The sequence below is a fragment of the Thalia democratica genome, chromosome 3 (assembly GCF_965202585.1).
Source record: "Thalia democratica chromosome 3, ktThaDemo2.hap1.1, whole genome shotgun sequence".
NCBI classification, from domain to species: Eukaryota; Metazoa; Chordata; class Thaliacea; order Salpida; family Salpidae; genus Thalia; species Thalia democratica.
The window spans coordinates 39,027,577-39,099,665 of NC_139167.1; the positions used below are offsets into that span (position 1 = coordinate 39,027,577).

The 72,089-nt window shown below is 27.0% G+C and overlaps 4 protein-coding genes across 5 annotated transcripts; 3 read left to right on the forward strand and 1 right to left on the reverse strand.

Moving 5' to 3' along the window:
* Positions 1 to 8,240: 8,240 nt before the first annotated feature.
* LOC145831704 (calcium-dependent secretion activator 1-like) lies at positions 8,241 to 32,892 on the reverse strand. Of its 2 annotated transcripts, XM_082939017.1 has the most exons (29): positions 32,644 to 32,892; positions 30,598 to 30,807; positions 29,418 to 29,429; positions 27,917 to 28,030; positions 27,308 to 27,448; positions 26,525 to 26,716; positions 25,348 to 25,512; positions 24,662 to 24,817; positions 24,207 to 24,328; positions 23,336 to 23,447; positions 22,595 to 22,678; positions 22,283 to 22,405; positions 20,005 to 20,177; positions 19,745 to 19,878; positions 19,448 to 19,584; positions 19,118 to 19,211; positions 18,920 to 19,013; positions 18,691 to 18,856; positions 18,302 to 18,431; positions 17,965 to 18,065; positions 16,403 to 16,559; positions 15,243 to 15,381; positions 14,838 to 14,996; positions 12,969 to 13,073; positions 12,511 to 12,637; positions 11,273 to 11,356; positions 10,918 to 11,025; positions 9,235 to 9,420; positions 8,241 to 8,887 (listed from the first exon to the last, which is right to left on the reverse strand). In XM_082939017.1, exons 1-29 carry the CDS (start codon positions 32,836 to 32,838, stop codon positions 8,795 to 8,797), a joined length of 3,813 nt encoding a protein of 1,270 aa, XP_082795143.1. In that variant the 5' UTR covers positions 32,839 to 32,892; the 3' UTR covers positions 8,241 to 8,794. The 2 variants fall into 2 exon arrangements, with proteins under 2 accessions (XP_082795143.1, XP_082795144.1); XM_082939018.1 differs by lacking the exon at positions 29,418 to 29,429 and having other exon boundaries at positions 8,242 to 8,887.
* A 2,757-nt stretch (positions 32,893 to 35,649) lies between these two features.
* On the forward strand, positions 35,650 to 36,438 carry LOC145832275 (uncharacterized). The gene has a single exon (XM_082939593.1). It carries the CDS (start codon positions 35,650 to 35,652, stop codon positions 36,436 to 36,438), a length of 789 nt encoding a protein of 262 aa, XP_082795719.1.
* Positions 36,439 to 69,634: 33,196 nt separating this feature from the next.
* LOC145831491 (dnaJ homolog subfamily C member 15-like) lies at positions 69,635 to 70,435 on the forward strand. The gene has a single exon (XM_082938765.1). The coding sequence runs from the start codon at positions 69,646 to 69,648 to the stop codon at positions 69,976 to 69,978; it is 333 nt and encodes a 110-aa protein (XP_082794891.1). The 5' UTR covers positions 69,635 to 69,645; the 3' UTR covers positions 69,979 to 70,435.
* Positions 70,436 to 70,641: 206 nt separating this feature from the next.
* Positions 70,642 to 71,382, forward strand: LOC145831570 (RNA-binding protein 8A-like). Its single transcript, XM_082938869.1, has one exon. It carries the CDS (start codon positions 70,663 to 70,665, stop codon positions 71,152 to 71,154), a length of 492 nt encoding a protein of 163 aa, XP_082794995.1. The 5' UTR covers positions 70,642 to 70,662; the 3' UTR covers positions 71,155 to 71,382.
* The last annotated feature ends 707 nt before the right edge of the window (positions 71,383 to 72,089 follow it).

The following is a 72,089-nucleotide window of genomic DNA, read 5'->3' on the forward strand; positions in this document are numbered from 1 at the left end:
TTCAAAGCAACATACAGTGTTATTAGTTATTAACCATCGTATTTTGTTTCAATTACAAGTTAACGGCACTAAACTTTATAAACACGAAATTTCAAAACTAAGATTCACACGATTTTTACAGGTGTGCATCAACCGTAAAGAGCCATGTACCGCGCCCAAGTTGCTCAACGGGTCTTTTAAAGTAGAGTCGGTGGAAAATGGAGCTTACGTCAAAATAGTCTGCAAACCGGGATTTGGAAACCCGAAGCCGTACCGAAAATGTGTGGACCAAAACTTGATTCCTTCGAAAGACATAACCCCATTTGATTGTGTAGAAAGTTAGATTGTTAGATAAGATTATATGTTTATACTTATATTTTAACAACTCAAAAAAATGTATATCTTATTATACACGAAAAAACAAACCAAAAATTCTGTTGTTAGGCCATACCTTGCCAAACCTTAGAATACACTATCAATGGTTTGACTTAGGGTCAAGAAAATTATAGATTTAGGTTAGAGCTACGGTGCCTAAGATTAAATTAATAAGATTATCTGGCCCACAACTATAAACTTAACTGCACAAAAAAAATTAGTATTTTCTAATAAATGTTACAAATGTGCTTTTGGTTTTTTCAGAGCGCTTGTTAAATGATCACTCTATAATAATATTGCAAGAGATTTTAGACTTTTTCTAAGATTTTTTTCAAAATTGTATGGCCCGAAAAGACTTTTTTTAGAAATGCTTTATCTGGTTAACCTGGGCTGCCGACTGAAAAAATCTACCACGCTTATTTTTTAAAGAATTTGTTGCATAAAGTTATAGCATTAAAAGTTACTCGCCTAAAAATAAAACTAAATATAAAAGCCTTGTATAAAATACATTCACATTTCTAAACTCCATTGTGAGAAAATCTAAATATATTAGTATAGTTTATCTTTCTACTTTAACGTCAAACTGTATGGTCTTATTATTAAACAAGCTCAAATATTAAGACGCCTAAGAAGGTATTAGTTTTACAAACTGTTAATACAATAAGTCTGAAATAAAATTTAAGATTATTAATCCTTACTAGTCTTTAAACCGTTAGAAGTTGAACAATAAAAATGTGTTTTTAAAGAAAGCGAGCAAAAGCTATAGTAGTTCGGTAACTGTATAAGTTCTTATTAACTTTTGAACAATTTTATAGTTGTTTTAGGTATACTTTTATGTAACATAATAGGAAAAATATCAATTCAAAATTTTAAATGTTATTACCAAAAAAATGTTTCACTCGCTTGAACCTAGTCAAAGAGATCATCAGTTGAATAAAATCTTATTCAAATAGAATACATGATAAATATTATTATTTTTCAGTTGTTACTTTAGCAACGTAGACTTTTTAAAACGGTTTGTAAAAAATACGAAACAAACAATCTTATTCAAATCTTGAAATATTTCAATAAGATTTTTTTTTACCAATTAAAACTGTTTGAAGTTTTAATTATTTTTTGCTGCTGTATGCAAAAACAATAATCCTTTAGAACTTATGAGTTTTATTATTCAAGTAGTGTGTTATATATTAATTATTGAACGACAAAAAACGCTCAAAAAGTTTGGTCCAAGGACCTGGTGCACGAAAAAACCTTTCGGTTATCGAGCCATACACCAGAACAGTTTAACGTCATGTCCAGGACATAATGTTATTTATACTGATTTACATATTTAATTTTAATAGATCAACATTAGTTATAAAACATATAACAAAAATAACTAATTAAAAGTAGTAAACTGTTTTTAAATTTTGTAATAAAAACCTACAAACTTACTAGTACTTTAACTAATAAAATTTTTAAAAAATATAGCAGACAATTTGCAAACTTTCTTTAATTATAAAACAATAATAAACTACCTAAAAAAGTGTTTTTTTTTTTGTTTTTTTAGTTCTTTAAGATAAACTAATCAAGTACATCATAAAACAATTTTTTTAATTAAAATTTAGTTTAATAATTAAGCAACTAAACTGCTGTAGAAAGTTAAATTCGTTAACTTGTTTGTTTCTTTTCAAAGTTAGTTTCTCTATCTTAAGAGAAATGTAGTTATAAGAGAAAATTTATAAAAACTTATTAGAACCTTAAGGTGTTAAAAACTATTAGAAATCATATCACTAAAAACATTTAACTTTTTATCACAACTATTTTTACTCCTTATGGCTAAACTTTGATTCTAAATACTAGCTTTATGTATAATAATGTTCCAAAGTTAAAGGAATGACTAGAAGAGGAATATTGCCTATTTTTTTGGCTTTTGTATGACAAATTGGTTATTAATTAACAAATTTACTCGAGCTTTGGCAATGTCTCCCCTTTTTGGGAACATTGTGTATTGCACAATTAAACTTATCTAGTAATAAGTAAAAATTTCTATAATTTTTTTACGATTATATGTAGATTTGATACTTATTCCTGAGCGAAAATATAAAATTAATATCAATATGCAAGACTGCTTTTAAAAAAACAATATTCGAATAATAAATCTGCAGTGGTTTTATATTTTGTATTTTAAAGATCATCTAAAAATTAATTAACATAAATAAATAGAAATATGGTATAGTCTTAGGAATATGCTTAAACAAAAATGTATTTGTAGATGAACCAAACTACGTCGCTATTGAGAACCGAAATTTTAAAATCCGAATCAGAAATTTAGAACATCTAACGGGTCAACTTAGAGAAAAACAAGACAACTTAACAATTGAAAATCAAAAACTACAAACTAAAAATGGTCATTTAGAAGACAAGTACAGTCAATCTGAAATTAACTATAAGAACTCGCAAAATAATAACAAGAATTTGCAAAACATCATTAAAAAATTAGAACAGAAATACAATGAAACTCGGAGCGAAGCCAAAAGACTCCAGAATGAAAAAGAAGTCTTAGAGAAAAAATATAAAAAGTGTAAGAAAGAAAATGAAACGTTGAATAATGACAACGAAAATTTTGAAAACAATTATAAAAAGTGTACAAAAGAAAGCGAAAAATTGAAAAATGATAAGGAAAAATTAGATAGAGATAATGAAAAGATTAAAAAAGAAAACAAAAAGTTAAAAGACGATAAGGAAAACTTAAAAGAAAACTACAAAACATGCCAGGTCGATTACAACAAGCTACAAAATGAAAAAGAATATTTTGAAGACAATAGTCAAAAATGTAAAAAAGAAAACGAAAAACTGACAAAAGATAAAGCAAACTTAATAGAACAGTCTATAAAAAATCTTCAAAATTGTAAAGAAAACTTCGAAGAAAAATTAAAAAATTCAAATGAAGAAAACGAAAATCTAAAGGATAACTTGAAAGACTTGTATAGTAAATATACAAACTTGCAGAAAAGAAACGATAATTTCCAAAACTTGGTGCACAACTTTACTGGAGGTTTTTATAACTTACTTTATTAAATAAACATTTTTGTTAACTAACTTAAAATTATTTTCTTAGCAGTTATTAAAATGAGTATTACGGTACACCTTGGGATTTTTTAAAGTATCGCTTAAAAAGCAAGTAAAAACTTTATTTTGATGGGAGCCTTTTAATTGTAAACTTCAGTAGAGTAATTTTATAGTAACATAAAACATATAATAAATCAAGAGCTTACTATATTTAATTTAAAAGTTGCTTCTATGCTTTAAAACTTTGCAACAATTGCTATTAAACTCAAACACTTCTATTATCAACAACTTTGGTAAATGATTACTGTTTACGAGTCTGGTCAAAAAATTTCCAGGTGAACCTTGTCTCGTTGACTTCGCAGCTCCAACTAATGGTAGTTTAAGCAATCCGACCGGAAGCATGGTGTTCAATGGACATAACGTCACTATTGAGTGTGGTCACGGGTCGGTTGCGACTGGTGAAGGAAAAAGAAGTTGCGAAGATGGGAAGTTCCCTGATTTAGAAGAACCAATAGAATGCACATCACAAAGTTTGTAATTATTTGTTACGTTGTATATATTTGCCTAGATAAATACACAAGTATCATATGGGTGATAGAATATTTGATAATTTAGATAAAACAAACGGTTTCCTAAAATTAAGTGCACCATTCGTTACCTAGTTTAAAAAAAAACTCAGGTTAAAATTAAAGCAACAATGTGCTAAGTGACAACAAAAACAAAGAGTCTAAATTGCTTTTTCTAATACTTTTGACTACATGTTAACCTGCTAAGGAACAATGTTTATTTATAGATAGTTTGTTTTTTAGAGCAAAAAATTTGTTCAGGGTTCCTTTTAAAATCAGGATGTTTACAAGTTTAAGGTATAATTGATTTTTTATTGAACGACATAAAATAAGCTCTCAAAAAGTTTAGCCCAAGGTCTTGGTGAACGAAAAAACTTTTTGGCTATCGAGTCGTACACCATGGATACAGTTAAATGTCTTGTCCGGGACAAGAATTGCCTACTTTCAAAATTATTAGGTTTATTAAATCAACAAAACTGAAAGATATCGTTTTAAACAAAATTATGCTTAACTAAAAATTATTATAACTTATAACTTAGTAAAACTATATAGCATTATAACAAAACTGATGAAATATTACGAACAACTGACCACCTTTTGTAATACCAAACAGAGTGTGACAAGCCACCGGCATTAGAAAACGGATATTCAACTCATGATGGTGAAGTTGTGTTTGAAAATGAAAAAGTCGAGTATTTTTGCAACGAAGGATACACTATGACTGATCAATCAATTTCAACTTACTATTGTCTTGATGAACATTACACACCATTTATTGATGAATCTAAGTTAAATTGTTCTAAGGGTAAGTATTGTTTTCCAAGCTAAAATTGTTTATAATTGTTTCAGAACCAATGTATAAAATATTTTTAGCTGTAATACCTTGAAAACTAGTTTAAAAATTTAATTTGTATTTAATTTATACACCTAGTACATTTTTAAACGTATTGCGTAAAGTTGTAGAAAGATTTATAGATGTATAAGTAAGTAAAAATAATTTAAAATTTTGAAAATAAAAAACATCAAGTACTATTAAAGTAAGTTAAATTGTACTGATTTATTGGTTTAATGTTAGTAATTATTGATAACTCTAACTATTAAAAAAAAATTACTTTTTTTCAATTGAATGCTTTTAAAATCAAACTGTTTACCTATTAAGAAAATATTTTTATCATAATGTTTCAATTTAAATTTTGTTGTTTTACTTTTTGTTTTAGATAACCTACACTGGTTACATATTAAAAAGTTGGTAGTAGAAAACGTTGAAGAAATACTACTTAAGACTATTAATTTTTACATTTAAATAAAGTTTTAACTATAAACAGAATACAAGTTTTTGGTTGTAAAGAAATCAACATACTGGCAAGCTGCGCGCTATTTTTGCATAGGTATTGGAATGGATCTCATTCAACATGACCAAAGATTATACTCAAAGAAAGGCAGAACGTAAGTAAATTACTTGTATATATAGAAGTCTAACAATAATTTGATTTTATTAATTTACGTTTAACATTTTTTCAGCGAGCTCATTAAAGTTTTGAGTTTGCCAGAAACACACGACTTCCACACGGGGATACAATGGGATTCTAGTGATAGAAATTGGAATGTTTGGAGGAAAGTTTCAGATAACTCGAAAGTTGAGCTGGAAGGATGGCAAAAAAATTATCCTGCAACTTTCCATGCTACTTGGAACAAATTGTTTTTTTACTCCTTCAGTGTTGAAAATAAAAATACTATTTATAACCACCCTGATCAGCTCAGATACTTCATTTGCGAATACTAACTTTATTCAAACCGAACATTTATAAATTTTCTTTAACACCAGCAACCGTCTTAAAAAAAGTAAACAGTTCAAATTATTATTTTCTAAAACCTTATTCAACTTAAGTTTAAACTAAATACAAAAATGTTTGTGTAAAACTATTGCTTGAACCTTTTTAAGCACTCAAAAACATAGTTAATTTCCTCTTACCTCTTATAAACAGTATTTTTTTTTACTAGTTACAGGCCTCTTATTATTGTCCTGGACAAGACTTTAAACGTGGTGTGCGGCTCGATAACCGAAAGGTTCTTCGTGCACCAGGTCTAAGTACCAAATATTTTGAGCGTCGTTTTTTGTCTTTCAATAAACTATAATATTAAGTAATTTTTTTTTTAATTAACTAGTAATATAATCGTTTTCCTTGTTTAATGATAAAGTAGTTTATATATTTTATAACTTATAAACTAATGTATAGCAGTTTTGGTGTTACTTTGAAATTGTTTTTTAAAACTAAATATTGATATCTTTCAAATTTGCTCTTTTTTAAAAATAAATGTTTCAGTTTACTAAAAAATAAAACTTTCTTCTTTTTTCAATATGTGTTTAACAAAAGTGTAAGATCGAAAAAAAAAAACTATACATAATGAATAATATTATAATTTATTTTAAAAACAACAATTCAAGTTGCATTTGAAATATTAAACCATAAGTACATTCGATAAAAGAGGTTTTTCAAATCTTAAAAGTGGGCAATTTGGTCAATAAATTTTGGAAGTTTTGAAGCTCGTTCTGATATCTCTCTAACTTAGCTTGATAACTATCAACAGGTTTCTAAGACAGGCGATTAAGGCTTTTCTTATAATGTAAACGAAAGGGGTTAGGGTGTGAATATCTTGGTCTTAATAGGTTCTGTGTACCTTTTTAAGTGTTAATTTTAATTTTAAACAACTTTAAAAATAATAACCACTAAGATCGTTGTCATATACTTGATTGACAGACGGATGCACGACAATTCAAACTCCGACAATTCAAATTCTAAAAAAAGAATTTAAAGGGCCACAACTTAAAAAGTAGTATATATTTGAAGAAATAAATAATAAATATGTATTTGGTCCTATTAGTATCTACAAGCCATTTTTTTGTAAAATATTAGTTATTATTTTATATATGGCTAAAATAAGTTTTAAAGCATACCTATTTTTATTATTTTTTGATATTTTAAAAAATATTTAGAATTTTACATAAATTAAAAAAATGGCTTGTAGACATCAATAAGACCAATGTACATATTTTTTATTTTTTTTCAAATATAACTACTTGTTAAGTTGTGGCCCTTTATTTTTTATTTTTAGAATTTGAATTATCTAAATTTTAATTGTCCGAATTTGAATTGTCATGTAACCTTAACAGACACTATACAACGTAATATAAAAGAATCCTAAAAGAAACTGTAATAAAAAACTACATGATTAAAAACTATCTTATCACGTTAACAACAACAATGAAAAATAAAGATTAACAATGTTTTGTTTTTCTTTACAGCTTGTTAAAAGAATGATCCCGCGAGAATATACTTCACTTAAAGTCGGTTTCTAAAGAAACTAGTTCCAAAAGATTTGAAACTAAGTAATGCAGCTGATATATTTGAGAAATCTTGAACTTTAAAACCAAAATTGAAGCTCTGATTCCTATTTTGCTCAGTAAAGTTCAAAAAACAACCTTAAAACAAAAAAACATTTTTATAAGATATTAAATAACATAGTTTTAAGTTCATTAACTTTTCTTACAAACTTAATTGACTAAGTTTATGTAACAATTTAGAATTTTTTATCATGGTAACAAAATGCTAAACACCATATTGGAATCAAAATATAACTTTGTGATAAAAAGTAACCTAATCATTTCTTATATTAAAACAGTAAGTTAAACAATCTTTATAACTAACTACGCTTTTTAAAATTTATTAAGACTAAAGTTTTCTTAACTACCTAATCAATTCTGAATTTAGTGTTTTAGGTATGTCGTTAAGTTTTAAATAGTATATAAGTGTGTATTAGTATTTATTGAAGAGTCTTAAGTAAATTTGAAATTTTGTTTTAAACTTGACGGTTTTCAACAGCACAAACTAAATTATAAACCTTTCAAAAAGTAATTAACATGTTTTCAATCACAATTTATGTTTAAATATTATAAAAGTTAATTATCTTACGTCTTAAATAACTTCAAACTAGCTGATTGAGTGAAAATTCTGTACTAAATTAGTTTTGTTACATGAAAAAAATCAACACATTCTGTTTTGTAGGAAAATTGTTTATTTTGTTAGTGTTTTTAATGATGTTATGTGTTTTTTATAATTACTTATTAAAGTTATTTTTAAAAATTATGCTTGTAAAGCATATAATTTTTTTTTTGATTTTTTCAAAGATTAAAGTAGTGATGTTTTATTATTCATTTAAAAGTAGTAGATCTATTTAAAGCTTTAAAAAATAGTAAGCTAGACACAATATAACTTAATTTATCTTTTTTTTTTTTTAATATGTCAAGAAAAAAGTAGTTTTCCATACTCACAACTACTCTCACAGCAGCAAAACTTTTATTCGATTGAAATTGCGAACGTAAATTCGACAAGCTGCTACGCAATGATAACAACAATTATTTTCATTATCATCACCAGTTTCTTTATGTCAGTCAGACACGAAAGCTACGACACAAGATTGGGTGTGTAAAAAGCATCGGGGAGAACAATTAACTATCAACAAAAAAAAATAAATTAAATTTTGCACAATACCTTTTCGTCACATGAAAAACTTGATTAAAAGCAGTGTCGTTGAATTCTTAATTAATAAACGAACGCAGTTAGCAAGTACGGATGTCAACTTTGAAACGAGTAAAATAAACTGAATATAATGCAAAAAATATCAAACGCATACGATATAGTACAAATGAAGATGTGGAAAGGTATTCTTAAAAAAAACAGCCTAAACAGTACAAATGCACCAGCAAGTTTGGAAACTAAAAATGACGTAAATGCTTGTGTTGGGGAATGTTTGTGACGTCATAGTCAGTCGTCGTCGAGGTTTTCTTCGTCCGACTCCTTCATGGTGATGTTGTTGCCGAGGGAACCGATGGTGACCGACGCGGTTGCTTCCTCGACCTTGATGGTTTTTGTTTGGTTTTTATTTTTGAACATTTTTGTTTGGTTTTTATTACTGTTGTGCAACTCACTTTATACATGAGAACAAAATTCAACTTGTCTTGTATAAACAAAAAAAAAGTCAACTTTAAATATAATAACTGACCAAAAACTTCGATCATAAAAGTAAAGTTTTACGGCGAAAACCATATATTTGACAAAATTTCTTGCACCAGAATAAAAAGTTTTTAGCTTTGTGGGATGAAACTTTATTTAATTAATATTAAAAAAATAAATGAATAATCAATTCAAATGATATAAACAAATTAAAATTTTATTAATCAAAAGCTATCAAAAAGTGTGCTCACCGTGAGTCGCTTGTGTATCTGGGTGTAAGTCTTCGTTTTAATTTCTTGCACGCCCTGCAAAGCGAAGTCCCTGGTGAACGACTTGAATATTTTGATGAGCGTCTTCAGCTGGTAGATGTGGAGCTGCAGTTCGCTCCTGCTGCTCAGCCAATCAGCGAGTATCTTCGTTCCCGTGCTGTACCACTTCTGTTTGTTATTTATATTGTTGTACCGTTTCTGTTTGTTATTTTTATTATTGTACTAATTCTGTTTGTTATTTTATTGTTGTACCGTTTCTGTTTGTTATTTTTATTGTTGCACCATTTCTGTTTATTAATTTTATTGATGTACCATTTCTGTTTGTTATTTTATTGTTGTACCATTTCTGTTTGTTATTTTTATTGTTGTACTAATTCTGTTTGTTATTTTTATTGTTGTACCATTTCTGTTTGTTATTTATATTGTCGTACCATTTCTGTTTGTTATTTTTATTGTTGTACCATTTCTGTTTCTTATTTATATTGTTGTACCATTTCTGTTTGTTATTTTTATCGCTGTACCACTTCTGTTGGTTATTTTTATCGCTGTACCATTTATGTTTGTATTTTTATTGCTGTCCGTTTATGTTTGTTATTTTTATTGTTGTACCATTTCTGTTTGTTATTTTTACTGTTGTACCATTTCTTTTTGTATTTTTTTTGTACCATTTCTTTTTGTATTTTTTTGTACCATTTCTGTTTGTTATTTTTATTATTGTACCATTTCTGTTTGTTATTTTTGTTGTTGTACCGTTTCCGTTTGTTATTTTTTTGTGTATTAGTTGATCGAAACAAATTACGACTCAAAGGTTAGTTTTAAGGAGAAAGTATACAACAAGTTCGTTAAAATTTATGCTAAAAACTTATTTAAAAACGAATGGAAGTTCACTTTTTTTACGGCTAGTTGTACTGGATAAAATATATTTCTCCATCTGAAACAAGATGTTTTTTAAATAAATTAAAAATCTTTCAAATCTAATAAAAAAAGTGCCAACATTTGTTACAATTACAACAAGTTATAAATTATAGTTTGAGTGTTTTTTTAGGCTAGAAGTTTTTGAAATATAAACTAAGTTTAATATTAATAGTTATTCTAAATACTACAGTATACGAGAGATTTATTTTAAAAAAATGTACTAAAACACATATATTATTATTTAGAAAAACAATATTTTAAAACAAAATAAAAAGAAATAGTTTTTTTTAAATAGAATCAATACTTATAACAAAGGCTAAAACCATAAAGCAAATTCAAGTTAAAAAGTAAACCAGCTCAAAATTATCAACAAAAAAATCTACTCATTTCTTGTTATAAACGCTGGGCGTAGTAAAAAATATCGATTTTAAGCGCAACTGAATTATCTAGAACTGATTTGGTAGCGCAGGTCAAACACAATTGTTACTTTTAACTATTTCGGTCAACAGTATACAGCATGACCTTGAAATACTGAGAAAAGCTCAAACGTTTTAAAGAAATCAATATATATATTATAAAAAAAAGCAACGTAACTTAGTAATTAAGATTAATTTGAATTGAAACTTTTCGAAGGTAAAGCAAAGATTCAATTTCATTTCTTTATCTAACTTGATCAACGACTAGTATAAAATTAACTTTTGTAAACGGCTGAAGAAAAAGCAAAATCAATTAGTACAAGCAGTGACTTACCTCGAAAACAGAGTTGACGAAAACTTCGTCGTTTAATTTGTCAAGTATGACGTCGTGGTTCATGCTTATGAATGTGTTAAAACTGGTAGCTAGCTCCATACCGGGTTTCTATTTATAAGAAAAATTAAGAATGCACGTTATCGTTTGTATACATAAATTATACTTTGAACATTAATAGTTTTAAAATTAAACTAGAATTTTTCATTTTGTTAAACGTAAATATTTACTGCACTAGTACTACATAAAATATTGAGCAGCAACTATACATTTCAAAACTAGTCCTTTTTTTTGTATTGAAAATTATTGCTTTTTTGCATAAAATCGCGTTCATTTTTATCATTATTTTCAAACCAACAGTTAATGAGAGAAACGAAGCAGTGAACGATCCTTCGTCGTATCTCGCTACTTTTGACAGTACAGTTTCAAGAACTTTGTTGAACTGAAAAATATTTTGATATTTGTTTTTCCTTAAGTATGTTTTAAATACTTTCCAAGTCTAAAGAAAAAAACATAAGCCGGTAAACTTTTATGATAACTTGCACTGTTGGTCGTTAAAATATTATTGCTTTATATACCAATAAGTTTAATTAATAAGTGTGTACGTGTTTCGCATGTTATTTTTTATTTAAAGTTAAGCTTGTAAAATGTAGGTAGGCTAATATAATTTTTAAATTCCTTTATAAATAACTAACAGCTTTAATTCTTAAAATTTTTCTATTATGACATTTATCAAAACAACCATTGCTAAAAATTATTTAAAGCACATTGGAAAAAATTGTCTAAAGATAGTTCATACACTACAATTTATAAATATTAAACAACAAGAAACTTAATAATTTTAAAATTGACATCAAAATATTGTACAACTTAAATAATTACAGAAATTTGAAACGATTTAACAACAACTAAAAAAATATAACATATTAAAAACACTTATAAAACTGTTTCTTTTACTACAAACTAAAATAAGCACCAATATAGCAGAGGTCGGTAGCTTTTTATAAGCAAGTAACTGTTTTACTGGAAAAAGTATTTTGCTGGTCTGTGCATTTAAAAAAAAAATATACTAAAAAGATAAATTAATTTAACTTACGCAAAATGTAAATAAATAACATTTAAACAAGCACTATTGTTTACTCAAAGTCAAAATAAGAGCATCTTTATAAACTTTTATAACAGAAAAGCTTAATATTTAGCTTGAAAATACGTTACAGGTCGGAGATTTCTGTCGACAGAACATATCTGAAGCAGGTATTTGATATCTGGATATCTATTATTTATAAATATAATGGCCAAACCATCAGATTAAGATTACAAGATTAAGAGATTATGTTGTTAGCTTTCGATTTTTAAACTTCTAAGGTATGTCTTAAAAAAATTGCTCAGATGTGATTTGTGCACATTTTAAAATAAAAGTTACAATACTGTCTGATAACAGTTTATAAACGTTTTTTTTATAATTTTATAAATGCTTTTACAAACTGTTTTGGGTAAAAATAGGCACGGGCCGGAGATTTATGTCCGCAGGAAACATGTGTACCTTGAGCAGCAGTTTGCCAACCGCTACACTATACAATGCAAACAGCAACGAACTTTGGAAACGATGAGAGTTCGCATTTCTTCAAAGGCGGCGTCGAGTATTTCGTCAACGACGGCGTGATACACGTGTTGCTGACCAGAAGCGTCCAATCCTGATGCGCATATCTTCTGCGACTGGTTTCTGTGGCAACAGTGTGAATGTTTTTATCAAACTTGATAGTTTTAAACGTTAATTTTTTTTTTCAGAATTGTTTTTAAACAACTGATGATCTCCTATATGCCAATGTAGGAGTGAAACATTGCTTTGTTGGCAATAAAATAAATGATAGATAAAAATATGTTTAAAGCTTTTAAAGTCGATAACTTTGAATTATTTGATTTAAAACAAATTAAAATATTAGTTTAAAAATAATTAAGGTTATGTTAAATTATTGCGAAGTGTGAGTGTTCAACAAATAAACTTTATTGAACAAAATTAGGGTACAAAGTGTTGAACGTACAAGAAAACAAACCTGCACTCGATTGCTACGTTCACGAGTTGACAAAGCTGCGAGGTGATCCTGAAGTCGAGTGATATTCTGCACGACTGAAGCAAACTTTTGAATCTTGTCAGCGTTCTGAAAAAAAAAAATTACATTTAACTGCTCCGTTAAAACGCATGTTCAAAATCAAAATGAAGTAAAAACTTAAAAGTCCAGGATATTTTTGATATGAAAGACGAAATAAAAAAGAAACTTTTTTGAGTAGTAAAAAGCTGAAAAATACAAGATCTATTAAAATAATTTTTTTGGTAGCATAAATTCAGACTATTTTTTTTAATTGAAATATTTGTGTTTTGAAATATTCAATTTTAACGTTTTTTATTTAAAAAAACAATCTGTTAAATACCTGCATTATATAATTTAAATATAAGATATTTAAAAACATAAAAACAATTTTTTCAAAACATTCAAAAAGAATTCATTTACACAAGATGTTATAAAAAGACCTGTTCGACTTATGTTTACTCAAAAATGTTTTTCGTTAATAATAAAATTTTGAACTATTTTAAAAAAATATTTCAAAACTACCATAAAGATAACTTACTACTAAAAATATTGCTATATGTTATTATGCATTTCTTTTGAAAAAGATGCTCTGTGTTTTTCATACTAAACTTTTTATTAAAACTTTTAACTCATTATTTCTTTAAATCATTATTTAAAATATTTCTATTAAATATCTTAAACAACTTTTCGTTTGTAAAGATGCTACTTTTAATTTACAACTGTTTCTGCATTTTCTACAAAAAACCTAATGATAAGAGAAAATTTTTCTTACAACAACTCTTACATAAGCTTTCTTTGTTTGGAAACAATAAAAATTACAAATTTTCCACAAGAAAATTATAGCGTGCGGTCGAGTAGCAAAAATAAATTATTAAATTATTCATTTTTGCTTCTTCAGAACACGTGTGAACACAGTGCGCATGACAAGAGCGCATTAATAATGTGCTACTGGTATGAAGTAAAACCGATATTAATGTGCGTTTCTGATAGTCAACTTTATTACTTGCTAGTGAGTTTACGCTGATAAAAGACTAAACTTGTAATTGAAATGTTATCAAGTGTTTTGAAACATATCGGATACAAAAAATGGATAAAAGTTTCTACGAAAAATATTATTTTTAGCTACACTTACAAAGTATGGTTTTAAGAAAATATTAGTCTTTATATATTTTAGTATGTTTTTTATATCAATTACTTTGCGTTTGTTAGGCATTTTGCAGCCTATATATATGCTATAAAAAACTTCTTATTTTCTAATTATATCTTAGTACTCAATAAAAATATAGCTCATAACAGTTTAATGTCTGGGTTTATGACCCTTTAGTTATTAGTTTATAGTTCTATTTAGAAAAGCTAAAAATAAAACTATTTTATATTTTATCTGATTTAAAATAGTGAACTTTAAAAAGTATGTTTAATTAAAAATTACAACCAACTTAAAAACCGTATAAAAATAACAATATAAACTTCAATCTATGACAGTTTTAAAGAAGCAAAACTGGTTGGATTAAAATGTAGTTAGTAAAGATATTCAATTTATAAAATAAGATTTCAATCAAAAATTGTTTCGGTATTTTCGTTAGGAAAACCAATACGAACAACTTCTCTAACATAGAATTTAAATCGATTGAAAGATATCTGAGCTGCTTCTTTAATTATTAATGCAAAATTTAATCTAAATTAAATACAAAATATATTCAATTTTATTTCTGGCACTTAAACTTTTCCGAGACTCTTTTAATTCTAGTAAACTAAAATTACAGGGATAATCGCTTTGTTAGCAAAACTAATTAAACCATAGCCTTATTTACAAGGTAACCAAGCAACAGTTACCTGGCAACCATGCTCTGCATCATGTCGCTGGCGGTGAGCTTGAGGCGATGTTCGATGTGGGAGGCGAATATCTGGTCGGGCCAGTGCAGGTCCACTATGAAGGTTTGGAGGGCTTGCAGCTTCCACAGGATGTCGCTAGCAATCGCGTTTATCGACTGGCTGTTAAAAAATTACTTGTTTTTTTTTATTGTATTATTTTTGTTGAATTTACGCTGTAATTCTTAGCAAACACACTCAAATTATAATTGTAAGTTTCTATCAAAATTTATAATATTTATTATAAACTAAAACATAACGTTTAAAATAAAGCTAGTACAAAAATTTTAAGCGTTTTTAGATTTTAAAAGTATTATTTTTTTGTTAATTTCTGAAATTTGATTCTGTTTCATTAATGAAATTACGAACTTTGAATCCCAAACTTCTTTTCCAAACCCACGATCAATTGACTGGGCGATTGAGGACTCCATTAAATCAACATATCTAATCACCAATGGAGCGAAAGTGTCTCTTAAATGGGCGTGAAATATCCCATTCTTTAACCTCTCTGTTAAAAAAAAACTTTAGAGTAACTATTGGAGTAAAAAAAAGTAACTTTGGAGGTACAAGTGATCAAAGTCGGTAAGGTTTCTTATAAAAATAGCGAACGAAAAACGCGAAAGAGACTATTTTATTAAAAATATATTGTATCCTTCATTTTTGACTTATGTTCTTCAAATTTATACAGTAAGTACATTACCATTATTTAAATCTGTCAAATTTAGAACTTTTTTATTAAAAAAACAAAAACTACAAAAAAAAAGTTTTATTATTTTTAAATATCTAAAACTAAACTTCTTATTTTTAAATATTTTTAAAACTCAAACATTATAACTCTTTCAAACTATAAAAGGAGTGTTTAGTAGAAACTTGAGGTCCCTAGCTAAAAAAATAAAAAGAAAAAAAATTAAAGCGAATCTTTAAAACGTTCGACAAAATTGACAACGAAAAATTTGGGGTTCATACATTTGTTTTGAACAGTTTTTACTAAAATTAGAACGTATCAAAATTCAAAAGTTAAGTTTTTTTTTATTCTATAAAAACTGGCTCGTATTTTATACATAAATGATAACTTATAAGTGCCAATATTGTATTTTGTAAAAATTTTTGTATCCCCCTATAGACTTAATTATTATCAAGTCTTAATTTGATAAGATTTTAGAAGTTACTAGGACAGCGAATAACCTAATTAAAAAAATATAAAAGGAAGTATACCATTCTTTCAAAGTTAATTTGCTTTATTTAAAAACTTGTATACAACTTTTTTTCAAATTTACACAGCTAAAAGCAGATACGGTATTTAACTTTTATTGTAGGTGTATGATATAAATAATGATTTTTATAAAACACAAAAGGAAAACAAATTATCATTATCAAAATAAATATACTTTTATTGATGCTAAAACAAATTCACTTAATTTTTATGAAACAAAAATTAAGAACCATTAGGTGAGTGATAATAACGTTTTCTAAACTAATAATATACATTTCCGAAGGTAACGTATCAAACAAAACATCATTGGACCTACCGTCTTGCATGAGGTGGTCGTTGAGCAGTTGGAACAAGGGAAACGAGTCCCAGGTATCTGGCTGCTGCTTCTCAAGCACACTGTCCATGTCCACGGCGAACAACGACCAGAAAGACTCGCTGTGCTCCACCATCAGGTCGCTGTACCACTCGAACGACTGTCAAGTTACAAGACTGAATTGAAATTATTTCAACACTTTTAACAAGGTTATTAATCGTTTTAGGTAAAAACATTAGCATGAGTCACTCATGGTTTTCGGAGTTTGTGGAGCGCACTCAAAGCTAAAATACTTTTTGCTTCGAATGCAATTTAGTCACTTAAAAATACTTAGACCGATCTCTACGAAAATTACTTTGCGCAACAAAACATGCGTTAAGATTTTATCAAAAACCAAACTTTTATAAGGCTAAAATACTTTTTAATGCAATTGCACAATATTTGTAAAAAATAATGACTGTTTGTCATAGTACACCATTGCTTCAACAAAGCTTTTTGTAAATTAACTTAAAGCAAAACCTGTCCTGGGTAAAACAGATATAGAAACTTAATTCTTACATAAAATAACCTAATGGTAACAAACTTATTTGAATAAAACAAAACAAGCTGCACAGCTGAAAAAATTAACTGGAATATACAATTAAAAACGCTATATTGAACAAAAGCACGTGTAATATATAAAAAATCAAAATGTCTTTATAAGTTTCGAAATTACTTTTTTTATAGTTTCTATTTAAATTTCAAACTTCTCGGAATTAGCCTGAACAAGTTATAACCTTGTTCTGTGTTATAATTTAAGCTTAAAAATGATTTATAATTGTATAACTAAAACTAAAGTTTAGTATATAGTTTTTTAGACTTATTTTATTATTTATGTATATGTATGAAGTTGTCTTCGCTAAGGCTAAGTTTACAAGATAAAACAAGCGTTAATAACAATTACAATTTTCAATAGAATGTACAAAGCAAAGTTACATTTCAAGCTACAAATTTTCTACTTTTAAAAAATTACATTTTTTGTTAGAAATATTATGCACAGAAACACGTGTTAGTATAATAAAGAAAGAGTACTGTGTAAATTTGTTATTATTTTCTGTTAGTTCAAAAAAACAAAACATTTTTTGTATAACAGATTAAACTGCAGTTTGTATAAAAGCCGGCTGAGTTTATAAATTTTAAGCATTGTTTTGAAATTTCTAAAATTTTCATTTAGTTGAAAAGTTTTCCCAAATTTGTTTACAGACAATTTTTTTCAATTTCAAATAAACTAATTGAAAAACCTCACAATTTGTATGTACGACATGAAAAAAATGAAACTTGGTACAAAAAGTTAACATGCAAATTTTAAACTCACTTCTCTTCCCTGTGATAGCATGTTAAATAATTTTTAATTTCAAAACAAGAAAGATTAAAACGATTGAAAATCAACTTTAGTTTGAATTACAAGATAACTTTTTATTGATATCTTCAGAACTACAAATGAACTATCTTAATTCAGTTTAACACTATCTTTCTGTATGTTGGAAACAGAGATATAAAAGTAAACTTTATAATGATTATCTCACCTCAAAATGATGTTCTTCATTTTGTTGCAGTACGTCGATACATAACTCAGCAAGGTGTATTATAACCTGTAATTTTTTGTATGAATCCAAATCAGAAGATTCTGTTGAATAAAAAAATTAAAAAGCTTTATTTTTTTGTTACGTTGGCATAAGTTAAAAACGTTTGAGACAAACAGTTGTAAAAAAATTATTTACAAATTTTTTTCAACATATCAGATTTTCAACCTTTAAATTTTAAACTACTTTTTAGCACTGAAATCCTTTGTATTCAGAAAAAGCTTTTGAAAACTTGCAAATGTAAAAAATTATTCAACTTCCTCACAAACACTCAACAGACCGTCAAACTTGGCGTAATCAGACACGCGCGTGTAGTTGACCAGGGCGGCCTGCTTCAAGCAGTGTCTGACCAGTTCCCTCACCTTCGCCTCTCTGCCCGACTCCGGTCCCGGGTCCTCGTCCATGGCTACCTGCAAAAAGTCCTCTGAATAAGTACACCGTAAAAAAACTATGCATGCAGGAATGTAATTGACTACCTGTTTATACTTGTGTGTTATTCTTTATATATTTTTGAAACTAAAAACTGTTCATTTATCAACATACTAAAAGTTTTTATCCACTTTCAATCAATAACAAATGAAGCATAAAAAAAAATGGAACGCTTTCAACTTAAAACTGCAATTGTAAAGTTTACTCTTCGTGCCACAACTACTAGTTTATGCAACCAACCCTGCCCAGCAGCGTGAGGGTGGCCTTCAAAGCGCCCTGGGGCCTGCCGAACGGGAAGCAGTACCGGAAGCGGGTGATCTGGTCCATGGCGTACACCTTCATCCTGGTCCTGATCTCGTCGAACCTGTGCTTCTCGTCCATCGTCACCGTCCCGATGCCGTCCGGTCTGTTTCAATGTGATTCAGTGTCAAAGCGGGTGAAACGTTGGTTTTTAATAAATGAGACGAACCGACTGCCGTAGACGTGCGACGAGCAGAACGCGTAGCTGTAGTGAATGAGGGTCGGGTCGATCATGATGCCCTGTTGCGCCCGATCCAACAAGTCTGTTGTGGTTTAATTAAATATACATGCATATGTTACGTACCAAAAATTTAATGTAATACTTTTATATCTATCATAAAAACTTAAGAAAAAATAAGTAAATCACCTGAAAGGTTGCACAGGTGTTTGTGACATCCTCTGACACCGTACCGGGAGCAATATTCGTCCAAAACAAATATTTGACCTGGAGAAAACCAACCCTGAAAGTAATTTAAGAAGTAATGCAACATTATGTACAGTTAAGACAACTTATTTAAAATACAATCATTAATGATAAAAAACTAATTATATAGCCCAGTTCGTGTGAATATTTTAAAATATTTATTGATTTTTTCAGCAGTACAACAAAGTTTTTTTTTTTTAATCATATTTTATAACTCCTGATTATTGTTTTTAGTAACAAAAAAATAATTAAATATTTTATTAAATTACCAACCAAACACGAGTAACTGTCGTTGAGTCGGTGATCGAGGGTGAGCCTCTGAAGAAGTTCGTACAAACTGGAGTGGTCGTATTTGCAGGGATCTGCTGATATGAACTCATCCATACCGTGCTTACGTGCCCTGTCAGCGTCTGTAATGTTAAGAAACTATTTTGATGCTTTTTTAGTAAAATATGTTTAAAATGCTGCTTAATGTATTTCAAACTGCAATTTAAAAAAATATATGTATATATCTTTTATGTGTATCTAAAACAAATATACACATACTTACTTAGTTGACTAATAACTTACAAAACTGAGTGATGGGAGCATCTTGCTTGTTATCCGATAACTTTTGTACTTGGGTCGGCGGAACTGGTTTGTGGGACTGACCGGTAGCCCTGTACATGGCTTGCACCCACAAGATTCGGTCCTGTTCGTCGTCACTGTGGAAAATTAACAGCTTTACTTTTGTTCCAAAAAAAACACTATTTTTTGAAGTGAAATTTATCAGTTTATGAAAACAAAACCCAAGATCAAAAATGTGTAATGACAAATGTACAAAAAACTACCTGGCGAACATGACGGACCCGCCCTCTTTGACCGCGTTGAAGAACGCCCTGCCCCCCTCGTGCCCGAGCTCCGGCACCGTGTAGTCGACGGTGAACCCGTCCAGCTGCATCATCTCGTACGGTTCCGCCTTCCGCTCCTGGTAGCTGCACATGACGAAGTTGTACTGCGACACCTGTTCACAGTGCAACGCTTGTTTTAAAATAGTAATTTAATCATGGTGAAGTAGAAAAAGGCAAGTTCTTCTATTGAAAAAATTGATTTGTTAAACTAAAAAAGTACAACAAACGTAGAACAATTTTCGATACCAACCGTAAAGCAAGTTTTATAAAAGTTCAACAGAAACATTAAATATCATTTATTAAAAATAATGGTTGTATTAGCTGTAGTTAATACTGCTTTGTATTTTTTCTTGTGTGTATCATATTTTAAAAGCTTGTACTTGGTTTTTTTTTTTCGAAAATAAAACATGTTCGAAAATAATGTCAACGTATTAAAATAGTTAAAAAATATCTACAATACTACTTTCATAAATTCTTTATATCCAAAATAGTTCTTTTTGGAAACCAATAAGTATTTCTTATCATCATTTAAGTTTTTACAGTACTTAAAGTTATCTAGAAGATAATTGACAGGTTTGAAGCTTAAAAGTTTGTTTATAAAACGTGTACTCCTAATTTAGCGTATTTCATTTATTATTAATACTAACTATTTTGTTGCTGACAATTTGAAACATAAATTGTAAATCGTTCTTATCTAAAAATATATCAATCAGTATTTAAAAATCGAAAATGTAGTATTCTTTAAGATAAAAGATCTATATCGTCGTTTATAAAAAAAACAGACCAAGTGTGCAAAAATATAGTTGATTTATCTTTTAAATCTTCAAGATTAACTAATACTTAATTATATCTTACTTATGTACTTTAAATAAAAATATTTCTAAATGATGCTTAACAAACACTACTAAACTATCTCAAGTGTTATTGTTTCAACTGCATTATTTATTATCTTAAAAATTATGTAAATGTTTTTTTTTTAACAAATTGTTGACTCATTTACTTTATTTTTTATATCAAAAAATACTATTTTAAACAAAATATACTAATACTACAATCAAAATATAACTTAGGTTAATAACATTTTGAAAAAAAAACAAAGACGTTTTAATTTACTTCGGTAACACTTAAATAATTAAAATAAACTTTAAATGGAACTTTTTCAACCAAAAAAACTCAGTTTAACAACAAATATCTTTAAACATGTACTTAGCACATTTTGTACAAAAAAAAAACCAGGTTAATTAGTAAAATGTTCAGCAAAATTTGCCTTTTAGTTTATATTATAAAATTAAAACATGTTTGGCGAATACTTTTTTAAAACTCCTCCTTTAGTATATACAAGTAAAGTAGGTTTTAATATCATGTAGATTAAAAAATTTCAATATTAATCAATACGCATTAAGTTCTAAAATATTTAATAGAGTTTTTGCATAAAAATTAAAAACACTACCTATAATAATTCTCATTTAACTGTACCTACCTTAAAAATGTTGAATAACTTAATTACGATGACTTTTTTAAATCTTAATTTATTTTAATTCTTATTTCTAAGCTTAATACTTAATCATAAAATGTTCAAAGATGCACAAAACTAAATTTTAGTATTAGTCGCATCGAAACTCAAGGGAAATCTAAAAGTTTTCATGAAAATAGCATTAATTCATAAATTATTCTGCGCATGCAAATTACAAAAACTCCAACTCTAGCATGCAGCAGTGATTTTTATACTACAAACACCGATGCTTTAATCTACCAAAATAAGCATATTGAGCGAGCTAGCGGATCAATGTCGGCCGCATGTGACGTAACAATAATCAATATTTTCCACTTTACTCGGCATTCCATCGGCATACACGAAGAACAAGCCACAACAACAAATACGCGATGGGGTGTGATCAATGTAAGGCTTCACGCATTTTAGTAATTTGGCCACAAAAATTGTGTGCAATCTTGTTTAAGATCATTACAGGTGATTTTTACTTTTAGTCTTTAGAACATAACATGGTGTAAAACACTTCTAGTAAAATTTTAATTAATTGATTTATTTTTAATGTGTAATGATTATTAAATGGAACTTAATTCAATAAAAGCTTGTAAAAATTAAATAGGCCAAAATTTACACCAAACTTCTGTATAACGCGGTATTGATACTGACTAATAAAATTCAGTTTTTGTGAATGTATTTAAAAATTACCAAATATGACAAGAACAATTGTACCTGCACCAGAATGAAGTACCGACGCTTCCATTTCTTCCAAACACTGCGACCCTGGGCCCACAAGTAACCACAGTGCTTCATGTTCAGTGGCCGCTCCATTTTCACAGTCAGTTTGATGCGAATCTTTGCATAAAAACAAGTATTTAGCAATGATATAGCTTATTTTTAAGTTAAAAAACTAAAACTAACTGAAAAATTAATAAATAACTATAAAAAATATAATAATTTATAAAAACAAAGACTTTTTTATTTTAGCTACAAAATCAAAAACCAAAATTAATAAACAATAGCAATTGAGTCTGCATAGCCTACTTGTTGGTCTGGACTGTTTTTGTGGACTTGCATGTAATACCACTCCGGAGTTTTCGGTGAATTCGGAGTTGGATGTATCACGACCTGGTTTTAATATTTGTATAAGTTTTACATAATTTACATAGTTACAATCCGATTCTATGCAATCATTTAAACTGAAAGAAACTTAACTTTTATTAAATCAGTGATTTTATTTAATTAAACTCTATAAAATAGCTTAGCTTTAATTTTATTTTTTAAAAATTAATTAATTGTATAAAAAAAAATTATATGTTTGTGTTTTGATTTTCGTTAATATATTTCATAACCTTGTTTATTTGTCAACACTATTTTTAGTTGATTTTTTACTTTATATTAAAGTTTTTTCCGTCAGCTTAACCCAGAAAGCAAACAAATTATTACCTTATAAATATATATATATATATAAAAGGTTTATTTAAAGATGCAAAACTCAAAGGACTCGAGTTTCGTGACTATTCACTCATCAGCTTCAAAACAAGTTTAAAATAAAGCACAAAACAAAATCACTAATAAAAGTAAAAAAAATTTTGCATAAATAGATTATGACGTAATTTTGAAACTATCAAAAATCTTGCAAAACGGCTTGTGCAAAAATTAATCTACCAACAGACAATACATATAATTAACTTACAAATTCGTTTGATTTTTTTATTAAATCAAAGGAACTTTACAAACTTTAATTTAACTACCAAAAAGCGTGAAAATAATTATTACACAAACTTTCCCGAGTTCTTTATCGTCTATGGACAGAACCCCAGTGCTTTCAGTCATCAACTTCACTTTTACCTGGGGCAGCGGCTGGGTTGTGGTGAAATCCCCTGTAGTGTTCCAGCTGAAAATATTCACAATTAAATACCGCGTAAACCCGTTTTAAAATGCCAATTTTCAGCGCCAGACTAGTCTGCCACACAATCACGTTCGCTGCGTCAATTTCCATTGTGTTTGTTTCGAAATCGATTTTTTGCGTAACAGAGATTTCGTTCGAGCAGAATGAAATCCAGACTGAACTTTTCGCAATGTTCTAATTCAATAAGCTTTGCGTTTGATTGAAAAAATATATATATTGAAGTTGTGCGACGGATTTAAACTGTGTTAGCTTTTTAACTTCGATAGTTTTATTCAATATATCTATATTTGATCATTTTGATAATGCATATTTATAAGCTAGAAGTTGTATATACAGTGACTTTTTACCAAATTCATAACTTTTTGTTTCCAATATGCGTTTGTCAAAAGGTTACTTCATTACAGCAACTTACACTGTTTACATTTTTTTTTGTTAATATTGGCAAAAAAACACAATTTTATAAAGTTCGAAGCATTTGTATACCAAGCTCAAACACTATGATACTCGATGTTGACGATGACATTATTAAATTTAAATGAAAACACAGTAAGTCATTTAATCTACTTTAAAGCTCACCGCAATTTCAGGTCAAATTTTTTCCATCGAAATTAATCAGATTTAAAACATTAAAACTACTTTTTTTTTTGCATCTTTAGATCAAATAATTTCCATCAAATACAAGCACGTTTACAACATTAGTTTAAAGTCAGTTACAAAACAAAAAGTATTTATACAAATGTTTACATGGGGCGTGAGGCTTCCACGGGTTCGGTTTGAAGTTTCGCGCACCCGTCAGTTTCCATGGTGCAGTAAATGATCTTGCTCCCCGCCAACGACTTCAGGCCCTGCACTTCTACCACAATCACCTGTAAGTTGATAGATGCTGTTAGATTTGTTTTGTGCAAACAATGATTCATAACAATAATAAACTGTATGGCATATCTCTTAACTTTATTATGGCGTTTTGATCTTTTATACTACCTGATTTACATGATCTCCTGAATCAAATAAAAAAGTAAACTGCCACTTAAAACAATAAATAGCTGATTCTAAAAACTTTAAAAAGCATCATCGAAAAAAGGAACAGTAAAAGAACCCAATGAAGTTAAATCATTTTTACTACAATTACTTTTCAAAATAGCAGCTTTGCATCAACTAAAATTTAAACACGAAGTATGCACAAGCAAACTATGTACAACCTCGAGGGCGAACTGCAGAATGACGTCGGCTTTCGACAGCGAGTCTTCTTCTGTGGACTCGAGCGAGGTCAGCTTGCTTCCCGGCAAGTGATAATTTCTGCCGCTACTGCCTCGACTGACCGGCAGAGACTCCAAGTTGTTCATTAGCAAGGCCACCTGTTTTTTAGTAAAAAATAAATTTGGAAACTTGTTTAGTTATAAAAATTACAATTTTTATCTAAACTTTAATTTTTTACTTAAACCAAATAAAATAACTTTTAGAAAGTCTGAAATTTATAATAAAGTCTGTTAAAGCTAAAATATAAAAGTAACATGAAAGTTATAAAAACTACAAATTTAGTAATAAAACTGTGGTTACAAAATCAAAAAATATTGAATTTAATGAAGTTTAAATATATCAAAATACAATTTTTTCGTTAATAGTGAAGTCGGTTTTAGTTTTAAAATTTCTAAAAACTCTATTTGAAAATTACCAAACAAAACATTTTTGAAATAAGTATGTTAATACAAAATACAAGTAATTATTAACATACTAAAAAACTACTGTAAATAATTTTTAAGCCAAAACAGTTTCGATATGCTGACAAAAGCTACAACTAAAACTAGTTGCAAGACTTCAGCAGTAACCACAACTAGTAAAATTAACATATGCTCAACAGATAAAAGCTTCAATTTATAACTTCAACCTGTTGTCTCAGCTCGTCGATGTACAGCCTCTGCAGCTCCAGCTCGGCCTCGTTCCGGCAGTAGAACTTGGGAAACCTGTTCTGCGACTCGATCTTCTCCGCCGCGTGCTTCCTACCGTCCAGCTCCCTTCTGATGGCGGCCGCCTGCTCGTCTATGTTGTCCAACTTTGAAATAACAAAAAGTGAATTTGTAGCCAAACATGTTTTTGGAGAGTGCAGCTAGTTTTGAAGCAGTTTTGTATAGAATGTTTGGAGTAGTTTTTAAGTAGCTTAACTCTGTTATTTTTAACCCTAGAATAAAAACACTAGCAAATAAAAAGGCAAGATATAAATATTTTATATAATCATAACTAGATTCACTAAATAAATACGGTAATTTTAAACGTTTTTTTTTAAGTTTACTAAAATTTAAGGGTATTAAAAAAATCTAAGAGTTTAAGAAATTTAATTTTTTTCAAGTGTCGATAAAAATGTAATTTCAAATGTAAAATTCAAACTTCAACTATTTCTTTTACTCTATTTTATTTTTGTAATTCAAAAATTATGAAAGAACTATATATTTATGCTTAAGACTTAACTTCTTAAATTAAAATCATTAAATAGTCAAACAAAACATGTGAAAATTTAAACAATTTAAATACAGAATAAAAAAAATTCAAAAATTGTCAAAATTGTTCTATTGTTGAACCAATTAAATTTTACACGTCTTGAAATTCTTACACTTGAATGTTAATTAATTAAGACAGTCTAACATTTAACTCTATCTATTTTAAAAACAAATTAATCAATAACTGAAAAAAAAACGTTTTACAAATTTATTTGACAAGTAAAGATTAAAACTAAAAATTAATTTTGTAACATTTCTAGCAATGGTATAAAATTTAGTTTATGTATCCAAACCCACACTGTTAACTTAATTGAAATCGATAGCTTTAACTGTTATTAAATTTTAGTAACTAGTGTTAATATTATTCTCGTACAGTGGTTTTATAACTATTCTGTAAAGAAGCTCATAAGCAGTTTTGTGAAAAGCATCGTTTACTTAAAAACTTTCCAGTCGCATGTAAAAAGCAAAACTTGTCCTGACTCAACTAAAAATCATTGCTGAAACTAAAAACACAATATACCGGGAACTCAAATACTTACATGAAACTTACGAAACAACGAAGCAACTCACTTGGGTGGCGTTATACAGCAGCTGGTGCTCGACTTTCTTGATGGACAGGATGTTCTGGAACATCTCGTACAGCTGTTCCTTGCTCAGAATCAGTTCCGACGCGGCTGACGCGGGCAGCCTGTTCGACGGCCTCCTCGGGTCCTCCTCCCCCCGGTAGATGGCGTCGAACTTAGCCATCCACGCCGACAACACCTGCGATTTCGAAGAGGTCGGTTACTTTTTGTTGACGATTTATTTCTAGTTGAAACTTAACTGAATGGTAATTAACTGCTGTTTGTATAATTTAGAATTTTGTACTGAGAACATATTAATTTTAGAAACATGTTAAAATGTAAATAAGTTTTTAAATATCAAAACCTTTTGATACAACACAACTAGGTTGAAAAAAAAAACTTTCATCTATTAAAAATTGCTTTTAAACATATAGTAAATTTCAAATGTAATCTGTGCAGAGCAAGTAAAAAAGTATATGTTAATTTGTTTTACAAATTATAAGGTTAAACAGTAATAATCCTAAATAATAAATACAAAAGAAGAAAGTATCTGAAAAATAAAAAAAATATTTGAACGCAAATATTCTTTATAATACTTTTAAACTCATTAATGAGCCGATACCGTACAACTATATACGCTTTATTAATTGTAAAATACAAAAAAATAAAACTATTAAACAATTAAATAATCAAATGAAAAAATTTTAAACTCAAAAAAAAATTTCAATTCTCAATAAACAAGTCATAAGTTAGCAAACAAAATGAAACGTTCTACGTTGTAAACACTAACAGTCTCTTTGCTGAGCCCGTCGATTTCAGGCAGAACCTTGACGCGTTTCTCAATGTTGTTCTTGAACACTTCCCTGAAGTCGCTGGCCGAGCAGCCGCCGCTGTTCACCATGCGGGTGACCCGGTCGCTTTTCAAAAATACCTGCCATATACGCAATACTTGCAACTTTTTTTTGTTTGAATGAAACAAGTTCAAGCGCAAAGAGAAAAGATAACAAGTGTGTCGCTTAAAAAAAATTACCTTTAAGCAATATCTTTAGAAATTTTGCTTTTTATTTTACATTAAATCCTTAATCTTGAATTAGTAATGTTAAAGCTTTGAACAACAACTTTTAGTTTTCAATAACCAAGGAATCATAAAGATAAACTGTTTTCGAAGAAAAAAATTGTTCAACAAACTAAATTAGTCTCAAAGTTATTGATTTAAAAAAAGATTGTTAAGCATATTAGTACGAATTATAAGTAAAACAAACTACATATATAAATTTTCATTGTACAAACTGTTTTTAGTGAAAACCATTTTTTCTAATTTACTTAGATTTATTAAATTACTAACTGAGATTTATTTTTCAAAGAACGATTACAAGAAACAATTAGAAAAGTTGTTTACTTCGTAGTAGCTGTTGACTGCGTTGCAGAAAGCCTCATCAGCAGCTATTTGAGTCTCGCCGGCTAGAAAAGCCCGAAATCGATCTTTTATCGTCTGCAGTTGCTGTTTGTTTACCTGTAGCGTTTCAGTAGAAAATTTTCACATGAAATGGCAATTTTATTACTTGTTTAATTTACTGTTTTGTACTAATTGTATTCAAAAGGAATGGATTGCTTTTAAGCAACGTTCTTTAAAAAAAAATAAGTTCGATTTTTATCATTTCACATGTATCATTTAAGTAAATACCATTAATTAAACTTTTTACCATACCTTGTTTTTTTAAACTAAAACAAAATTTTAAATAACATAATTCTTAAAACTTAATGATAGTGTTTACAAATAACTACATTTCATATGAGTACGTAAAAAAAGCTTCTACAATGCAAACTACGAATGAGCAACGAAGTACTTCTTAAAACAACTTTAACACGTCTTGAGGTAACTTGATTTTCTTATAAAAGCAAAACTTTACATAAACTGAGAACACTTTAAGCAAGTATCGATTTTTATATTTGCAATGATAAAATGTTATGATAAGACTGGTCGCACTAACATTTTCTATATAAGTATTAAATCTAAAAATATAATTTTTATTATACATAGTTAAAAGTTCCTAAAAAAAATATGTTACTCAATTGTTGATGAACTTAAATATTTTATAGAAACTAAATAACAATATTTATAACTTTATGAATTTATAAAGTTATTAAACTAAACTTGGAATATGAATTATTTAGGAATTAAATCAATTTTTAACAAAAATAAATATATATATAGTGAATATACCTTAGTTGCCATTTTTAGTTTCTCTAATAGAATAAAAATACACTAGTTTATACTTTTAATTTTCCTTGTAATAAAAACAACATAGTTTGTAGATAAACATAAAAATATTTCTGGTAGATAATAACTTGCAACGTAGTTATATCTCTGAACTAACAATATATTTTTATTTAGTATTGTAAAAAAAAACTAAAATACTTTTTTAACATGTAAACCTACTTATAATGAAATTTATCTAATCATACAGACAAAATTGTATAAAAATAGCTAACCTTGTCTGTATTTGACTTTCTACATTTAATGATAAGTAAAAACATCAAATAATGTAAGATATAAAATTTTAATGAATGCAATTGTCCATAACTCTGATAGATAAAGTTTTATTTAATTTTAAGATGTATAAGAGTATCAAAATGTTTAACAAAAATTAAAATTTTAAAACATTATAAACCTAAACTACATAAAAAACTTTTTTCAAGTTTTTGGTTAGAAAGCTTTTATTTTTTAATTGTGTATAAAGTTATTAAAAAATTCAGTCATGGTAACAGAACACAAAAGCTTAACTCGTTTTAAAAGTACAAAGAGGCAGAAATGAAACAATTGTTTTTAAAATGACATTTTGAACAAAAAACATGCAAGTGGGACAAATGAATGATGACATTTCAAATCAGCAACTCACCTTTCCCGACCTCTTTTTTATGACAAGTTTTGTAAAATAAATGTTCGTCATCATTATAACTACATAATCAAACAAAAAAAAATTACCAATAATTCATAAAAACAGTAATTTTATTTTTCTCATACATTGTTTCTATAACTAAATCAAATTTTCCTCAATCATTTAATAATCAATTGTTAGACGAACGAAAATAAAACAAGTTTTGTTGATTTCTTTAAACATTTGTACACTTTATTAGAGCTTTATCGTACTAAAAAATGTGTACTTCAAATGTATAAAAGGATGATTACATAACAATTAATTAAAATCTACAATTTTATTTTCATCTACTAATCATATTAATTAGTCAATTGAACTGTATAAAACAAAGTATAAATATAAAGAGCCTTGCTTTTAAACTCGGTTAAGTTAAATTTAAAATTTTGATTATAAATTTCTAAAAGTTATAAGACTCACAAAAATTTAGTAACTGGCTAATTTAAGAGACTTTTTTAGATTTTGACTTGTTTTTAAAAATCTCTAACTTAGCTACCAATTTTTTATCAGTTTTCTGAATTTAAATTAGTTTATAAGATACAAAGATATAAAATCGAAGAGTCCAATGGGTTCTTATAAAAATTAAAAATACTATTTCAGTAAAAATATATTTTCTACTTAAGTTGTTATGCAATCGTTTTTAAACCCCATCAGTTTTTCTTAACTTAAAGGAGAAGATATGTTTCAGTAAACTTTTCAAAGTTTAAAAACTTAATACTTAAGTGAATATATCTAAAAATCTGGTTTAAGTTTTAGTGCTTTGTAAGAAGTATTTTATATTTTTAAATTTTACTTTTTATATAAAACCAATCTAAATTTTTGTAAAAAAAAATTGGGCCCCTTATAGTGTTGTTAAGCCACTAAAGCATTCGTAAAAATTAAAGTTTTGAAACAAAAAAGTTAAAGGAAATAACAACAAAGTTAATACTTATGTAACTATTCAAATATTTTTTATTGTAAAAGATGGAATTTTGACTTTTAGACTAAACCAAATATATAGGATAACTTGAAATTTTGACAAAGGTTGGAAAAAAATATTGTTCTTGCCTGTATTACAATCTGTTTATACTATGACAAAAATAAAAGACAATATTTTCAAAAGTTTTTTAGTACATTCTTAAACAGTATGTGAAAGTCAGCTCACTTTGGCCTGCCTCCTCGCCATGTCGGTGGGCTGCTTGGCGTTGAACGGGTACGCGATGCACCTGAGCACGAACACGTACAGCTGCAGCCTCATCCTCCGCCCCTCCTCCTCCTTGTTCTGCTCCTTCTGCTCGTCGCTGACGTCCGGGGGAACGCTCCTTGTGGAGGGTGAGGGGGAGCCCTTGCTCCTTATTGAACCGCTGCTGCCGTTCTGTTGGAAGTTTGTTACTGGCAAGTTAGCATTGACAATTTTAACTTGAACTTAGATTTTTGAGGGTTCTGACCCGCGATCATTTCCCACTCAAAACTCTTTTTTTTTTTCTTTATTTACTCCTTTATTTTTTAATATTTTTTGTTTTATTTATACTTATTATTTATTGATTTTTTACTACCACTGTTACCCTAACCCTCACCCTTGGTTGGTAAGCAGTTCTTGGATTTTACAGGGTGGGATTTGCTCAGGTGGAAAATGATCGCGGATTGGATTTGATCACGGGTTGGAAATGAGCGGTTCCCATTTTTGAGATACTCTGAAGCATCGCTTTAAAGTAACTAGCTTTTTAACAGTAGGCTGTCACAACTTATTTGATTTGATGTGTACAATAAAAAGATGCAGTTATTTTAAAAGTAATATAAAAGGTTTTAAAACAAAACATTCTTAAAACTGTTTATAGAAATAATATATGTATTATATTCTTTATTTATGTTTCTGAAAATCAAAATAAATATCATTAACTAATCTTTAAAATTGTTTAAGTCTTCTCAGTAATGTTTTTGTAACAATACTTTTGTCATTCAAATAGTTTCATAATTTAACTTCTACTAATTACCTTTCTGTATATTAGTAAAAATATAATTTGCTCAATCTTTTTTAGTAAGGAAAAGAATAAAGTTTTAGTGAATATATGTTTAATAAGTGAATTTAATTTGTTGCGCTTGATAACAACAGAGTACTCCCCCTAAGAAACCTAAACCACACAAATGACAAATACTCACTAATCTTATAAACAACCTTTTATAAAATTGTGAAGCTAAAACGAATTTTTTATGATAAAATTTATACAAACAAGGCATTACGATTTTGTTGGTTTTTCAACATTTAATTAAAAAAAAAGGTTCATTAATGATGATATAAAAAAACACTATAAGTTTTATAAAATTTGTTTACTTACAAAGGCTCTAATAAAACATCTTAAAAATATATATCAGTGCAGATGTTTTAGTGCTTGAAATAAAATCAATAGCTCTTTTTTTCTGACTGTTGGAGTAATCAAAACAAATAATTTAGCTTAACAAAACTAAAAAATTGTTGAAAAGTGTGTAGAGAATAAATTTAGAGCTAGTAGTAATTACAAGTCCTAAACATAATAAAAAATACCATGCACTTTAATAACAGGATGCAAGAACGAACTGAGAACTTTTTATATGACATCAGGTTATAATTTACTTCATCAAATATACTTCTTAAATAAACTTAAAAACTTAATAATCATAAGCATACTATACTTGGCATGAAATACAAATGAAATTTTAATGTGAGCTTGTAACTTTCTTTAAATCAAAAAGATTGTTTTTTTCTAAATAAATTGAATCTATCACAATTTTAATAAAATAGTCTTATTAGATTATAAAACAAAAAACAACTATAAAAATTCTTCTTCAAGCTTTAAGTAAAATAAAATGTATAAAAATTAGTAAGTTTTAAAACTAAAAAAACATGTATTATCTTTTTTTTTTGACCATATGCTTAAATATTAATTAAACTGAGAATAAATATCTAGTAAGTAAATTAAATATTATGTTTTACTAATCATCTTTTTAAGTACTACACTTAAGTTGTAAATTAATAATCTAAAACAAATATTTTAACTGATAACAAATTATTGATAGATAACAAAAAAGTACAACATTAATAAGTATAATAAATCGAAGCTTTAACCATGATTGTTTTAATTTTTAAACTTTTAAATTCAAATAAGTGTGCAAGTACAGAAAATAAAACAAAGCCAAAAAGAGCTTCTAAAAAAAAATAAACAACTCAACATACTTGTGCTTTATTTGAAGTGTCAAAAGTTTTGTTTTTTCTCAGATTTGCAGCAGAACTGAACTTTTGGTCGACCTGTCCAGCCACATTTTCACTGTAACTCAACTGCTTTTTATGTGAGTGTTGCTGCTGGTGGCTCTTTTGTTGAATTGGAGCTTCTTCGGCTTCATCCTCACTCGATGATGAGGGTTGGATCATTATCCACCATCAAGACACAAACACAAATTAAACAAACTCAAACTTTATTTATAAAAACCTGCAGTGCAATGTATAGTAATTAAACCTCTTCAATGTTTTTTGTCATGCTGTTTTTAAGAAACTATAAACATATATATCAGTGGTCAGGTAAATTAACTTGTTTTTAAAACAAGATGTTTAATTGTATAAACTAATTGCAATGAAATATTATATAAAAGTAACAAACACAATTTTAAGTCAAATCAATTTATAAATGTGTTTTTATTTTAAGAAAAAATCGGAATACTTGATTTAAATTGTTAATTTTAAAAACTACTCATGATTAAAAATAAAGATATTTTTTACATAAAGTTACATAAATTTTTAAATTCTTTATATCTAAGTTAATACAAGCTAAATAGAGTTTTACTACTCAAACTTAATATAAAACAATGTATTGTTAAAATTAAAACTTTTTATATCGAATTTCTTATTAACTTTTCATAAGTCATGTTAAGCATGGATTGCTGTTTTGAAGCAAGGCAAATAGAACTAGAAATACTGAGATTAATAGACTTATAAATAAAGCAAAAAGGTTTATCAATTTTAAAAGTTGGATAGAAAATTCTAGTAGTATAAAAAAAGCCTATAAAATATTTTATGTTTAAAACATGTACAAGAATGACTTGAAAGTTATATTCACAACTTCTAACAAAAACTATTTACAATAAATTAAAACAGTTATTTTGAAAATATTAATACACTTCACTTAACAAGACTTTTCAGAAACATTATTTTTCCCAGAATAAATAACTATTTATGGTCCTAAGGCCTTATCTTATCTTATCTTGGTTCTAAAGTATGGGATGAAATGTAAAGTACAAAAACTATATTTGAGCATTTCAATTTTGACTTTATATGTCTAACATAAAATTAAAACAGATAAATATCAATTCATTTTTTTAATACTAATAACATGTCAATTATAAATGTTATTAATTGTTTTTACACATTTTCTTTTTTTTTGTTCAGGTTAATTGCAGAACTGCTAGTCTTTGAGTCAAAAAACTGTCCTGAGTGACCTAAAATTTTACAGAGTCATGCTGTTTTTTTTTTCAAATCCTTAAAAAAATAGTTTAAAACGACCCAAAATAAAAAAAATAAAGTTATTTAACAATGTTGGTTATAAAATAAAAAAATAATGAAGCTATATTAACTAAGTCCCATTCAAAGTTTATATAAAAACTAGCCTGAAGTTTTTAGAAATATAAAAGCTAACCTTTAAAATAATCGATCCTAAGTCAACCTGAGTTCAAAAAGCAAATTCAAAGTACCCTGAGTTATCTGAGTTATACTGAGTCATCCTAAGATTTTCAAAAGTTTCAAGATATCCTGAGTGTGAGGTAACCCTGTAGTTGCTGGTAGTACTTCTGACTCTTTATGAGCAGAATTGGATTAGTCTGAATTTTAGTTTTTTTTTGTATCTTAAGTTTAATAGCATAATGTTATCTACATTGACAGTATGATAAAACTAAAGTGCATATTGAATTCTTTACTTTTCCTAAACTTGAGTGTAATATCTATTTCACGAAGTAAAAACCCTAAGTAAAGGTTATCCATAGTATGCTTTTTTTAACTTATTTCAATGTAAACTCTGTTAAGGGCATAGGGGGGGGGGGGGGGGGGGGTAAACACCCTTTTTTGGTTTTTGATCTTATTTTATATAGTTTTTATCAAGCTACAAGGTGCTTTTTACAGATTTAAAAAAATCAAAATAGTTTTTGAGATATAGCCGGTCAAAGTCGAAGCCGACAATAGGATCCTTATGGGAGGCGCAAACTAAAACGGCAAAAATAGACTATTTCACTAAAAATCTATCTTCTCCTACATTTTTTGAGATAACTACCTCAAACTTTCAGGTATTGTTCCTTGATGTATTTAAAAAATTCTGTCGGAAGGAATTTTTTTTTTAATAAAAAATAAAAATTTTATATAAAAAATAAACAAAAAAAAAGTTTTTTTTTTGTTTTTTTGTTATAAAATTTTTATTTTTTAATTTTTTTAAATTCTGTTCCGACAGAATTTTCTAAATACTGCAAGGAAAATTTCCTGAAAATTTGAGGTAGTTATCTCAAAAAACCTAGGAGGAGATAGATTTTTAGTGATTACTAGTTATTTGATGTTTTAGTTTGCGCCTCCCATAAGGATCCTATTGTTGCCTCTGACTTTGACCGGCTATATCTCAAAAATTATTTTGAATTTTTTTAATCTGTAAAAAGCATCTTGTAGCTTAGTAAAAACTATATAAAATAAGATCAAAAACCAAAAAAGGGTGTTTACCCCCCCCCCCCCTATGCCCTTAATCATCTTTATTAATTTTTTCATAAGTATTTGTTAAAAGTATGTTAGTAAATTTGTTTTTTTTTACAAGACAAAGTGAGGAGATGGTGTAGTGCAAGTGGTTTTTATAGTCTATGTTGGCTGCAATGTATTTAAAAAAGAGTGCATATTATTGTTTTACTTTAAAAAAAAAAATATTTGTTGTTATTTTTTGAGTTTTTCAAATTACTATAATAACTGAAGTAGCTCAAAACAGTGTTTACTAAGCAAAAGGTAGTAACTTAATGACCATAAGGTTGTTCTGCACACCAATTCATTAAACATAGTTCTGAGTGTTCAACTTTCCTATAAAACTACTAACCATTTTGTTTATACCTAACATTTTTTTATAATAGAAAAAAATAACACTTACTTTTCCCTTTACAACAATAAGGTATTTTGAAGATCATCAAGTAAAAAAGATCATCAAAAAAATTAAATAAATTAATTAAAATGGCTGAGAAAGTGAATTGCTCAACATTAAAGAAGATGATAGAAAAATTAACTGAAGTCCAAAAAAAATCAACTAATGCACTTCTTAATGAAATGAAGGAAATTAAGGGAAACTTGGCAAATCAGGCAGAGGTAATAGACTCCATGAAAAAGTCACTTATTTTTCTAAACAATCAGTTTGAAGATGTAAAAAAAGAGAATGAAAATATCAAGAAGGAGGTAAAATTTGTTAAGTTAAACAATGAGAGATTAAATGTTCAATTGAAAGAAATGAAGAAGGAGGTCAGTAATTCAAGCCTACAACTTGACTACATTGAAAGAAATTTAAAAAGTAGGAATGTCGAAATCAGTGGGGTGCCTTTTATGAAGAATGAAAATGTAGTTGATGTTGCAATGAAGGTCATGAAAAAAGTTGACCCTCTGTTGTGTGAGGAAGATATTGAGTCAGCAAGACAACTAGTTAAAAAAGATAATAAAAATGAAGTAATCAAAAGTTCTATTTTAGTTAGATTCAAAAATATTAATAAAAGAAATTACATATATAGTAATAAAAAGAATCTTGCTAAAGCTAAAATTAGTTCATTAGATGATGGTATTAAAAACGTGTACATAAATGAAAATCTTACTCCCAAAAATAAACAATTATTCTATTTGGCAAATTGTTACAGAAAAACTAACAACTGGAGGTTTCTTTGGACTACAAATGGAACAGTTTATCTAAGAAAAAAAGAGGGATCAGATACAGTTACGGTAAGAAATATTTCAGACTTAGATAACCTAGCTTCTTAATTAAGAACTTTGTTATTTTGCTTAGAAACATTTTTGTAGTTTAATGTCTGTTAATAAAAGTGTATATATTTGTTCAGTGTGTAAAAAAAGTGTAAAAAATAACTGTATATATTGTGAAATATGTGGCCAATGGTCACATTTTAAATGTTGTAAAATTTCTAGTTCCCAATTTGTTTCTCTAAGTAAATCTAATGAACCTTTTTTTTGTTTTAATTGTTTAGTACAGGAAATACCTTTTAGTTTTTTAAGTAATAAAGAACTAAAAAACCTTAACTTAAGTAATATTTGTAGTTATAATTGCAAAATTTGTAATAATAACAGTTGTTTTTGCAAAAATATTTTTCCATTTAGTCAAGTTAATAACAATGAACTTTTTGTGATAAATAATAGCATTTCAAATGGAAAATTTAATATCCAGACTGGACCTATTGTTACAAAAACTCAGTATTCCTGTTCAGATGATTTTGAAAATATTATAGATAAAGATTTTAAGGGCAGTTTAAGTTTTTTACACATAAATATAAGAAGTTTGAATAAAAATAGATCTAAGCTAGAGGAATTAATGTTCTCATATAAAATCATACCTGATATAATAGGAATCAGTGAAACTAAAATTAATAAAAATACCGACACAAATTTTTTGTCATTAACTGGTTACAATTTTCATTGTGTAAATTCTATGTCAAACTCAGGAGGCGTTGGTGTGTATGTCAAAAATTCGATAACATACTCAATCAGAAAAGACTTAATTTTTATATGTGTTAGTTATGAATCTATATGGTTAGAAATATCAGTAGGAGTTAATAGTAAAAATAATAAAAATATTTTAGTAGGAGTTATATACCGTCACCCTAATGCTTCAATTCCTGAATTCAGTAAAAATTTCTCAGATTTCTTCTTAGAAAATATAAATAATTATAAAGATATTTGTATATTTGGAGATATTAATATTAACTATCTAAATGATAAAGCTACATCAGTGAAAAATTACTTAAATCATATAAATGGATTTGGTCTTACAAATATCATCAAAGTCCGAACTAGAATTAATAATTCTGGAGGTACATTGATAGATCATTTTTATTGCTCAACACCACAAAAAGTTATTCAGTGCCAAGTGCTTATGTCAGATATATCAGATCACTTTCCCCTTTTTATAAAACTTAAAAATTGCAACCTAATGAAAAATAATTTTAAAAATAAAAACCAATACTTTCAAGACTTCTCAAAAATCAATACCAAAAAACTTATAGCAGATGCTTCACTTATTTTTAGCATACATGAAACTAACAATTTAATTCAATCTGAAAGTTCTATTGAAACAAAATTTAATAACCTAATAAGAAAAATTAAAGATTTAACTTACAAAAATGTTCCAAATAAAAAATTATCTAAAGCTAAACTAAAATTAAAATCAAAACCTTGGATAACTAAAGCAATATTGAAATCCATAAAACAAAAAAATAAATTATACAAAAGTATCTGCAAAGATAATTTTAATAATCCAATTAAAGTTCAAGAATACAAAAAATACAGAAACAAACTTACAAAAATTAAAACAATATCAAAAAAGGCATACTATGAAAACAAGCTTAAAATCTCTGAAAAAAATACATCCAAAATTTGGAGAATAATAAATAGTATAACCCATAGAAAAAAACAAGAAAACCGATTTCCACACCAGCTAGATATAAATGAAAATTCTTATACCAAACCAGTTGAAATAGTTGATAAATTAAATACTCATTTTGCAAATATTGGCTTACAGACCTGTACAAAAAAAAGGGATACTCTGAACTCAGCTAATAAAATAAAAAATGTTAGTAACAGTTTCTTTTGGTTAGATGTAACAGAAACTGAAGTATATAATACTATCAAGAGTTTAGATCCAAACAAAGCCAGTGGTGAAGATTGTATATCTGTAAAGATCCTTAAGAAAGTAAACAATCTTATATCCCCATTACTAAGCAAATTAATTAACCAAGCATTTTATGAAGGTGTTTATCCAAGTAGCCTAAAACTTTCAAAAGTAATACCAATTTTTAAATCAGGATTAAAAACTTTACCAGGAAATTATAGACCCATTTCACTTCTATCTAATTTAAATAAAATAATCGAAAAAGTAATCTATGGTCGCCTGTACAGTTTTTTTTCTAAAAATAATGTTTTAAACAATTCTCAGTTTGGCTTTCGACAGAATCATTCCACCACTTTAGCTTTGTCTGAATTTGTTGAAGGGGTTATGTCAAATTTTGATAAAGGAAACGCAGTTTGTGCAGTCTTTTTGGATTTAAGTAAAGCGTTTGACAGTGTAGATCGAAATATTTTACTAAGAAAGTTGGAAAGTTATGGTGTGAGAGGAATTATGTATCTGTTAATCAGCTCATATCTAGATGGAAGGAAACAATTTGTTAGCTTTGGAGGATATGAGTCAACCTGTAAAGAATGTGAAATTGGGGTTCCACAGGGGTCAGTATTAGGGCCGTTATTATTCTTAATACATATAAATGACCTACAAAACAACACTGGTCTTAACATCCTCAACTTCGCAGATGACACAATGTTGTACAAAACATATACAAAAGACACATATCTAAATGACAGTAAAAATTTTAACATAGAACTTAAAAAGGTATCAGATTGGCTAATGGAAAATAATCTTAAATTAAATCTTAATAAAACCAGAAGCATGATTTTATATCAATCAAAAAATATTTTTTGGAAAAATAAAGATCCTAATGTAAAAATAGGTAAAACAGTTATATCAAACACAAATAGCTATAAATATTTGGGAATAATTATAGACAGAAATTTAAAATGGTCAGAACATATAGAAACTATAAAAACAAAATTACAAAAAACATTGGGTATATTATATAAAACCAGACACTTCTTAAATGAAAAAGCATTATATTTGATCTTTAATTCTTTGCTTATGAGCAATGTTAGATATGGCTTGTTGTGCTGGGGAAGAGCAAATAAAAAATGTATAAATGATATTAATGTTCTCATAAACAGAGCACTTAGATGCATACATTATAAGAAATATGATGACAGTGTAAGAGAATTAAAATCTCAGAAAAAAATATTAAATGTTGAGAGTCTGTATTTATATGAATTAGGTCTTTTTATGTTTAAGTTTAACAACAATTTGTTACCAGATAACTTTAAAAATTACTATAAAAGTGTAAAAAATGTACATAATTATCATACCAGGTCTTCAAAAACAAATTTTTTCCTACCTAGATTCAACAGCAAAATAGGTCATAAATCACTATCCTTCCAAGGTAGTAAGTTGTGGACTAAGTTGCCATTAAGTTTAAAAAGTATAAGTCATTTTGGAAAGTTCCAGCATGAACTTAAAAGTTATCTTTTAAATAGTAATTCTCAAGGTCATTAGTGATCATTCCTACTCCCTATTTACTTTGTTTAAGGAGTTAATAGTACTTGTCATTTAATATCCAAATTTTTATAATTTTTTTATATTTTAGTTTTTTTTTTGTCCGAAAGTTGGTTTGTTTGGTCACAGTAACATTGGTTTAGACTGGATTTTATCATTTTCTATCTAATTATTTCTAAGATTGTAGTTAAAGTTAACTATTTAGTAATTCATTTAATATCCAATTTTTTGTTTATTTTTTAATTTTTTGTTGGAAAGTAGATTTGTTTGGTTACATTAACATTGGTTTAGTTGAGATTTTAGCATTTTCTGTCCAGTTATTTTTAAGACTATTCCTTAAGATACTTTTTTTAATATATACTTTATTATTTTATATTTTTTATTGCCTGAAAATGTAAAAAGAATAGTTATAGATGTTTATATTTTAGCAGAAAATAAAGTATTTAAAAAGCAAGCTGAGATAACTGTTTCAAGCAGATTTATATTGAAGAAAAATTTCTTTTTGAGCAAAGTAAAATTATTCTTTTTTTATGTTTACAAATGTTGTTTTCTTTCTATTATTTCAGTTAAGACTTAGACAAGTTTTTCAAAGAGAAAAGAGTTTTTTTTTTTTTTTTTTTTTGATTGATTTAGTGGAAAGAAATTTGTTGTTGTTAATATCATTGTTGCTAAAATTATTATTGGTTTTTTTTTTTTTTTGTAACGTATCTTCATGTTTTTATTTATAAAAGTTAAGTTCAGTTATTGTAAAAATCACTTCTTTAATATTCTATAAAAAGAAAAAAATTTTACAATAGTTTATGTAGCTATTCAAATGTGAAATATTTTTATTTTCAACTTAAATTATCAAAAGAAAAAAAAAAACTTTTTAGCATAAAATACTTAATTAAAATGATATATTTATTCTATACTTTTTATCTAGTTTAAGCAATTTTTTTATGGATACAGCTTTATTTTACTTTGTTTGAATATTGCAGTTTTACGTTATTTTTATTTATTTTTTCTTCAATGTTATAGTTATATTTTACTGTTACTTACTTTTTGATAGGTTAAAATAAGTTGGTAGTAGAGTCGAAATTCTTAAACACACATAAAAAAAGGAAATAACTTAATATATATATTTTTTTTTTCTTTTTAAATTATATAACAGGGTAATTTATTTGCAAAGTTCTGGATTAATTTTAAAATTGAAATTTCAGATAAAAACTTAACCTTTTAACGTAAAGTTAGATATATATTTATGTGTATATAGTGTTAGATATATGAGTGTGTAAAAATTCTTTAATTTTTCGGAAAATTCTTTTTTTTTTCTATTTATTTTTCTTAAGAAAAATATTTAATGTTGTAAAGTTTAATAGAGTCTCTTTTTATAGAGCTTTTCGTTTTAGAGTTTAAATTTTTCATTTTTTTTATTTTTAGCTCATTATAATATTGATTAAGTTTGGGTATGCAACTCGATGACCGAGAGGTCTTTTTGCTATCCAGGTCATTGAACCAAAACATTTTTGAGCAAAATTTTTTGTTTTTTTCGCTTTTTGTTCAATAAACTATTATTAAGTAAGTTACACCATGTGTTATTCTACCTCCACCTTTAAAATTAACATTTAACTTACCAACAAAAAACAGTCTATTTTACTTTTTTTTTAATCCTTTGGTGACATGTCTTTTGGCAAACACTCACAAGGTTAAAATCTTAAAACTAAAAACCACAAAGTGTGGGAAAATTATGAAGCTCAAAACCCCAAGCAAGTATCTGCCGATCCTGCAACAAAAACACATCAACAACCCAATCATGTGATCACTGTCACCAGTTTTAACTCACAATCGGTTGTTGCAAACTCAAATAAACCAATATTTAACTGAATAACTCTCTCAGTGTTGTTATGTGCTTACCACTGGGTTGTGATCTTGCAAAATTCAACTTAAAGAGTTTTTCAAGGCTATCATTAGGACCCCAACACCACCAGGCCCCATAAGCTTATTTTTTCCTTATAAATATGTACATGAAAATAAGAAATTTACTACAGATTTGTTTACAATTTTTTTACAGTTAAATTCTAGCATCAAAAATGCAATGATGCATAAAACTAAAGCTAAGTTTTAAGATGTTAGGGGATTGTTAAAATATAGTTTTTAATCTAAACATCCAAAGCAGAGACATATTATAGGACGAGAGTTACTTTGGCTCGAATAGCTTATTTTGCAATTTTTTAAAAATGTCCAAACTTTAGATTTAATTATTTTCCTCGTTTTTAAAGCTAACTTGAAAACTTTTTTTATTCTAAAGAACGTTCTTTTTCCTTAAATTAAAAAAGAATCCATCTGATTAGGGTTCGAATTTTTGAGTGGGATCCCTTTAAAATTTTACTTTTTTTTTAATTTTTTTACTTATTTTAGCTTTTCTCCAAATTTAATATATTTTTTTTTAACTTACTTATTAAACTAGGGTTATAATTAAGGATTTTTTTTTATAAGATATGACATTTTTCCTTTAAATTTTTTGTTTTCAAAAAGTTCAAGTTTATCACGGCTTTACCGCAAATATATATAATTAAAAAAAAAAAAATTTTCAATATGCTTATTTAAATAGGTTTTATATTACGGACTTTTAATTTTTCTGATTTTTTTATTATATGACCTATTAAAGTTTTACACATATTCATAGCACTTGAGCAAGAAGTCCCTCGAATAATGTAAACTATGCTATGAATTTATGTAAAACTTGAATAGGTCATATAATAAAAAAAAAAGAAATTTGGAAAAACTAATATTTTTTTAATATAAAACTTTGTTAATTAAGCTTATTGAATTTTTTTTTTTCAAAATTTATATTTGCAGTAAAGCCATGATAAATTTGAACATTTTGGAAACAAAAAAAAAAAAGAAAAAATGTCAATTCTTATAAAAAAAAAATTAATGAAAAAAAAAAAACTCATAATACTAAACCTAGTTAAAAAAGAAAATTATCTTATTCTGGTGAAAAGCTAAGATAACTAAAAAAATTGAAAAAAACGTAAAAATTTTAAAGGGGCCCCACTCAAAAATTTAAACCCTAATCAGATATTTTTTTTTAATTGAAGGCAAAAGAACGTTTTTAAGAATAAAAAATGGAAGTTAGCTATAAATGTAAGAAAAATAATTGGTTCTAAAGCTTGGACATTTTCTAAAAATTGCAAGAAAAGCTATTCGTGCCAAAGTAACCCTCGATATTTTAGGTAGTAGATATATTAACACTCGACTGTGATCTTATGCTTCATCTGTAAGTTAGTAATTTTTATATTATTTTAAATGCTTTATTGTGTTACTTGTGTGGGTTGGTGGCGTAAGGATCCTAATAGTGACATTAAAATCTATAACAGTTATAACTTTAATACCCGCCATCCGAATCGACTAATACACAAGTTACGGTAATCTTTCTCTTGAGGACGCACTTTTTAAAATAAACACAATGAAAATCGCGTACTTATTGAAATAATGGTAGTTAAAGTTGTCGTACTTAAGATGAATATTACTGCAATCGTTTAGTTAATAAATACTGCTTAAAAATATCTTGCTAAATAAAGGCTTATTTTTATGCCATTTTACTACCGTAGTTTATGCTTTTGTTTGTAAACTGTGCTCTAACTTTTTGTTTTAAGATTTTATATTTGCATTGAAACGGCTTAAAAGCTTTATTTAAAAAACTGATTTCAATCATATCAAACTTGTGTTCTTGAACATTTTTTTTGAAAAAGTATAAGATTTAAAATCACTAGAAAATAAAAGATTTTTATATTAAAAGTATGCTCAGCAACAGTTGAACTGTTTGCTTATTAAAAAAAGGCTTTTGGCCTAGAGTTTTACTAACTGTGCGAAGTAAGACTAAATGTTTTTTTGTTTATAAGAAACTTCGTCACTTCTATACTTTTTGTACTTTTGTTATCGATAATAATGTTTGTTACTATAATTAAATGACCAGAAATAACACGATTTACGTTAAAACTTCTATATATTTAACAAAATGTGTTTTTAAAAACTTACAAAAATGTGTTGTTTTGATCTAGGTTTTACTTTAAACGTTAAACCCTTGTTTGTTTATAATAACAGTTTTGATACGTATTTTTTTAGTAATAGAAAAGTAACAAGAAGAATGCTATTTCACTACATTATACAATACGTTACGCATGTTCTGAGGCCCCTTACCTCTTTTTAAAAATTAGCTAAAAATGCGTGTAGAAAGGGGTAATAAGCAGGACTTGCAATAACAAATCAAGTCGACTGGTATATCGCAACTGTTTTGTACTTTCATGGAAGTCATGTCAGACACAGCTTTACCAAGTTTCTTAATAGCTGGCTCACTATACAGTTACGCAATTTACAGTATACACAATACATATCAAACATACTTCATGTAATGAAGTGCAGCATCAGTTAAATAGTTTTTTGTAATCGTAAACTTGAACAAGTTTGTATTCGCATGTCTGTATCTAAAAAAGTAAAAAACAAAATGGCTTTTCGCCGATCGAAACCAAATGCTTAGCTCGAGCACGGACAGTAGTTTGCCCGTGTTCTAATTTAACGAAATGTAAGATCCGCTGACAGAAATCTCTGACCGGTGTTCTCATTGAGAAAAATAAGGTGGTGAATAAGTTGGACCGTCTTAAATGTCAAATAGAGAATGAAGGTTGCTTAAAGTAAAAAAACTGAAGAAAAATTGGACAACACAAGGTTTGTTAATATTTTAAGTAAATAAAACAATCAAAGGTATGTGTTATATACAAGCAAAGTTTAGAAATCTGTAGTCGAATTAAAGAATATATATATAAATCACATTTTAATAAAAATTTAAAATTAAAACACATTTTTGTTGTGCTGAGAGCTCGTTGAAGAGCAACAGAATAAAACAAAGGAGTTAATAATAAATGCAGAAGAACACTCTAAAGAAAAAGAGAAAAACGTTTAACTGCATAAAAATGCTCAAGTAGAATTGGAAGAGAAAGAATCTCTACTTCAACTTAAAGAAAGAAAAATGTTAATGTGAGTTCAATTTATATTTTTTAGATGCTTTAATATCCTTTATTGTTTGGAATTTGCATTGGATATAAATATATACAAACAAAAAAAAAGTTAAAATTATATTTCAATGAAAATAACTTAAACACTCTAAAGAGTTTTGTGAAAAAAGTTGTAAGTACTGAGTTAAAACTAAATTTGAAAATTTTAATCTGAAAGACTGTGCTAATAAGTATGAGAAAGAAACTAATTATTTGCATCTCGTATTGTACAAAGCAAACAGCACAAACAAAAAACTTTTTGAAGAAAACATAAGTTTTGGACTATAGCTAACAAGTTTAAAACAAAACTATTTAAATTTTCTGAAAGTTAGTTAAAACTTTAAAATTGTAAAAAAACCTATGGTTTTTATTTAATTCCAATAGATCGAAACGAACTTCTTGAAATTTTTAAAATGGACAACTCCACATTTAAACAAAACCAAAAGATTAACAAAAAAATAAAAAGAAGACATGCATCAAAAATATCTCTTATTTCACAACAGTTTACGTTGATTATTAACCATTACGGTTCCAAAAGCGAATAGCATATATATTTATAAGACACAACATAATTATTAAATCGACCTACACTAGCAAATAAGTTTCTGACTACTTCAGCAACAAAAGTAAATACTTGAAAATGATTGACGTGAATGTCAATTATAGATACAGCTGCTCTGCAGATCAGAGCATCTCGTATATTGGAGAAATATCACGACAAGTTTTCAGAGAAATAGCAGACCTGTGTGGAACAGATAAAAATAGTGCAATATACGACCACCTATTTAGTAGCACACACTGTCAAAACTCTTATATAGTACAAAACTTTAAAGTTTTGAAACGATGTAAACAGAGCGAACTCTACAGCCTGGAATAAATATTGATAAAGGAAGAACGGCCTAAATTAAATTTGCAAATAACATTAAATGGAAAAGCAAAAATATTAACATTTTACTAATTAACGTATCTTTACTTTTGCTTGCTAAGTTTTAAAATTTGTTGTTGTTTAAATTCTTTATTCATACGTCATATTTTAAAATCATTTTTGAAACTGTATACATACTTACTTACTATTTTAAATTTACTAAAAAATTTATAACATATAGCTTTGAAAAATAAACTCTGTGTAGTTTTGAAAATGATCATGTAATAAAAAAAAATAAAAAAGTAACCTAAATACATACATACTCAGTTGCAAGTGGAAGATAAATACTTACAAAAACCTTCTTATAATAGTACAATTTTTTGATTTTTGTGATACAGCCGATTTGTAATTAATCTCAAATAAATCTAAAACTTTGCATTGTTATAGTTTGTACATTTTTTTAAAACAAACAATGTTGTCAGAAACAACTTCTTATTTATATTTCTGAAAGTAAAAATCCATTTGAATTAATATACAACAAAATGTAATTTCATGTAAAGATGTTGATAGTTTTCGTTCAAAACATAAAAAAAAATAGTTATAAGGAAACTTCGAGAAAACCCCTAAAAAATAATTTAACAACAATACGATATGCACTCAAAAAAAACTTACCTTTATCCAAATTATTTCAGCTAATGTTTGAAAACTATTGTCAGTTAATTATCCCATACGTCTCCTCCTAAAAGTATTTAAGCAATTTATCAACAGTATAAAAGTTTATTTCTTTTAAATTGAAGTTTTCTAGACCGTTTTGACTAGTTGATATTGAAGTTTGTTGTGACTAAATTTATTATAAGTTTTAATATTGTTTTTATAAAGTCTATTTGCTTAAAAATGCATTGCTTATTTTTATATACTTAGTTTTCGTTTTGTTTTAATTTCGATAATACTTAAATTTACTTAAACTAAAATAATTAACAATAACGTTATATTACTGGAGTTTGATTATGGTGTGCTTTTAAATCTTATACTTTAAAAACTTTAAATTTATACCCAAAAACTAAAGCTTTGTGTAACAAGAACAAATATAAATACAGTTTCCTAGCTTTTTATGTTTCCAAATCTTTTATATTTTAGGTTTTGCATTTTGAACAACATTACTTTGCTTTAAACTTAATCAAGTTCGAAAATTGAAATAACGAATAACTTTCAAAATGTAAAAGCTATAATCTCCACTATTTGATATTAGGATAAAATCATAAAATTCAAAAACAAGTAAAAGTTTTTATTAAGATTTTCTAAAATAAAAGTCAATAACAGCTATACGACAATAAATAACTGGATAAAAACTTTAAAAAAGTTTCCATTTTTTTAACTAGTGTTACAAAACTTAAGTGAAGAGTATAAAAATTTAAAAATCTAAAGTTTAATTATATATATTTTACTAAGTTTATAATTTTTTCATAACACTGAGCAACTAAAGTGTGCTAAAGTTCTATCTGAGCTGCAAATGTGCGGCTAAAATCAAACGCGTTTTCAACAGCTCGAAACAATTTTTTAAACCTTTTATTTGTCTCTACATCATGGCAAACAGATGCCATCATTTGAGGATCCTTCGCAAAGTATATTTAGCTGGCTACCGATACAAAAACTTCCAGTTTCTTTCATTAAGTTATTGACGCTGGTTTCGTCAACAAAACGAACCTACCCCAAGTCTAACCAAAAACTTCACAGGTTTGTGAACTGATCACCAACATCTTGCTAGATCTAGCAACTGAACTGTGACAAGATCTTGCTTCAATCTTGTTCGGCATAGAAGACCGTGTATCATTTATATTCTCAACAGTATTCAGTCTTCTTCCGTCGAAACCCCACAAACTACAATTGTTCCTTTAAAAAATACACAAGATAAACAAGCTCTCCCCTTCTTCATATTTGCAAGCCGCATTAGTTTGTTTTCTTTCAACGACAGTAATTGCATCTTTCTTCCAGCCTCCGATGACAAAAACTTGATCAATAAACGCGCAAACACAAAAAGTTTTGACCTTGATCTCAGCTAATACTGTCAAAGTTTTTGTTACGAACGAATATTTTTCTAGGTATCTTTTTCTATAGAGATTTAATAAATGTTTAAACAAATAGACTGCTCCATTGCACTATACTGAATTTTTTACTAACATAGGTTTCTTCATCGGTGCAATTTTTTACGAGGTTGAAGCTTTCACCGTTAGCTTCTTTTATAATAAATGGCGATGAAAGTTCATTGGTGGTTTTTTTCTTCTTCAAGACAACCGCTCACGATAATGTTAAACATGCGTTGATTACAACTCCTACGTGAATGAAAGTGTTCAGACTTTTTCTGATTAACCTTCACTAACGCTATGCAATCGTCAATTTTGTCGAAAGTCACGTGCTTGCCCAAAATACTGGCTATGGAGTGGTCTGGTATAAAAGGAAGGTGCACTTTCAATAAAAGGCTGAGTGATAATTTTGTTCTTTTTTCATAATCTTAGCTAACCCAATTGTTAGCCTCACTCAACACTTGTGTTTCTGAGTCGACATTCAAATAAGAGCTGCATAATATTTTCTTAACCGCGAAATGACCCAGTGCAATCTCTTAACGTAGAAAAATGCTGCTTTGTCTAATTCTGTTATGTTGAAAATGTTTGCTTCTTGGTAAAAAGTGACCACGCTTTCAATGATAATTTTGTTTTTTATTTCTCGGAAGACTTTACTCACTACATCTCTGTGCAACAACAATTTGTTGGCTTTAAGGATTGCTATAAGCTCGTCAGACTGGTTGGTGTCTGCAATTGAACTTGAAATGTTTACAAAATAGCTAAATAATAGTACGTAGAACGTACAAAGCTATTACTTTGTCTAACAACCATTGTAATAGTATTTTTAAGTTTTATTAAATTATATTAAACATTTGTTCAAAAGAGACTTATGAAAATTTGTTTGTATTATGGTTTCGAACGCAAGTAAAAAATTTAATACATACTTTTACTTATTCTAAAAAACAGCATTGTTTATATTTTTAAGTAAAAAACAGTTGATAGAGTATTTTTTTAAACAGCAGAGTTAATTGACATTGTTCGACAAAACTACTTTTTAAATTTTAATGGATAACATTTATTTATAATTTCTTTATTATTTCTGTTAACAAATTGTTGTTACTTATGTATTACAAAAAAAAATTAATACTTACAATACTATCTAGTTACTTTATATATCTGAGTTTGAAATATAAGTTTTAAGAAACCTACACGTCGAACATTTTATATTTTTTTGGCGATATAACTTTAGTCTATAGTTTAGATTAGATATTGATAAAATTTATTGGTGAAAACTAAACAATAGTAATAAAAATAATAATTTTTTACATGTTCAATTCAGTAAAAGTCCTATTGTGATAGTAGTAATAGCCTTTTTTTGAGCTGCCACATTTTTGAAAAAAAAAATCTGATATGTTTTAACTAAAATAAATCATAAGACTAGATAATATTAAATTAACTCCTAACCATTAAAGCATTCAAAACATTCATCGTCGGTTCTATAAATATTTTTACAAAAATTTATGAAACTATAAGCGCTATTTTTTGTGTTTATATCTATTTCGATGCGTACATTGGCAACTTGAAGCTTAATTTTTAGAGCATCATTTTGATATGTTTGATTTTGAAATGAACATTTTGGGTCATATTTCGTTGACAACTTATTCATTTTCGTTAAGTTTAAAATTTAAAAAAATTTATATTCTATTTGTTTTAGTAAACATTTATTTACGGAGATAACAATTGTTTTGAATTCAATTTTTTTTTAATTAGTTTATGTGAGAATTCAGCATAAAAACAATCTAAGCTTAAAAATTAGTTTAACAACCATTCAGAATGCATATTTACTTGAATGAACCATTATTGCATAAATACTTTTTAAATTATTTACTGTATTTAAAATTGTATTTGTTATTGTAAAATAACTTTAGCTGTCACATTGCCACATAACAAATATACAATTTTACAGTTTATATTGTTTTTGACAAAAGTACTTATTTATAAACTTTTGTGCATACTTTTTTGATCAAAAAAATGCTTAAATGCAGTTTAAGGTTTAGAACAATTTAATTTTATCAAATAACTTATAAAAAACATTTTATAAAGTACTTGAAAAATTACGCATTATTTACAAAATATTTTGTTTGTACCGAAACATACCTATAGTTGTTTTAAGTTAAAAAACAATCAAGCTTTTGATAAGTATTCAGAAATATTTAATTCTGGCAACCCTACTGCAAAGTTGAGATGGGGGGAGAACTTTTTAAATATGATTCCCAAGAAGTAGGATATTTTTGTGTTTTCAATTGTAATGACCAGTCGTTTTACAAAATATTTTTAACTTTAAAGAAATCTAGGAAAATCTTTGCTTACTATAAAAAGCAGCTCTGTTGTTTAGGTATTTATCTGTCTTTTGATTGTTTAAACGTGGCAGTTAGTTAACACATCTCGAAAAACTAGTTAAAATTTTAAAACAACAGCCATTTTTATGTCATTAACATACTCCTAAAAAAATAAAATACATACGTAAATAGGTATATACTTTTAAAAGGTTTAGTGTTTTAAGACTATAAAATTATGCATACTGAAATAAAGAACATATAACTTTGATTGATAAAAGTAAAACAAAAATAAAAATAATAACCTTAAATGTTTATTCATTAAAATTAAAATTTATATTAAAAAAAAAGTGTAGAAGTATAGTTTTAAATAATAAAACTCTTTCATGTAGTCATTTTTTCTTAAAAAGCACTAAAAAACATATTTAAATGATCTGTCTTCTGTTAAAATATAAAATATATAAAATACTATACCACAGATGTTCTTGTGCTAAAACTTTATTTCAACTAACGGCGTTTCACTGCTCTCAAATAAATTTAAGAACAGATCTACGGAGTCTATAAAATATTAACACACATTAGAAAAAAAGCAGAAAAAGCAGTGAAACGCCTTTAGTTGAAATAAAGTTTTAGCACAAGAACATCTGTGGTATATATTCCGATAAGCTTAGCTTATCAGGATCTCCAGGATTTACACCTTTTAACGTTACATCTTATAAAATACTATATTAATTTCATTCTATTTTTGTGACAATAGTTACAAATGTTTTAACTTTTTCTTTTCAGTTAGAACATATTAGCGTTGTGCATTAAGCAAAAAAACACATTTTGTTTTTAAAGGGGTCGACTCGGCAAAGTTAAGCTAAATAAGACCGTGATCTGATTTTAATAATACCAAACTCTTAAAACGCTGAAGTTTCCTCTGAATTATAGATAGTTAAATTTTTCAATTAAGTTTATCATAGTGAAGTTAATTAAGAACACCATAAATAAATGTGAGTTAAGTATAAAAAAATAAAAATTGTGGTTTTGTAAAGTTTATTACCTTCTTTTTTTTTTTAAACAATATTTTAACAACTTTTAATTTATATCCTTGTTTTTAGTATTTTTTTAAATGAAATTTAAGTTTTATCATATTTTTAATTAAAATTCATTAAAGTTATTCAATGTTTTCTTATAACTTAAATTTTATTTAGTACTTTCTCATTCTAAATCTCAAAGGATTTTAAACCTTTTTGAGAACAAATTAAAGGTTTATCAATTGTTAAAGTGTAGGTATAAGTAAAATAACTGGTACTATACAGTTTACCTTTTTTAAGTAATTACTACTAAAATACTTTTAAGGTAACCGGTTAGATTTGTTATACTTGACTATAAGACTAATGGAGATTATAAGACAGTTTTAAATATCTAGCAATTGAGACTACTAAATTTGATAAAAATCCAATTTAATAATTATTATTGATGAAGAACTGACATAGCCCAAAAAAATACATGAAGAAAAAAAAACAATAACTTCAAACGTAAATTATTTTCAAATTTATTGAATTAACTTTAACATACTGTTACATATTTTAAGTATCTTTTAAGATACAAACTAAAAAACATAACTTTTGAGAGTTAAAAATACACGTATTTAAATTTCATCTCTAATATTTAAATTTTCATGCTTCTGTCTATTATTATTGTATAAATTATAGCTTTAAATTAAACGAATTTTTTCTCAACTTATGTATAAAGCTTGATACATACTTTTAAAGATGTTTTAATTTAATATTTTAATAGGTTATTGTAACTCATAAAGTCTAAAAACCTAAACTGCTTTTTAAAAACCTAAACTCAAAAAATAAATAAGGCAGCTCTTTTAATTGTTTTATTAAAACTAACTATTTAAAGTTTTAAAAACGTTGTAATTAATTAGTAAGTAAAATATTAAATACTATTATCATTGTTTTTTTGACTTATAATTTTCTTAGTACAAATGTCTAATTCTTAAAAAACTCTTTTGTCTCATTAATACTATTTTTCGTTTATTTTAGTTAATTAGTTAGTTTATATTTCCTCTTTCAGGTAGAAAAACAGTTTTTGTTATTAAAACATTAATCAAGTATTAAGTCTGAAATTTTTATAGACTACTGCTAACTTTATTGATTTTACTACCTAACCAACCTACATTTTGCTTTTATAAGTACAATCTTTTTTTAACTATTACTATAATTACAGTAAAAAATGTAAAATAAAAACGTTAGCAAACTTTTAATAAATAAAACCACTACTTTAAAGAGACTATTTATCGAATACTACATTACTAAATAAGTACAGTTTAATAGACTTCGTAGATGTAGTATAGTAATTGATTTATAGCTACAAGTAAATCATAGTTGGTACATTTCAATGAGCAAATGGCCACACAATTACAATAAAAATTTTAATTGAAACAAATAAGCGTTTAAAAGTTTTCGGAACTCTTTTCTTTTGGGTATTCTGCAACTCTGGAATAATGTGGTTCATATAATTAATAATAATAACAGATATTTTTGTTTATCTTACTAGCAGTTCAATAATAATTGTTTTAAGTTTTATGATTTAATTAAATTGGTTATTTCTATGAATGTGTTTTTAAGATAATCTTGTTAAGTTGTAAGTTTTGGAATTTAAGAGTATTTTAATATTTTTTTAATGTTTTATATTTTTGGTATTTTATAAATTTTTTTGCCTTTTCACTCCTCTTTTTACTAGAAAGTATGAGATTTTATTCAAGTACAAGAAAAAATCTTTGTTCCTGAAAAATAATAAATCTTGTTGGGTCTCTAAAAGTTAGTGTTAAAAGTTTTAATTTATCAGAACAAAAAACTCTCACTTGACGAAGTGTTTGAAAAGCATACATTATCTATTATTGAAAAGCATTTAGTTTACCATTATTACTATTGAAAAAGCATTTATGGAGTTACAAAAAAGAAACAATAACTTGTCGAAATTTCAAATTAGTCTACCTAATTCAAAAAAATAAGTAAATGATACTGGTCAAGATACATTTTTCTTGGTATTCAAAATTTGAAATTATAAAACTTAATGTGTTTCATTTGTGCATAGATTAGCTTAAAAAACTTTAAGAGAGAAGTAATAAAGTTAATTAATATAAATAACTTTATTTAAAAGGGTTAATTTTGTTTCTCACTAACGCTTTTTTATAAATGTACTTGTCCTCTACTTTATAATTAATTTTCTTATCTTGTGATGTATTGTAATTATTTTACAAATTTACTCCTTTTAAAAGCATTTTGAATTAAATCTAATCTAAACACATTCATATGTTTTTAGATAAAAATCAAAAATTTTTAGACAGTTATTTTTATATTTATTAAACTATATTTCTTTTACTTAATTGCAGTGAGTCAGACTTAAAAAGCTAATATTTAAGTTAAATTATTATAATATAAATTTGCGTCATGACTTTCAAATGAAAGGTAAGTTTTAATAAAAAATTTAAAAACTACAAACAGAAAATTTTGATCAATATATAAACTTAGGTTTAAACGCAAAGCTTTCTTTATATATGTATGCTTAATTTTATATATTGGTAGTTTATTTTGAACTTTAGCTTTGTTGCTGTAAGTTCTTTACTACAAACTTCTGTAAAAAAATAATTCAATAACACGTCAAAAACCTAACATAAAATATAAAGTGCTAGGTTAACATAAAATTCATGCAACATGAATGTTTATTTTTATTAAAAGAGTTTTGTAAAAGCAATACATTTACTTTTCACATAATCCTTTGTCACATTTGGAAAGTACATGTTCATCACTTGTTCACCAGCCTATAGTTATTAATACAATATCAACTTATCTGTCACAAAAATATTTAAATGATATAAGTACTATGAAAAAAATTAATTTAAATTAAATGCTTTTACATTTTATTTGTAGCAATTGAAAAATTCTATTTTCCAACATTAACTAAATAACACAAAAATAAACGCAATAACTCTGCTAACCATAATCTGTAGTCAAGACTTCTAATTAGACAACTTTTAACATTGCTTTCTTCAGAATCGCTCAGCCTTTTTATCCGTTCCGTCTGATTATAGTTTGTATGACTTTATTTTCTATGTTAATGATTTTTTTTTGCAATAAAACTAAGAAACTAACTAAAAAGTTCCACAGATTGCTCTCAGTATACGTCTGTAAGTAATAAGATATCTTTATCAAGTTTTAGTTTTCGGACGTGAAAAATAAATTGATGCATTTTTTTAAATATAAGTAAACTTACAGGTGACGTCATGCCATCCGTAGAGGATCTAGCAGAGCCTGCATTGCAATCCGCATCTTTTACATCTATTTTGTTGGATTGTTCAATGTCAATGAACGTGACCTCGTTCGTGTTGATCCATGGCGGTAGGCAGTTTATAATCACGTCTCTAACGTCTGTGAAGATGCCGTTTGGAAATATTTTATCAAACAAAATAAACCTCGTCTGCTTTTGAGTGATAACGTCGTGAGTTTCGAGTAAGTTTTTTATTGCTTGAAATTCGGTTGATTTTTCATGGTCATCTTGATGAAAGCCAAAGGATAAATCGACTCCTTAAAAATAATTTAGAGAACATAACTACATTGTTAAAAATCATATACATTCTTTTGCATAGCTCAAAGCAAATTTAATATTTTCGAGCTAGTTTAAGAACTATAATTACTGAGTACGACGTTATTATATCTAGACAAAATACAATGTCATAGAGTCCAGAGATGTTAAAATGCTAAAAGTTACTATGGTAATTCAGCAATGAAGTGTTTTATTTTTGGTTTGTTTTAAGTTAGTAATTTCACGCTTGAGTAAACAAAGCAGAGCTTTTTAACATGTCTGATAGAGTCACTAAAAAATTTTTAAAAAAAAACTATAGTTAAGTTTGCTTTAAATTTTTTAAGATCTTGTTTTGTGCTATTAGACAATAAAAAGTATCATACTTATAAAGGCTACTTACTTTAGCGGATTTATTTTATTATCGAGACCTTAGTACATATTTCTAAGACTTTAACATGAAAAAGACTTTAAACAACTGAACTTGCCTTTGTACGGTAAAAGCATCCAGGCTCCTACTTTCAAAAGTTTGTAATGCCAATAAGGCAACACCTCGCAGCTTCTACCGAGAGCGTTGCGGCTGCTCTCACCGAAATCAGTCACTTCGCAATCGCAGTCGGCTATTATCTTCTTGCTCACTTTGACGGTTTCGCAACGCCCGCTGAGGTTGTAGAATATTTGGCGGAAGCACAGCCCGCGGTAGGTCAAATGCTTTTCGTCGAACGCTTGTATTGCCAGGGTCAGGTCGGCTTGCGAGCTTCCTTTTATGTGAAAGTCCATGGTGGTGAGCTGAAGTCTCATGTTTATGGACTTGGAGCTGATTAAGTAAGCTGAAGCTTTTCCGTTTTTGCGAATATTTTCGTGGTAGTACTGTTCTGTTTTCTGTTAGTTAGTTTTTTCTACAGTATTTGATAACGTAAATTTTATTTTGAATTCTATTTTACATATAAACATTTTTTGGGTCGTTTTTAATAAATTTTGAACTATAGACTATAAAAACTAGACTTCAAACTCATATAAGAGCTTACAAAATTTCTTACAAAATCTTTACTTTATAGCTGCTAACAGCAAAAAACAGTGCTTTGCTTAAAGTTGAATAAATGGTTTTTGAACTACTGAAACTGTAAAACTAACACAGCATGTTTCAACATAGCATCTGTTGTAAGTATGCTTACTTCTGGAACAGGTAAGTGTCGCTATCAACGCTTCCCCTGCTTTGAGTGACGTTGGAATTTGTTCTACTTGTTTACTTTCATGTTTTAAATCATTTGTTTTTACGACTGTCTTAGCAGTTGTAAAATTTTCTGATTCCATGTACTCTCTGAGGTGCGGAACGTCATCTATCATTGTTATCTGGAAACAAAATTAGTACAAAAACTTTATTTTTTAGAGCGGTGGCTCTAAGAACTTTTGAAAAGTGTTGAAATTTATTCTTTAAGTAAAAATAGTTGTGCAGTGCACACTAAACCACAAATAATAATTTTATTAGATTAAGTGATTTTTTATGGCTTGATTTAACTTACTGATGGAAAACGTGATTAAAATAATTAAGAAATAGCAAAAATGTTAGAACTCAGTATAAATACAACTTTTACTTTTAACACTAACTTTGACTTTAAAAAAATCTCTAAACAGGTTCTCACTTTAAAAAATACTGATAAAAAAGAACAATACATTAGATATTAGAAGCTACTAAACACTGAAAGCAAATATTACAATTTATATTCTAGCACACTTCTCTAATCTTAAACGTACACTCAAAACTTTATGATTTGCTGCTTTGTATTTCATTCGAAAATGAATTATGAATTTTCTTTTTCCATCACTTCCAAAGTTGGTTAGTAAGTTTCTATTTAGGTTAGGTAGTCTTCGAAGAATACTTTTGTTCAGCAGACAGCTGTTGTCACAGCAAACACAAGTGTTTTTGTTCATGTTATTAGTTTACGTCTATGGTTTGATTTTTAACTTTACAGTAACTTTCTCCCAGTTTTTTTATGATCAAAAACTTTATAAAAAATTGTTACAAACTTATTTATTAGTAAATATGTATATAAGTTTTTATAATCTATATAAAAAATATTTATTTTGTTTAAATTAAATCTAGTAAAGTACACTAGCTTGTAGTGTAATCATTAAATTAAAGCATAAACATCACTTTTTTTTCGTGATAATGTTCTGAATGTTAATAAAAGCTATTATAAAACAGCTGTTAAAGTTATACATTTCAGTTTGCTTTTTTTCAGAATGCTTTAAAATATAAAGTAAATATTCTTAATATTAGCTACTTTACACAAATATCACAACAATTACTTTTTACTTAACTTTAAATTAAACTTCTATTTTGTAAAGAAAGATCAAATAAATAACACACTATAATTAATTATTTTTTCTTGTTTATCAATTGTTTATTCGAATAACTAAAATAGATTCGAACTCAAGTTTTTGGATGTAAATAACAATTTTTTTGTTAAATTTCTTTTTAATGAAATTAAGTAAAAGTTAATAATATTTAAATAAAACTTTTTTTTCTATCATGATAACTTACTGCTCAAAACGACGTTTAGATTAATGCAAAAAAAAAGAAACATTTTAATTAAAAACTATACTTACAAACTGATCATAACAATAAAATAAAGTTTAACAAAGTTTATAACAAAAAACTTTAAAATTTTAAGCATTTATGATTTAGTTAAAATTGTATTGAGTTTCTACTACCACTAATATTTTTGTTCTATATTTTGTAAATCGTTATATAAAAAACAAACATGTTTTTTTTTTGTTTGCTTGAAACAGGAAAAAAAAGAAAACTCTTTGTTTTTTTACAAAAATTCAACTTAGACTACTATCCTTTAAGTAATAGATGTGCTTTAAAAAATTATGAATTTGATCTTTTATAAAACTCAACAGCTGTTTAACATACTGTGGATACAAAAATAATTTATTTTTTTAGTTTTATTGGAAAAAAATAACTAAGTAACCTATATTCTAAGTTTTATAGTGTTTAATTTAGTTGTAGTATATACAGTTTTTAGTAGTTTTAAAGTTCAATTGAACCATTAAGTATTTGACTATTTTTGAACTAAAGGTCATAATATCTTTATGATTAAAAGTATTTAGTTGCTAGAACTAAGCTTTTAGAAATTTACAAAAACTAGGCTTATTGTAGCTCAATTTTATAAAATATATACACTTGTAAAACAATGTTTAGCTCACAGTGTTAGAACATATATTTACATTTTTTTATTTAACAACAGTTATTTAAAACCGATTAAGTTATTAAAGATTGTATTAACTTCTCATGGTTTAAGAGAGCTTAACAAATAAACGCATAACTAGATAAATACTTAAACCACTTTTATTTAAAACACATTAGTTTCTTATAGACTTTGAAATATTAAAGAAAAACTTGGTTCAAAAGCTTAACTAAAATACATCTAAACTTTTAAACAACGTATATAACAAGTATTGATTTTAATACTACTACTACTTCAACCTTAAGCTTTAGTTTTACTACTAGATATTTAACAAAAATGTCAGTTTTGAATATTTTTTATTAATACTACTCAACCTTTCTTCGAAATAAAGAAAAAATTAAACATAAAAAAACAACCAAAAATTAGCACAATAATACGCTTCAATAGTTAAAAAACTTATTTTCAACTATCAGCATTTATAGTTTGTAATTCCCGTATGACTAAATAAAAAAGCAAATTCAAACAAGCTTATGTTTTTTACAAAAATTACTTGCACAAAGTCACATGATGCTCATTATTAGCTTAAACTTATTGTAAGTTAATAGAGTGTCAATTACTTTAAAAATAGTCTTCGGTTTTGATCTGCATTTAAATTAAATAAACGTATAAATCGATTGAATAAAACTTAATTACCTTTGGTGTTTTATAGGAAAAAAATCATAAACCTATATCTACCAAGTATTTTGCTTTATAAACTATTTATTTTTTGAATTTTTTTTTTGTTAAGTTATATACTTCTTAAATTAAAAATATAAAAAGGGTAAAATAAAAAGATAATAGTTATAAACAAATTGTAAAATATTAAGTTTGTTAGTGTAAGGTAGGTATTAAATAGAATATTACAACTAAATATAACTCTTGCGAAACTTCTAATTTTTTTGCTAAGTAATCTTTTAGTAAAATTGAACAAAAAAAAACAATTTGTTTATTATTTAAAACAAACTATAAATTACAAACTTTTTATAACTTATTTGAAACATTATTATTTTGCAGCGTTGCATAAAAATAAAAAATATCAAACTTAGCTTACTTAAAAAAATCGTAGAATCATATTTTAAATGTTTATAGAAGAGTCAAATTTTATCGTAATTTTGTTTTTCTTGTGTTATTTTTGTAAACAAACTTAATTTAACAAAATTAAAAATTTTCTACTTAAGAGTAAGTTAGTAAAGAGAAAAGATAGAATGTCTAATTTTACCTGAGAAAGAATTAAGTTTTTGTTAGCAACGTGGCTAGTTATAGTAAAACATTAAATATTTATACTTGGTTTTTTTAAGAACTTTTAATTTAAGCAACATGTCAAACGAATAAAAAGCATTTTGAAATTAAAAATTAAATTTAAATAGTTTTTTGACATATTAAAAAATTATTTTTAATGCTCTTAATAAATTTACTGAGTTATAAGTTATAAAGTTTGTTAAGCAGATGTGTAGAGGTTGTGCTAAGTTTTTTATTGAAAGAAAAGAGTATTTCATAATGGAAAAACAAATAACTTTATTTTATTTCTTTAAGATAGAGTAATAAAATAAGCTACGTTGACTTAAGATCAATGCGTCTATCAGGTTTATATTGACGCAGACTTTTTAGTCAACCAGAAGTACAAAAGTTGACATACCCTTGAAACAAGTACTCTCAATGACCAACTTACCTCAGCACAAACTAGAAAAATTATGGCTGAAAGTTTTTAAAGATTTAGAAAACTTCTACTTTAAGTTTAAAACAGAACATTCCATTGATTTTGCTGATGAATTATAAAATTAAATTATTCAGAAGAAAACTTCATTGTGTGTTATTTTGATGTTAAAACTTTTATTAAGTATACTTATACCAGAAGCCATTAAATTTTGAGTTAAATAGTTTTATAGTTTTCAAATAGAACCAAAGCTTTTTAGTTCTGAAGTTTTTAAAGAATTAATGAAGTAAGCTTGCGCAAGAGTTGATTTTAGTAACTAAGTTTGCATATATAAAAATATTAATGTAGTTTTATTGAATTTTTCATTAAGAACCATCGTATTTAACATATTCAAAATATTTTATAAGTATAAAACTATATGTCTTAACTAAAAAAGATTGCTCAATTTACTAAAATGTAAAGAGCTTATTTAAATATAAAACTATAAATGAAAAACCTCCAATGTACTTAAATAGTATGTTAACGATGCTTTTGCTAATTTCCAAAAGTGATAATTAAAAAAAATTTCTGGAAAATCTAAATAACGTGTTTAAAAAATTTGAATGTGCCATAGATTTAATAAACTAATTAGACTTTCTCTTTTGAATGTACTTGTTTATTTAAATTAGCACAATTTTTTTCCGAGTATTTAGAAAAAAGTTCAATCACTGGAAATTATATTAATTTAATTCTTTTAGCCAACTTAACAGATTATTTATTCTTCGAGTTGTCTAGAGTCTAGACGAGCTTCTGAAGCTTTAATATATCATTGTGATACTTATCTGGAAAGATAACTTTTAAATATTTAAAATACTTTTATCACATTAAAGTGTTTTATTGATATTCAAAAATAAGTACTAGTTGTTCAAAAAACTATAATAGTCAAAACAGGTTCCAAAAAGCTTATTTTATTGAAAATTACCCTATGCTATACTAATGACCAGATCTTATTGAAAAGACAAGAGTTTATTACGCTTTAAAACTACAAATGTCTATTAAAACATTTTTTATTTAAGTAAACAAGAAATATTGACGTTTAATCTATTATAAAATCAGTGTTATTAACAAGGTTTTGTATGCAGGTTGAAGCACATATGTGGAAAGGTTAAAGCACATTTTGCACGGAGGGTTAAATATGCACGAGGGGTTAATTTTGCACGGAGGGCACTTTTGCAAGAAGGGTCATTTTTGTACGAGAATAAAAAAACAAATAAAATAAAAAGCAAAAAGATAAAAAAGTTAAGAACAAAAAGAAGAAAATATAAATTACCGACCGAGGGTAGTGTTAGGGGTAAAAGTGATAGTAAAAATAGCAACTAATGAAAACTATCAACAAAGAAAAAAACAAGAAAAATAAATATTACTACAAAATAAGTCAATAAAAAAAGAAAAATAAAAGTTACCGACTAAGGGTAAGGGTTAGGGATATCAGTGATAGTAAACATAAAACTAATAGAAAATTAAAATTAATAAAAAAATAAAATTTACACGGATTGAACTATTTCTTAATTAAAGTGTTTTCGAGCAAAATTTATGCAATGAAAAAGTGTCTGCACCCGTTTAGGCTTTATTCAATGCACTGCAATTCAACAGGGTTAGCACAAACAAATGATTCTTTTTATTTTATAAACGTTTGTATGTTTAACTTGAATGTCTAGCTTGAGTAATTTTTTGCGATTTGCTCTAAATCAATCTGGCAAACATTATTTTTAACAATCTGTGTATGTTTTGAGTACTAAACTGAAAACATCTCTGACCTACAAACTTATATATTTTAAAAATCCAAAACTGTCTAATCAGTCAAGAAAGCTTACTCTTCTGTTTGAAAACTCGAAATATAATGAAATATTTTTTATATAAATGAAAGCTTTAGAACTCAGATTATTAATTAAATTGAAATTAAGGAAAGTATAAACTATGGTCGATATATTAGAGTGGAGAAAAATTTTCCGGTTATCAAGTAACACACCATAATCTTTTAAAACTATTATGATGTATTTCAGTTTTAATATCATAAATAAAAGTTGTGTAGCTTAATGGAGGTTTTGAAAATTCTCTGAACTGAACATTGCAAGATCAAACCCAGTATCCACACATTAAAAACAGTTCACTTTAAAATAATTGAAATTTAAACTATTAAGACACAAACTTGTTTTAAGGTTTGCTTAATTTTTATCAATTTTTTATTTACTTATTAAGTCAAATTTCAAACCCATTGCTGTCAATATTGAGAGTAAAACTCATAGGATACATAGCCATTTTTACCAGAACTTAAAATTGTGCATCTGTGTCATAATTATTTTTTTTGGTACAAAAACATCGGAACTCACTCTCCCCTCTGCACTGATAAACGTTTTTTGAAGGTCAAACAAATGAGTTTGGGTTCATCATATGTTATTCCTAACTGCCCTATCTTTAAATTTTTTGAGAAAAAATTTACCTTATACTTAAAAGATAAAACTAAATCTATCTATAAACAAAAAAAAAGCAGAACTTTTATTTTAACTAACAAAAATAAAAGTGAAAACTAATCCTGACCCTTTATTTAAAAAACCCCTGGTGACACGTTGTTTGGCAAACACTTAAAAGGTTAAAATCTTAACTTTGGAAACCATATAGTGTGGAATCCCTAAGCTCAAATCCCCAAGCAAGTGCTGCCAACGTTCTGAACAAAACAACTATCCAATTATGATATCAATGCCACTAAAGTGATTCTACAATTAGCTGTTAAAAGTTTAGGTAGCCAATACCATCAAGCAATATAAATTGAAAACAAACAATTACAAAACAACAAACTTAAAGTAATATAATTTATTGCTAGCAATAATTTAACACAAATCTTGATCAATGTTTTTTTTTAAACTTGATAAATGATTTTTTTTAGGTAGAAAAACATCAGAAAATACTCACTCTCCCCTATGCAACAATAAACGTTTTCTGAAGGTCAAGCAAGTGAGTTTGAGCTCATCACATGTTATTCCACCAGCTCTACCTTTAAAATTACCTTTTAACTAAAAACAAAACTAAAAATGTCTATGTAATAAAAAAAATTTAGCTAACTGAAATAAAAACTAATCCTAACCCTTTATTGAAAAAGACCTCTGGTGACACGTCATTTGGCAAACACTCACAAGGTTAAAATCTCAACACTAAAAACCACAAAGTGTGGGAAAATCATGAAGCTCAAATCCCCAAGTAAGTATTTGCAGACGTTACAACAAAAAACACACCAACAATCCAATCATGTGATCACTGCCACCAGTGTTCACAATCAGCTGTTGTAAACTCAAATAAACCAATATCTAAGTATTGGGTTCTAAAAAATAGAATAAAAACTAACTAAAATAAAGTAACACTGTAAGTAGGAAAAAAAGATACTATTTGTATTGAAAAAAATAACATATATATATATATCAAAAATAAAGTCAATAAATAATAGGAGTTTTAACAATTTGTCAGTATTAACTTTGTACAAGACTCAAAAAAAAAAAAAAAATAAAATAAAATAAGTTAAAAAATAAAAGATAAATAAAATAAATATAAAAAATAAATAAAAAAACTAAATAAAAAAACTAAAACTTTTAAAATAAATAATTGAAAAATTAATAAAAATTTTGTATTAAAAAATTTATACTTTTACCTCTAATTTCTAATAAAAAAATATAAATAAATGAGTACTATTATAGGAAGGTTTTTGAAAGTATTTATATACCATTTGCAACTTAATATCAATAGATTATTCATTTTGTTTTTTATATTTTATTACACAAAGCTTTTCAAAACCATACAAGATTTTGTCAAGTGATAAATTTTAAATGAAATTTGAAAAAAAATTGTTGAATGAATAGCTTAAAAAATAACTTTAAAATATGATGTATGAATAAATTAAAATAAATACAAAAATTAGAGATTCAATTATTAAAACTAAAGGTATGTTTATTAATAGATTGTTAATAATTTTGTTATACCATTTAATGCTACTTGCGTATTTAAGTTAGGTATACGCAAGTAGCAGTAAACAAATAAATGAATTATCTTAAATCTAACACAATAAGAAAATTAAAACAAGTAAAACAACTTAGCAACAAACAAAATTTATTACAATAATTTATAACAATCACTCTTTCATTACCAGGACATTCATAAAAATAAAGACCCACACATCACAATCTGGTTCTAAATAACATGAATCAAATTTCAACACAAACATAACATACATGTAGAAGCACTCTAGATCTACTCCATGTAGTTATTCAACAAAAAGTTTTTATATCTAAATTTAAAAGGATTTTTTTAAAGTTTTTTAAAAGTGTCAGGGACACTAGACCCAAACTTGGGACCCAAATACCTAAAGCAACTTAGGCCAAGTCTTGTTCTAGGTCTTTCAGTTATAAAATTCATTTTCTTTGAAAATCTTGTATTGTGTAGGTGAACAGAGCTAGCAAGTGTAAGTCTATTGTGTTCTACATCAAACCCTGTTATAGTATTACGCATCAACTTACAAATTTGCAATTTATACACATCCTTAAATTTTAGCACACCAGTTTTTTTAAACAAAGGGTTTGTTGTGGTCAAGGCAGGCACACGACAAACATACCTGATCACTCTTTTTTGCATACAAACAATTGGTTTTAAGTAACAGTCAGCAGCACTACCCCAAACAGATATACAATATTGGATATGCGAATAAAACAAACTATAATATACTATTTTAGGTGTAAATGTGTCCAAGTAATATCTCAATTTTGACAAAACATAACTACTCCTAGACAATTTCAATTTCAGAGAACTCAAATGTTTCTTCAAATTCAGCTTATCATCCAAAACCACACCTAAATATTTTATACTATCACTCTGCTCAATAAGAAAACCATTAACCTTAACACTAAATTTACAATTTTTTGAAGTTTTATTAAAAAACAAAAATTTAGTTTTTGAATAATTGATAAAAAGTTTATTAGCACGCAACCATTTATCAACTTTAACCAACTTCTTATAAATAGTTTCATTTAAATACTCCGGATCACTGTGTTGGTAGCCCAAGCAGGCATCATCAGCAAACAATCTCATGTTTATCTCAGTAGAGGAAAAAATATCATTAATATACACAAGAAACAACAAAGAACCCAAACAAGAACTTGTGGTATTCCAACATTCACAATTTCATGCTCAGACACAACATTATTTATGACCGTTGATTGACTTCTATTTTAATAATCCTAAAGTAAATTTAACATTGAACCTTTTATATTATAATTTTTAAGTTTAGATATTAGAATTTTATGATTAACCATGTTAAATGCTTTAGCCAAATCCAAAAATACAGAGAAATTTATTAATTTTCTCTCACCAGCATTTCTCTCATATCAAAGTTTTATTAACAAAAATGCAACATCTTAACAAAAATGATTCTTTAAATAGTAAAATTAAGATAAATAACATAAAGTATTCAAGCTTAAATTTATACAAAAATCAAAAAAGAAACAAAATATACAATTAATCTAATTTATTCACAAATGCACAAAAGTATAAGACAATAAAGCAATAAATTCAGACATATGATTTAAAGCACTCCAGTTTTACTTCTCGTAGCAAATTAATATAAAATTTTTACAAAAGCATTTAAATTCATCTTTTTTTAGTTTTTTTTTAATTTTCTGGGACGCTAGACCAAAACCTTGGACCTAAATACCTAAAGGAGTTTAGGCCAAGTCTTGTTCTATGTCTTTTAGTTATGAAATTTATTTATTTTGAAAACCTTGTACTGAGTGAGTGAAGAAAACTAATAAGAGTAAAACTTTTATGCTCAACATCAAATTCAGTCATACTATTCTGCATTAATTTACAAACTTGCAATTTAAACACATCATTTAATTTCAGCAGACCAGTTTTCACAAACAGTCGGTTTGTTGGGGTCAAAACAGGCACGGCACATAGTAAACATACCTCACTATTCTTTTTTGCATACTAACAATTTGTTTCAAATAACATTCAGCAGCACCACCCCAATCAGATATACAGTATTTTATTTAACCATATATGCAAAACTATCTTTTTGTGTTAACCACTTGCTTTGGATCTTTCAATGTTCAACTAAGAGAGTTTAAAAAAATTAAAAAAAACAGTTTGTAATTCAATAAAGTGTCATTAAGAAATTAAAGGGTTGCTATGGGTCAGGCTAAATTTGACCAAGTTAAGTCTTTTTTTTGAGGTCAAAATTGCAAAAAGTCAGTTTTTTGGGTCAAAATAACTATATTTTAGATTTTGTCAGTTCAAATTTACAAAATTCCTTAATTTTTTAAGCCTTCAAATGTTGATGAAAAATCCTTTAAAGTCTGATTGAAATTGCAAAAAAAAATGATATTTTTTATTTTCTGCAATGAAAAAAGCAGACAAGTTTATTATACCTACATAATTTTAAATCCTGTAGAGATTAGTTAGTGTGCTTTCATTGAAAAGTAATACTTATTTTCATTTTCTTTGTATTGAGCAAATATATTTTAACTGTCTTATCTAATAAAAAACCACGGTCATCTGAAGTGTATCACAATTAGAAGAAGGTGTATCACAAATGGCAAGTATAATTAAACATATATCTAAATTTGTACATCTAATTAATAATTAAAACTATTGCAAAAAAGGCAAAAACTGGGAATTTATTTATTAATTTGGGTGGCCACTGGTTTTTAGAAAGTTTTTCTAGGTTTTCTTTTTTTTTTATTTAAGTTTTTTAAAGTAAAGTTTTACTAGTTTTCTTCTTCCTTTTCAGTAAAATATTGATTTAAGGTAACAAAAGATTCTAACAATATAAAAGTACTAAAAAAGTACTGTATGTGTTATAAAATTTCAATATAGAAACTTCCTAAAGCTCAAATACCTTAGTATGTTTTCAAACATTTTTTTTTTAATTTTTTTTTAGTTTGAAATTTTTTTTAAAAAATAAATTTAAAACCTCAGGATAACTCATAATAGTTTAAGGTCACTTAAAACAGTTTTTTGACTCCAGAGTGGCAACCCTGTTTTTTTATAATCTCGGACAGATTTTTTTCTAGATATTGAATGAGATATAATTGATTTAGTTTTAATAATTTGTTATTCTTTATAAATATATTAATTTAAACATCAAATGTAGAATCATATTTATACTGATTACTATCTAGAAAAAAATGAACATGAGTTTAAACAACCAGAGGTGAAAAACTTTTTATTAGGATTTAAAGGTATTTTGAGGTCCCTAAAGACAGTTTTTGACTTAGATACAGGCAACCTAGGTAAAATGATTAAATTTAGATTATTATAGAAACTAATAGATATATAGATACATATTAAGGTTCTTATTTTTACATCTACTTTTAATTTTCCATCTGGAAAAAAATATGTTTTGGAAATATTATAAAAACACCCTGAGCAAAATTTTATATTATGTGAAGAAACTTTCACCTTGGCACCAATCAATTTTCTAAAAACCACCCCAATGCAAAATTTATGGGATCCCAAAAAAGCAAACGTGGAGTTTTAAGCTGAAATATTTTTTATGCGGCCAATTATCACACAAACACATTGTCAACAATTTAAAACGATTTAAAGAAAGTTTTATGGAGGCATTTCTTAATTTTATTTAGTTTTTATCACTTTTTGTAATTTTTCTTTCCAAAAAAACAAGAATTTAACATCAAGTAATCTACAAGAAGCATATACTTTATTTACACCATCTCAACCCATTCAGTGTAACCACAAATGACCTGGATCAAAAAATTCTTACAATAAGTATTGTTTTTACCTATACTATAAAATATCCCCATGCAACTTGTTTACATTTTAACTAATTATCCGATTGGTGTTCAAGTAGCCAGCCCTAAGTATAAACTGAAAAATTCCATAACCAAATATCAAGTTTTACAAAAGTTTTGAAAATCAATTGCTTTATGTTTTTAGTATCAACTATTAAGGTATAGTTGTTGAAGTATAGCTTATAAAGATTTTTTTTTTTTAATTTAAAAAAAACAGAGAGTGTGTCCTTATTTATCAAATGCTTTTGAGATAAATTAGAACCAAAGGAAATCCTAACAATCAAATTACTAATTAACAGACACTCAACTGAAAATTTTCACTATCAATTTAATTAAAATAAAATTTATTGCTTTAATCATAGTGGTTAAATTTATTGTTGCTTAGTACTATTTACAATAAAGTGTATCAAAAATTGTTTAAGGGCATAGGGGGGTTATCTTTATTTTTACAAGTTTATTTTATTTTATAGTTTTATCTGAGCTATCAGAAATCCTCAACCGCTTAAAAAAAGTCAAAGTAATTCTTGAGATATAAGGGGTCAAAGTCGGTGACCTCAATAGCTTCCTAATTGGAGGCACAAACTAAAACTGCAAAAAAAGACTTTCTATAAAAATATGTCTTCTCCTTCATTTTCAACCAATGTTTTTCAAATTTTCATAGGAGTCTATTAATAAATTTTTAAAAATTTAAAGTAGAATTTTTTTTAAACCCCTTTTTTATTTGTTTTTTTATCTAAAATTCTCAATTTTTAAAATTGCAACATTGTATTTTGAATTATAAAAGGAACGTTTCCTGAAATTTTGAGGTCTGTAGCTCAAAAATGAAGGAGAAAATATATTTTCTAAATTTCCAAGGAAATTGACCCCCTAAGATTTGCACCCATATGTTTGTATTGGAAACTTTTTACAAAAATTACAATATCTCAAAGTTAAAACAAGATTTCAAATTTATATAACTGGTCTTTATTTTGTACTTAAAGCTTTCATATAAGAGCCAATGTTATTTTTAGTAAAACAAAAATGTTAGATGCCTTTCTATGACCTCAATAAGGTAAAATATAAATTATATTATTTTGCTTAAAAAAATTGACATTTTCTGGGAAAACAAATAAACCTTGTTATGTGTACAATAAATAAATAATCTACCTCTTTAGTATTATACTTTTAATAAAGTATAAGGAAGTCTATATTTTTAAATAAGTTATCAAGACTTTTTTTTGCAATTAATACGATCAAATAGTATCAAAATTGTTAAGAAAATCATAATCAAATGTTCACTAATGCTACAACAAAATACTAGAGTTTGTTAGAATCTAACAATGCACACACTAAACATGTTCCCCATTCTATTTTGTATATAATCAATTTATCAAAGGCAGCACAATTCTAAGCAGTTATATAACAATGAACTTACAGATAAAACATTTAAAGTAATCATTTTCATAGTATAAGGCATTCTAAAAATAATTATGTTATGACGAAACAAAACAACTCTTGAGAAGGCTTTAAATTTGAAGTCTTAAATTTGCGCTCTCATTTAGCTTTTCATCAAAAATTTTACTTTAATAATTCATAATTTTATTTAACTAATTAACAAAACTTATATGCATAATGTTTAAATTACTTTAAAAAAATATATATTACTACAGAGATGAATTGTTGTCTATGTATCATTGATAGTTGTTTAGCACATGATATTTAATACTAAAAGTTCTAATTAACTCTTCAAGAGAATTAATCCTCTCTTGAAGTGTTTTAATTAACACTTCAGAGTGTATAACTTATTTAGTAATTTCTTTGATGTTTTTTATATTAATATTATTTTGATACTATGAACATAGATCTTTATTGGTTTTAAAACGCAGTATTAATGGTTATTTTTTACCATGGTTTTAGTTGACAGATAAGCACCAGACTTTGGTTAATAACAACTAGTCAAAGTATTTTGAATTTAAATAGGCATGTCAGTATAACTAAAAAATTTGATGTTGCAATGTTTTATATAAATGTTTTCAATTTATGTTTGTTACTAAAATATATAATAATTAATTATTTTCATGAAATATGTTTGACACTAGTAAGAAATTGAATTGTACAGTTAAAATATTTATTAGCGTAATCTTACAAACTAATCAATGTCACTGTTCATCTATTAAGCGGAGGAATATTATGAAAATTATAATTACGAATTCTTCTTCTTGCAGAAAGTTTTATAAATAATGTCTACTACGTTGATTCTTCTTGGCCTAGGTGCGGCTGCAGGAGCCATGGGAATGCGTGGACTCGTCAGAAAAGCTGGACCGCTTGGCAAGCACATGGAGCAAACTTTCAAGCAGCTTTCCAGCCTCGATTACAAATACTACCGCGGAGGGTTCGAAGCTAAAATGTCAAAGGGTGAAGCGAGCAAGATACTCGGAGTTCCAATGAGCGCCAACAAAAAGAGAATTCAAACTGCTCACCGCAACATCATGATCGCCAACCATCCTGACAAGGGAGGTTCTCCTTATTTGGCAGCTAAAATAAACGAAGCAAAGGACTTGATGGACAAATAACTCAATATGTTATTTTTTGATTTGCATGAATTTAAGACACAGTGATTTGTGATGTACTCTTTTGATTATGATTTACGTATTATTTTTAAATCATCTCATAAAAAAGTTTTATTATATAGAGAAAAGTAGGTTCAAACATATGATTAGTAAATTTAAAACTTTGCTTAACAAAATTTCTACTAGTTTACTAACGTTAGTTAATTTCTTATTTGACCTGCCAATCTAATGTCAAGGTTTTTATTTAAGTTTTACCAAAGTTATTTATAAAATACAGAAGTATTTTTAAACATGTTTGCTTATGTGAAGTTGCCAGTTGATTATTTAAAACAAAAACTAAATTTAGTGAACATTTAAATTTACTATAGTTTAAGTTAAACTAAGTTTTATAAGACCTATTAAAATTATTACTGTCAAAGTTATTACTGTTAAATTTTGTTTTTATCTAAAGTATATAGCTATTAAATAAATAACAAATTGTTACAACTAAACTATACATTTGAAAGTATAAATTTCTATTGTGCGAGCATTTTTCTAATAGTACTTATATTAAAAATATGTTTAACCATTTGTATGATGCATAAGAACAAAACATTAATTGTTTTTTTTTGAATAAAAGTGTTTTGATTCTTTGAACTCAATCACAATACATTTTTCTTCAGAAATAAACTTTAAAAAACAAACGACATGGCCGACGCAATTGACCTTCACGACGAGAGCGACAACTTCCAGGAGGAAGAGGGCGACCAGAACATCGAGCAGCTGAAGAAGCGCGTCACCAGGAAGAAGGGAAGAGGGATCGTCGACGCCGAGGACAGGAAGAGAGACGTCAAGTACGAGGCCATGGACGTGGAGGGCGGCGCCAACGGACCGGCCAGGTCGGTGGAAGGCTGGATCCTCTTCATCACCAACATCCACGAGGAAGCCAAGGAGGAGGACATCTTGGACGCTTTCGGGGAGTTCGGCGAGCTGAAGAGCATCCACTTGAACTTGGACCGCCGCACCGGCTACATCAAGGGATACTGCCTCATCGAGTACGAGTCGCTGAAGGAGGCGACCGACGCTCTCGAGAACATGAACGGCCACGATCTGTACGGGCAGAACCTGTCGGTCGACTGGGCTTTCGTGAAAGGAGCCCGCAAGCAGCCGAGGAGCAGAACCAACAGGAGGCGCAGGTAGATTGTTGAAGAGGTTTCTGCTTCTTTGTTCCGGCTGGCTGTACATAAAACAGATTAGGAACTTGTTATAACATGATTATAATGGTTGAACTTTTTCTTGTATTCCTATAATGATTCTATGTATAGAAAAATTGCAGTTTAAAACAAAGATTTTATGTTTTTTTTCAATATATGAAAAAATTATTGTTTATCACTTTTTTAAAGTTCACAGTTCAAAATAAAATGTAGTTGATAATTTTTTTTAGCAGTTATTATAACTTCTTGATAAGTAAAAAAATATTTCAACATATTTTATTAGCTATTAAATTAAGATTGTAACAGGGTTTGTTTATGTCAGCTAAGACTGACTACTTTAAGTCAGAAATTTTATATAGATTTTTTTTATGAGATAAAATAGTTGGTTTTAATTAAAATTATTTAGTTGTATAATGCTAAGTTTTGATTACTGTTTTATTAGATTTTAGCCTTGAGACTGACTCTGCTTAATTATAAAATAAGAGATTAACTTTATTTAAAATAATATATATGATAATATCCACTGAAAGTTGCTGAAAGCTACAACCTTAAAATCCACAGTAACCTCAACATGTGTTGATAACAATTGTATCCTTTCTATAGTTTTAAAATAATGCTTTAGAAGCTATAATAGCCTAATTTATAACAGTTAAAATTTGAAATTAAAAAAACATCAGTTATTAGCGTTATCTATTATTATTATGAAAGTACAAGATTAATTAAAACTTAAAAATTTTTTGTGCTTTTTCTTAGCTCCGAAAAAATATTACAGGTTCAAGTGTTTCATATGTATTTTACAAACAAAATATTTTTTATAAAATCGAATTTTTTTAAACTACAACTTGTAAAATTAACAGATGTTTTCTAAGTTCAACTACAAACTTTTCAAGTTGAAATCCGTCGGATATAGATAAATTAAAA

Excerpts from the sequence above, each read along its gene's own strand:
- LOC145831704 (XM_082939017.1), bottom strand. The coding sequence starts at position 32,838 with ATGATCCAACCCTCATCATCGAGTGAGGATGAAGCCGAAGAAGCTCCA. Across the intron at positions 30,808-32,643 it reads ACACTTCAAATAAAGCACAA|AACGGCAGCAGCGGTTCAAT; the intron begins GTATGTTGAGTT and ends AACTTCCAACAG. Across the intron at positions 18,066-18,301 it reads TGATTACGCCAAGTTTGACG|AATCTTCTGATTTGGATTCA; the intron begins GTCTGTTGAGTG and ends TTTATTCAACAG.
- LOC145832275 (XM_082939593.1), top strand. The coding sequence starts at position 35,650 with ATGGCTGAGAAAGTGAATTGCTCAACATTAAAGAAGATGATAGAAAAA.
- LOC145831491 (XM_082938765.1), top strand. The coding sequence starts at position 69,646 with ATGTCTACTACGTTGATTCTTCTTGGCCTAGGTGCGGCTGCAGGAGCC.
- LOC145831570 (XM_082938869.1), top strand. The coding sequence starts at position 70,663 with ATGGCCGACGCAATTGACCTTCACGACGAGAGCGACAACTTCCAGGAG.